Source organism: Solea solea, chromosome 1 (assembly GCF_958295425.1).
Source record: "Solea solea chromosome 1, fSolSol10.1, whole genome shotgun sequence".
Classification (NCBI taxonomy): domain Eukaryota; kingdom Metazoa; phylum Chordata; class Actinopteri; order Pleuronectiformes; family Soleidae; genus Solea; species Solea solea.
In genome coordinates, this window is record NC_081134.1 from 22,170,260 (window position 1) to 22,241,485 (window position 71,226).

At 42.3% G+C, this 71,226-nt stretch overlaps 5 protein-coding genes across 7 annotated transcripts; 2 read left to right on the forward strand and 3 right to left on the reverse strand.

Moving 5' to 3' along the window:
• Positions 1-1,624: 1,624 nt before the first annotated feature.
• LOC131466749 (uncharacterized) lies at positions 1,625-8,072 on the reverse strand. Its single transcript, XM_058640187.1, has 5 exons — positions 7,942-8,072; positions 7,497-7,848; positions 6,084-6,118; positions 2,640-2,963; positions 1,625-2,365 (listed from the first exon to the last, which is right to left on the reverse strand). Exons 1-5 carry the CDS (start codon positions 7,982-7,984, stop codon positions 2,112-2,114), a joined length of 1,008 nt encoding a protein of 335 aa, XP_058496170.1. The 5' UTR covers positions 7,985-8,072; the 3' UTR covers positions 1,625-2,111.
• A 19,957-nt stretch (positions 8,073-28,029) lies between these two features.
• Positions 28,030-33,890, reverse strand: LOC131466254 (immunoglobulin kappa light chain-like). Its single transcript, XM_058639461.1, has 5 exons — positions 33,775-33,890; positions 33,361-33,681; positions 32,205-32,246; positions 29,264-29,587; positions 28,030-28,983 (listed from the first exon to the last, which is right to left on the reverse strand). Exons 1-5 carry the CDS (start codon positions 33,815-33,817, stop codon positions 28,739-28,741), a joined length of 975 nt encoding a protein of 324 aa, XP_058495444.1. The 5' UTR covers positions 33,818-33,890; the 3' UTR covers positions 28,030-28,738.
• A 2,599-nt stretch (positions 33,891-36,489) lies between these two features.
• Positions 36,490-44,071, forward strand: vcpip1 (valosin containing protein (p97)/p47 complex interacting protein 1). Its single transcript, XM_058627158.1, has 4 exons — positions 36,490-37,206; positions 37,891-40,229; positions 41,299-41,385; positions 42,017-44,071. The coding sequence occupies exons 1-4, from the start codon at positions 36,887-36,889 to the stop codon at positions 42,760-42,762; spliced, it is 3,492 nt and encodes a 1,163-aa protein (XP_058483141.1). The 5' UTR covers positions 36,490-36,886; the 3' UTR covers positions 42,763-44,071.
• A 43-nt stretch (positions 44,072-44,114) lies between these two features.
• LOC131458306 (histone-lysine N-methyltransferase PRDM9-like) lies at positions 44,115-49,754 on the reverse strand. Its single transcript, XM_058627310.1, has 4 exons — positions 49,269-49,754; positions 46,740-47,048; positions 46,295-46,663; positions 44,115-45,417 (listed from the first exon to the last, which is right to left on the reverse strand). Exons 1-4 carry the CDS (start codon positions 49,414-49,416, stop codon positions 44,471-44,473), a joined length of 1,773 nt encoding a protein of 590 aa, XP_058483293.1. The 5' UTR covers positions 49,417-49,754; the 3' UTR covers positions 44,115-44,470.
• A 4,008-nt stretch (positions 49,755-53,762) lies between these two features.
• Positions 53,763-56,486, forward strand: dusp28 (dual specificity phosphatase 28). Of its 3 annotated transcripts, none has more exons than XM_058627559.1 (3): positions 53,763-53,853; positions 54,610-55,007; positions 55,156-56,486. In XM_058627559.1, exons 2-3 carry the CDS (start codon positions 54,651-54,653, stop codon positions 55,318-55,320), a joined length of 522 nt encoding a protein of 173 aa, XP_058483542.1. In that variant the 5' UTR covers positions 53,763-53,853; positions 54,610-54,650; the 3' UTR covers positions 55,321-56,486. The 3 variants fall into 3 exon arrangements, with proteins under 3 accessions (XP_058483542.1, XP_058483551.1, XP_058483559.1); XM_058627568.1 differs by having other exon boundaries at positions 54,610-54,995; XM_058627576.1 differs by having other exon boundaries at positions 54,610-55,064; positions 55,156-55,243.
• The last annotated feature ends 14,740 nt before the right edge of the window (positions 56,487-71,226 follow it).

The window sequence follows — 71,226 nt, forward strand, 5'->3', positions numbered from 1 at the left end:
CACATTTGTCATCAGGTCAACATGGTATCATGTTTTCCACATGCTGTACACATGTAATGCAACAAACACATGTTTTATTATTTATTTACATTTCATCATGTTTTGTTATTTGTGTAAAGAACAAATATGTGGTTCATTCCAAAATAATGATCTATGGTTTTATTCCACCTTTAAATGAAGAAAAGTCATCAAAATGTAATCAAATGTAATTCTGAGTTCTATTACTTTGAGAAAGTCATTCAAATAGTTACACTACTATTACATTTTGTAATTATAACCAACTACATTTCCAAAGTAATCTTCCCAACACTGACTGTGAGGATGTGCTGATTTCCAGACTTTGTTTTTGGTAATATGCCAACACAGTCAACAATAACCTGTTCAAAAGGTTCTCCGCCAACCGGTATGGGCTTTAATGGAGCGACAGGAAGAACCTGATTTGGTTTGCCAGTAACGTGGCATGTGTGGCATGAACGGCAACATTTTGTCACATCTGATTTCAGACCAGGCCAGAAAAAGATGTATGTTTTCTGAATACCTAAATGACCGGACATGCTATGATCATGAGCTAAACGCAGAACATGAGCTCGTAACGGCTGGGGCACCACGACCTGTGTTACAGACTCAGATGAAGAACCAGAGTTTGGTGTCCAGTGATGCATTAAAACACCATCATCAGTCAGGTAACATGCAGACTTCTCACACTTTTATTTTTAACAAGAAGAAAACAAGGGGACAAAGTTACATCAGTTTCTTTCGCACTAATTTGCTCATCTTTGTTTACAGAAAGTGACAAAGGCTGAAGCTCCACAACCTCAGGAACAGAAACAGTTTCATTACTGTCAGCAGGAAGTAGTGTACTGTGGGGTTTCAGTAAAACACACACACACACAACCACAAAATACACTATCATGCACTATATGCACTCACACCAACGAGACAGTTGATCTGCAACAAGCACACGCACACCACTGTGCATTATAACAGCTCGAGGCTACAGCAGCATCACCACCACATTTTCTGTTCTGTCACTCAGCAACTGGATTTCACAAAAACAAGCTTCCACATAAGCATAGGCGTCAGATACGCCGGGGTCATGTCCCAGCACTTCTACACTTTTATCAATTTATCATCAACAACTGTGGAAGCAATTAAACTGATGACATCACACGCATGGTACCGCCCCTGAACTGAGGAGGAGGAGTCAAAGAAAAACAAGACGAGTGATGATGGTGATGCTGATGATGATGATGATGAAGAAGATGATGGTGATGTGATGATGAAGATGGTGATGATTAAGATTAAGATGAAGATGACACACATATATATAAACTACTATATATAAAAAATATAGGATTTGCGATAAAGAAACATTTCAGCAAGTACAAATATGAACATGTTCTACTTTAGCATGGTCAATACCACTATTCACCACAAGAGGTCTCTCTACACCACAACAAGAGGTTTAATGTGCGCTCATGTTCATAAACAGAAATAAGACACAGTGAAAATGTTTTATACACAAACTCTGTAACAAACAAAAAACTGAAAATATACAGCAACTATAACTGTAATAATAATAATGACAGGAAACAATGACACAAACACTTTTTTTCTGAAACTTTGTTACATTTATTTGTTTTTTTTTGTCTTTTGATGGAAATAAAATGAGTTTGTTGATTTAAAGTTGGTTCTGATGCCAGTAAATAAAAAATATGAGTAAGAACAGAACCACAAGTCCAAATGTCCTCTAGGGGTCAGTGTATGTGGACGTCTGTTAACTCACTCACTCTCCCACACCAAGGTCCATAGAGAAAATCAGTGATTTTAACATCACAGCACACAGGAGTTGTTGATCCACTGCTGCCTCCATCACTAAGTTCAAATGTCTTATTTTGTCACTTCAGTGTTTGAAATATTTCATTTAGACTTAACGCAGTGACACAAAGTGACCACATGAGGCAGCAGAGGACCAGCAGCTCCTGTGTCCCCACCAGCTAAAATCACTGATTTTCTCTATGGGGTTTGGTGCAGGGAGAGTGAGTGTGTGTGTGTGTGTGTGTGTGTGTGTGTGTGTGTGTGACGTCATGATGGTGAGAAGAGAAGATCAATCAGCCATGTTTGGACCTTCTCTGGTTTGTGAGGACTGTGATCACAAAGAGTCCAGAGCTGAAAACCAGACTCTTCACGATGAGCAGTGAGTAGAACAGAACCAGCAACCGGACCTGGAACTGAGACGGTGGAGGAGAAGACGGTGGAGGAGAAGATGGTGGAGGAGAAGACGGTGGAGGAGAAGATGTTGGAGGAGAAGACGGTGGAGGAGAAGATGTTGGAGGAGAAGACGGTGGAGGAAGAGCAGAAACTTCTGTAAAGATTCAAACAGACTTGGTGTCAGAGTCTTTGTCTACGTTCACGCTCTACGTTTGTTTTCAGGACGTTTTTATACTTTTTACACTTTTTACTGAAGAGTTTTAGAAATTTCAACTTTTGACTTTATTTTATCACCATTTTTAACTTAAAGTTTTAATTTTGAATTGAAATGTTAAATGTCTGATTTTATTTTGTAAAAACAAACTTTACGTACATGTTAAAGTGCTACATACAGTATATGTATAAGATAAATCAAATCATTTTATTACCTTGTTCTACCTGAGCCTCCACTGTTCCTCCCTCGTGTCTGACGTAGCAGCGATATTTATACGCGTACAGAGCGTCATGACGGACCAGCCTGATGGCGGCGACGTGTCCCCACTCTCTGAGCTGCAGTTGCTCTCCCTCCTCAGCAGGGGGCAGCTCCTCCTGACGACCGCCCTCCTTCCTCCGTCTCTTCCAGAAGAACTGGACCGGAGGAGGAGACATGGCCGAGGCCATGCACAGCAGGGAGCTCCGCCCCTCCAGGGAGCTCCGCCCCTCCAGGGACACTGCTGGGTACACGGTCAACACTGGCGCCACCACCGGGTCATCTGAAGCAGTAAAAACATATGAAACAGAAATGATATGAATAATAATATAATGTATTATATTTGTCATCTACTGTATGAATAAAACTACGCTTTTTCGATGGTAGAGTTAAAAAGATGGCGGCATGCATGGATGCAGTGTTTTAGTGTTTGTTCAGGTACTTTGTGTTTACGTCCGTGTGAACGTAGTGTAACGTCTGTATTGACTACAAGATACAGTCGCCGCTGTTTGTTCGATATAAAGAAGGACACAAAACACCACAACAATCAGGAAGTGACAGAGAAACTTCAGGGCCTAGGACTTCTCCGGGCTACTGTCACATCACCAGACCCGCACGCTACATCTCACCCAGAGAGGAGGCGTCAGAAGCGGTGTGAAAGGAAGCAGAAGCGAGGCAAGCAAGGAGGCATCCAAGCTAGGCTGGCAGCTAGCCCACACTGACCAGCGATACCATCCCTCATTACAGCAAATATACGCTCAGTGGACAATAAAATGGATCACATACAGCTTCTGAGATCTGTGCAGTGTGATGTGAGAGACTGTTGTGTTGTCATTTTCACCGAGACATGACTACATGACAACATCCTGGACTCCACTATCCAGCTGGCACGGCGAACACTGACCAACAGCTTCATCCATCAGGCTGTCAGGATGCTGAACTCTATGCACTACCTCCCTTTACACTTTATTTTTTATCTTTTGCACCTGCACTGTTGCATAATTGTGGTATCTGCTGCTACCATTACATATCCTGTTGCTTTTTTTTTTATATTATCTTATTTCAAACTTTTAAACTTGTGCCGACGAGAGATGATCAACAGTATTTTGATTTTTCTGTGTGTCCTGTACATAGGAAAAATAAAAGTCTTTGAATCTTGAACATATAAGTGACATATGTGACAATATCAGTGTCATACATGTCATAAATGACATTTACATACATTTACTTTGCTGTACGTCGTCTTCTATGTTATCATCAGATCAAAGTTCATGGGATCATATTCTTTAATTTAAGACATTTCAAATACAACTTTAACTAAAATACAAATCATATTTAAAATAACTTTATTTTAAAGTCAATCATTTACATAGTGATGAATATAGTATAATATCAGAAAATATAAGAATGAACAGGAATGACTGCTACAATTATTATTATTTATATTCTTTATATTTTTCATGTATTTTGGTTTGAAAACAGTGAAAAATAAATAATAATATTTTAACCTCAACAGAAACAAACCTCCTGTTTTATCAGATTTTCTTTCATTTTACGACCAAACGTCGTTATTTTACTGTCTTTAAACTGAATAATTACTCTTTAGAAATATTGAATTCTACTTGTATGATTTTTTTTGTCAGTAAATTTCACAGAAATTGCTTCATAATAAAAAACTGTCTGTAAATGAAAAAGTTACCAAAACATTAACCATGATTTATTTTGTTTACATATCAAATGAATTATTTTGTATTTCAGTCTAAAATGTGTTAAATATACAAAATGAATAATCTCATGATTCATTTCTTTACACTTTAAGTTTAAATAAATTCTACACTTTAACAAACATAATAAATATTTATGGTCACGTAAAGAATATTATCATCAGAAAACAGAAACAATCAAAATACAAACATATTTGAATATATATTATTAAACTATAAATATATGAGTTATATAAACATTTATCATTGTTAATATATGTCACAGAGAAATCAACACTATTATATTAATCACATTTCTATGTTACACAGTTTTAAGTCAATAATATAATATTATTATATGTATCATGATGCAGGTTATACTTTTGTATTTGTCTTATTATGATTATTATTTAACATGATTTGTATAATTACTGTGTCATAATGTGTTCAAATGAACGTATGAATGTACAGTGTTAACATGAATACACTCATAAAACATAATAAGTGAGAATCAGAGAGAATCTAAACTTTGTTCTTGACGACAAATTAACTTAAAAACAATATTAATCTTTTAGAGATTTGTAGGGAAATATGAAATATAAACTTTATAGTTTATTGATAATTCTGTATTTATCTGTGTTGAATTATAAGGATCAACATTTAAACCTTTTACTACAGAAAACAGACGAATGTTATTATTAATAAGATTAATATGGATTATTATGATCATACAAATTAAAAGTAATCATTTTTTAAATATAATTATTAGTTTTTGTACAAAATCATGTAAAAATGTTTACAGTTAAATCAGGACAGTTGACAGCAGAACAAATTCATTTATTTCAGTTTTATTTATTTATTTATTCCTCTTTTCAGTTTGTTTTCAACTGAATTTGATTTTACTGAACAGAATTTCTTATTATTTTATAGACTGTCATGTTTTAGATCGTACTTTCTGAATCCATTTTATTCATTTGTATTTTCTTTGTTATATTAATGTCTTTATTTCTCATTTATTGATGTATTTTGATCGTTCGTGATTGTTTTTTCAGTCGATTACTGAGATCTACGATCGCGTTTCCTCACGTCCTCAATTTGTCTTTTCTGTTTTTTTCTGCTACATTTGTGACATGTTTGAATTTCATGATTTATTTCTATGGTTATGTTTTTAGACGCCTAATTATACTTCTCTTTGCACCAAATAGGACTTGTATCACATCAAGACACTAAACGAGTGAATGAGTGAAAACTTTGTTCAGCTAAACTTTGATAAGAGCGAGGCGGTCGTTATCGGCCGAAACTTAACACGCACTCATGTTTCCAAACATGTTTAATATAAATAAGAAGCGCAGAAATCCATCAAATAAAACACCTCCATCTGCTTCACTTTCATGTTTAACAACTGTTGTTTCTGTCTGTGCTTCGTTCACAGTGTTTGACTTTGTTTCTTTGTGACCAAATCATAAAAATACCACCACTAAAAACACTTAACAATAAGGGAATATTAACTTACATTACTTAATGCTTTTATAAGCATTTACTAACAGTTCATTCATGTTTTAACGTAACATTCATTAATGTGAATGAGGTGATTCAAGGGTCTATAAAGCTACTGATAATGTCAGTAATAACAGTTAATTAAAGCTTTAAGTAACAATTAATATTCATGTTTTCATAGGAAATTAAAAGTGACTTCTTACCTGTTACATAAAGTTTAGTTCCAGAGCCAAATATCCTGATCCACAGTGAAACACAGTGGAACAAAAACCTGAGAGTTTTCACACGTTCATCTTCATCCCAACACCTCTGTTTTCCCGAGTTCATCTTCATCCCAGCACCTCTGTTTTCACACGTTCATCTTCATCCCAACACCTCTGTTTTCCCGAGTTCATCTTCATCCAAACACCTGTTTTCACACGTTCATCTTCGTCCCAACACCTCTGTTTTCACATGTTCATCTTCATCCCAACACCTCTGTTTTCACATGTTCATCTTCATCCCAACACCTCTGTTTTCTGAGTTCATCTTCAACCCAACACCTGTTTTCACACATTCATCTTTATCCCAACACCTCTGTTTTCACACGTTCATCTTCATCCCAACACCTCTGTTTTCCCGAGTTCATCTTCATCCCAAAAACTTCTGTTTTCACACGTTCATCTTCATCCCAACACCTCTGTTTTCACATGTTCATCTTCATCTCAACACCTGTTTTCCCGAGTTCATCTTCATCCCAACACCACTGTTTTCACACATTCATCTTCATCCCAACACCTTTGTTTTCACACGTTCATCTTCATCCCAACACCTCTGTTTTCACATGTTCATCTTTGTCACAAAACCACTGTTTTCACACGTTCATCCCAACACCACTGTTTTCACACATTCATCACAAACCTGTTTTCCCGAGTTCATCTTCATCCCAACACCTCTGTTTTCACACGTTCATCTTCATCCCAACATCTCTGTTTTCACACCTTCATCTTCATCCCAACACCTGTTTTCCCGAGTTCATCTTCATCCCAACACCTCTGTTTTCACACGTTCATCTTCATCCCAACACCTCTGTTTTCACACCTTCATCTTCATCCCAACACCTCTGTTTTCACACGTTCATCTTCATCCCAACACCACTGTTTTCACACATTCATCTTCATCCCAACACCTTTGTTTTCACACGTTCATCTTCATCCCAACACCTCTGTTTTCACATGTTCATCTTTGTCACAAAACCACTGTTTTCACACGTTCATCCCAACACCACTGTTTTCACACATTCATCACAAACCTGTTTTCCCGAGTTCATCTTCATCCCAACACCTCTGTTTTCACACGTTCATCTTCATCCCAACACCTCTGTTTTCACACCTTCATCTTCATCCCAACACCTGTTTTCCCGAGTTCATCTTCATCCCAACACCTCTGTTTTCACACGTTCATCTTCATCCTAACACCTCTGTTTTCACATGTTCATTTTCATCCCAACACCTCTGTTTTCACACGTTCATCTTTTTCACAAACAAACGTTGATGAAACAACATGATGGAGGGGAACCATGTGACCTGGACTTCCTGTCACATGACACGTGATCTTCAGCTGGTTTTTGTTCAGACAGCAGGAAACTTTTCTCACTGTGGGAATCATCATAATAATAACAGGAGCAGTAATATGAGGCTGAGTGAGAGGATTGAACTTTGTTTATCTTCAGTTCACAGATCTTGTTGTTGTTGTTCATCTGAGCTGTGAAGTCTTCTTTCTGAGGATGATTGTAATCAGAATCAACTTCACCAGTGTCTCTATCAATATCCAGAATCACTGTGAAAGTTTCTGTCTCTTTCTTCTGGAACCAGAAGACATAATCGCCACACAGGTCAAGTCCTCCACAGCTGAAAGAAGCAGTTTCACCAACTCTCCTGGTCAATGACAGCTGCTCCTGGATCAGCTCTGCTGCCATGGCAACCAGCGCTGCAGACACACAGACAGATGGACAGAAGGTCAGTGAGGTGGTGCTGGTCAGAGGTCGAGATCATTGGCCTCTGATTGGCTGGAGACACTCACCTGAACACAGACAGCACAGAGCAGCAGCTCGGAGCAGAACCATCTTCTTCTTCTTCTTCTTCTTCTTCTTCTTCTTCTTCTTCTTCTTCTTCTTCTTCTTCTTCTTCACAAACACACGTCGTCAAATCTCCCATCAGCCCCTGCAGCTGCTGATCAGGCGTCTCCACTGAAGCTGCTGTGGTTTTTCCACCGAGTGAGAGACAAAAAAAAAAAGAGGTTTCATGTGAGAAGAATTCACTTGAGTGTGAAACTGTGTTTAAAGTCGACGATGAAGACGACTTTAAGAAGAATTATGTATCTGTCTCCTTAAAGGGACAGTTCAGCTTTAACAAAAGTGAAGAAAATCTACGTCAGTTTAAGTTTCTACGATCTCTACGTCACATGATCACGTCTTTATCTCACTGTGAGACAAACTGAAGTTCGTAAACCACTCACTCTCCTTCAAATTCAAATGTCTTCTTTTATAAATTCGGCCTTTAAAATCCTTTGTTCAGATTGACCTCAGTGACACAAAGTGACCACACGAGGCAGCAGAGGACCAGCAGCTCCTGTGTCCCCGCCAGCTAAAATCAGTGATTTTCTCTATGAGGTTTGGTGTGGGAGAGTGAGTGCTTTTACAGAATTACTTTTTGTGAAACCTCTGTTTCTATAATAAGTCAATAAAACACTGTGTATGAAAACAGCATTTTTAAGGACATTAAACCACGTACCTTATTCTGCTTCTGCTTTAACTTCCTGGCTTTAAAATGATTTTCTTTTCTTGTGTTTCACACAAACAAATATGTTAATTTGCTGCTTTTTAATGGACACGACCGTTGTTTCTCTGTAAATGATCAGAACACAGTGACGGTGTGTGTGAAGAGCATCATTTCATGTGACTCTGAACAAACATTATAGATTTATCCTCCACACAAAATCTCATCATCCTGTCGTTTATGCGCAACATTTGATTCAGATAGAAAATGAGCGTGTTGTGTTACTGAAGCTGAGTGAACACATGACAGTGAACACATGACAGTGAAACTTTACTGAAGCTGAGTGAACACATGACAGTGAAACTTTACTGAAGCTGAGTGAACACATGACAGTGAACACATGACAGTGAAACTTTACTGAAGCTGAGTGAACACATGACAGTGAAACTTTACTGAAGCTGAGTGAACACATGACAGTGAACACATGACAGTGAAACTTTACTGAAGCTGAGTGAACACATGACAGTGAAACTTTACTGAAGCTGAGTGAACACGTGACAGTGAACACATGACAGTGAAACTTTACTGAAGCTGAGTGAACACATGACAGTGAAACTTTACTGAAGCTGAGTGAACACGTGACAGTGAACACATGACAGTGAAACTTTACTGAAGCTGAGTGAACACATGACAGTGAAACTTTACTGAAGCTGAGTGAACACGTGACAGTGAACACATGACAGTGAAACTTTACTGAAGCTGAGTGAACACATGACAGTGAAACTTTACTGAAGCTGAGTGAACACATGACAGTGAACACATGACAGTGAACACATGACAGTGAACACATGACAGTGAACACGTTACTTGTTTTCACAGATATGAATCTGTTCTCTGTGGTTATTAAACTTCATAAAAAAACTGACTGAACCAACACACACCTGTGTGTGTGTGTGTGTGTGTGTGTGTGTGTGTTTCCGTTCACTGTGGTTTTTCACAGTAAAAACACAAAAACAGTTCTAATAATCAACGTCACTGTGTCCTTAAAGGGAAAGGTCATGTTTTTTCAAACAGTGGCTGCATCAGATACTGACTGACTCATATTTGGGGTTGATGTCGCTGTGAGCGCCCCCTGTGTCTGGAACTCCATTTCAGTGATTATGTTCACGTCTTTATCTCACTGTTAGACTGAAGGTTGTAAACCACTCACTCTCCCACACCAAAGTCCATAGAGAAAATCAATGATTTTAACATCACACACACACAGTTGTTGATCCACTGTTGCCTCCATCACTAAGTTCAAATGTCTTATTTTAAAAAATTCAGTTTTTAAAATATTTAATTGAGACTTAACTCAGTGACACAAAGTGACCACACGAGACAGCAGAGGACCAGCAGCTCCTGTGTCCCTGTGAGCTAAAATCACTGATTTTTGTATGTGTGTGTGCGTGTGTGTGTGCATGTGTGTGTCTGTGTTCTTCTACTTGCAGCATACTGAGGACCAGTGTGAGTTTTTAACCACAGAATGAGGTCATTTTTACAAAGTGAGGACATTTTGGCCGGTCCTCCCTTGGTTTTCACTGAAATCACTTCCTCAGGTTGTAAACATGCTGTACTCTGTTTAACAGATGTCCTCTATTTGGTACAAAAACCTGTTTTCCAGCCCTGGTGTTTCACACACTTTTTTGCTCTCGAGCTCCACTTGCAGACATTTTATGGTACTGCACCCAGTAGTTCTTTATAGATGTCATCCATTGCTGCTTACAGGCATAACCATGAATGCAAAGCATTGTTATGAAGTAGACATTTATAATTCTCTCTAGCTTTTGTAAATAAACATACGTTTCTACATGAATGGAACTCAATCTAAATGTGTAGCCATACATTTTTAGATATTTCAGGGGAAGATAAATCATTTAATATTGCTGTACAAAGTTTGTTTTCTGAGTTACCCAAGCTAATTTAGGTTGGTAAATATATGCCTGAGCAATAAACTGCTAAGACTTGTATTTGACTTACAATATTAATCCTTAAAAGTGTAACCAATTTTACCAGTTCAAGTCTTCTACTGCCATGAATTTCATCCACCTTGAAGGAGCATGTAAGCTTAGAGGATAACTAGTTAGTTTTAGGATTAGGTACTGCTGGAAATGTTGTCTCCTTTGTAAAGTTATTCATAAATGATGATGATCTAAATACCACAAAAGGTCATTCCTGAAGGGGACATTTAAAAAAAGTAGCTATTTATTTGCGGCGTTGTCTGTTGTCATTTTCTCCCACTAACTCTCCTTTAAAACATATTTTACAGTGATATGAATATAAATGAACCAGCTACTTACATCTGTCACAGACACATTCTCTGCAGGTGAGGGAGACGTTTGACTCATCAATAATCACATAACTCTGGTTCTCTGTGAGAGAGCACCAGGACCCCACAGTGAAAACTAGGCTGCTCAGAATGATGCCTGGACAAAATAACCACTAAACATTTATCAACAGGCAGCTCGCTGCACAAATAATAAGGAATTCACAACAACAAAAGCAATTAAAGCAATATTTGACCTAACAGAATTTCATTGTTCACCATGATCACTGGTCTAATACCCACAACAGAGGCTTTACAAGATGTTAAAGCTTATAACAGTTGAAAAACTAGAATAAATACTTTATTTTAGAATGTTTATAAAGAGTGAAGAGGTCAGTAGGCCCCTGTCTGTCCTCAGAACAATTGTTGAGAACAATTTTTGAAGATTTGAAGATTTGAAGATTCTTAGCAATCTAAGATTAACAGCTGTGCTTTCTAAAGAACAACTTTCATTTTAGCTTCTTAGCAATTATTAGTGCATTATTAGTGCAGACCCTCCCCCAACAGTCCAGGTGTGACAAAAGTCCTAAATCCTGTCCATCATTCTTAAATGGGTCTTAAGCAGGGGGAGGTGGGAGAGGAGAAGGGAGGGAGGAGGAGAAGAGAAGGAGAGGAGAGGGAAGGAGGAGAAGGGAGAGGATGGAGAAGGGAAAGAGCAAGTAAAGGAAGAAGGGAACAGAGGAGAGGAGCAAAGAGGGAGATTAAGAGTAGGAGAGGCGAGAGAAGGGTGAGGAGAGGGTTGAGATGGAGATGTCAGTGTCTTCACAGCAGTTGACCGTTTTCACCCACAGAAATTCACCGTCATCAAATAACTTTTTACTCGTATCTTCTTATCATATGGAAGAAAACAGAAAATTTGTTTTTCTCAACATTTTCTCAACATTGAGGACACTTTAGGTCTGATTACAAGACTGAGGACGCTTTAGGAACTCAGCGCTCTGTTGTCAGAACATCACCTGCGCTCTCTCTTGTCAGCTCTGTGACTCAGTGCTGTGATGTTTCAATAATATTTCAGTGATATTTCAATAATATTTCAGTGATGTTTCAGTGATGTTTCAATAATATTTCAGTGATATTTCAATAATATTTCAGTGATGTTTCAATAATATTTCAGTGATGATTCAGTGATGTTTCAGTGATGTTTCAATAATATTTCAGTGATATTTCAGTGATGTTTCAGTGATGTTTCAATGATATTTCAGTGATGTTTCAGTGATGTTTCAGTGATGTTTCAATAATATTTCAGTGATGTTTCAGTGATGTTTCAATAATATTTCAGTGATGTTTCAGTGATGTTTCAGTGATATTTCAGTGATGTTTCAGTGATATTTCAGTGATGTTTAAGTTATGTTTCAGTGATATTTCAGTGATGTTTCAGTGATATTTCAGTGATGTTTCAATAATATTTCAATGATGTTTCAGTGATGTTTAAGTGATATTTCAGTGATGTTTCAGTGATATTTCAGTGATGTTTCAGTGATGTTTCAATAATATTTCAGTGATGTTTCAGTGATATTTCAGTGATGTTTCAGTGATATTTCAGTGATGTTTAAGTTATGTTTCAGTGATATTTCAGTGATGTTTCAGTGATATTTCAGTGATATTTCAATAATATTTCAATGATGTTTCAGTGATGTTTAAGTGATATTTCAGTGATGTTTAAGTTATGTTTCAGTGATATTTCAGTGATGTTTCAGTGATATTTCATTGAAAATTCAGTGATTTTTCAGTGATTTTTCAGTGATGTTTCAGTTCAAATCTGTTTCTGGTCTGGTATAACTAAAAAAATTAAATTAAATTCAATTCAATTCAATTCAATTCAATTCAATTCAATTCAATTATTAATTAATGTTTAGCTCTTGTTTTAAATTAAAGGTGACATCGAATGCTTGTATCACACATATATGTTAGTTATGGAGGTCTACTTACATATATTAACTTGTTTTCATGGTTAAAAACCTCCTTGTCGCTGCAAACGAGCCGATCAAAATATCTCCTCACTGACGCTCTCGTCAGCCGCGCTGTTTCAGACCAAAATCACACCCCCAGAACGTGGACTGTGTTGTGATTGGCCAACCAACAAGAGCTTTCCCACTGTCCTGTGATTGGCCAGGTACCTGGAAGTGACGTAATTAGCACGTCAGCTCTCAGATACACAGCTCCCCCTCTGGCACGATGGATGCTCTGCATCTCAGCAGCTACAACGAGAGTAGTTCTTCTTCTTCTGCGGTTGAATGTACGCAACCGGATGTGCCCGGACTACTGCCCGCACCAGGAGGCGCTACGGTGGTGAGGTTTCCTGATGACATCATCAGCATAGGGAAGTGCCGATCCGCTTCACAGAGCCCAGGAAAACAATAAAAAACCTATTTTCTCAGCAGTGGCTGAACTGTTTGTTCTGAAACTTTAGGGTTTCATAAATGAGGTAATGACGCAAATACACTAACAAATGCAGCGTTAATTTGAGCTTCCAGTCTATGTCGCCTTTGAGGTAATTTTTTTCTAGCTCAGTGGTTGTGAAAATGTAATTAAACTTAATATAATACTTGAGTCTTGAAAACTGGAGAAAATAGGCTTACTTTCAGACAACTTTCTCTCACTGAGCAGGAGTCAGAAAGTCTGCTCTGCTCCCCTCCCCCACCACAGATTCAGAAGGAGGATTGAAAACCTCAGAAATAACCACAGAAGGTGTGAGATGGCTCAATCCAAAGCACAGGTAAGTTATTTTTTTGTTTGTTGTGGTAGTTTACTGGTTATGTATTATTTACCTTTTTTTTTTTTAGCATTAAACGAGGTTATGCAGGTTTAGGCCAGGCCACACTTTTAGCCAAGCTAACAAAGCTAACAGCAGCTAACAGCATGGAGAGGTTTCCTCAGATTGAACCACAGAATAAACTGTAAAACACTAAAACAGTGTCAATACTAGTGACTGTATTTTTTTTATACCACAAATAAATGTCATGGTTACGTTCATCCTTTGTATATTATATTTACATTATATACATCATTCATTATTAAATGTGTGTTCATAAGTGAATAGATTTTAAAAAAGTCATAATGTATTATAAAAATAAAAGAGAACATAATCTGTCAGAAAATGTAAAACGCTAATAATGAAAAATTCAATTACTTAAATAATTGATGTAAGTTGTCATAATATAGGTTAAATGATCTACTGTTGACATTGTGATGATTTTGTGTGTCATTACAACAGGAGCAGCTGTAGGAGGTCATACAGCAGAAAAATGGTGCTCTGTTGTTTTGCACCACAGAGATCGAGTGTTTATTGTTATCTCCAATGAGCTTTACATTAGCTTAGCTGATGATCAGAGCAACTCCAACTGTAGTTCAGAGTTTCTGCTTTTGTGACTCATGAAATGAACATAACCTAAATTTACAGAATAATAACAGTAAAGCAAATGTTAATATTAAAATAGAGTACCAAATTATCTCTCACAGACCTCACTAATGTAATAGTGATGTCAACAAAAAAGCTTTTAAAAATAGATTTTTACTGTCAGTTTATTCACTCTTAGATTTCATTTGTATCTCATTCATCATGACTTGACTGTCATCATTGCTTTAAGATAACCCTGTTTTCTGCACTGCTATACAGGCCTCCAAGGAAGAGATGTTTAATCCAATGGACCACCCTGGATCCAGAAAAGACCACCACTCATCTGAACAGGATGTGCTGCTTAAAGGGTCAGATCAGCTTTATAAATCCTTTTGGTCTATCATTAGTTCATTCTCTTTCAGATTGATTTCATTTTTCATTTACCCTGATCTTGTAATCATTGCTTTAAGGTATTATTAAAATTGCATTTATAAACCCCAATTCAAATGAAATGTGGACGTTGTGTAAAACATGAATAAAAACAGAATACAATGACTTACTTATCTTATCTTATAATTTTTGACCTATATACATTTTAATATGCTACAAAGACAAGATGAAGTTTTCTTTTTTGCAAATATTCATTCATTTTGAATTTGATGCCTGCAACACATTCCAAAAAAGCTTGGACAGGGTCTTGTTTACCACTGAGTTACATCATATTTCCTTTTAACAACACTCAGTGTTTGGGAACTGAGGACGATGACTGCGGAAGTTTGTCAGTGGAATTCTACGACTTCAGTAGCTCAACAGTCCAGAGCCTCTGTTGTCTTATTTTGTGCTTCATGATGTGCCACACATTTTTAATGGACAGGTCTGGACTGCAGACAGACCCATGCTCTGTTACTATGAGGCCACACTGTTGTAATGTGTGTAGAATGTGTCTTGACATTGTCTTTCTGAAATCCTTTGTAACTGTACGTTGAGATCTTCTTCAACTGTTGGGCTTTTTGCTAACGTTCTATTCACAAAGTGGTGAACCTCGTGCATTCCTTGCTTGTGAACGACTGATGCTCCTTTCAAACCCAGTCATGACACTCACCTGTTTCCACTTCACCTGTGGAATGTTCCAGACAGGTGTTCTTTAAGCATTCCTCAACTTTACCAGTTTTTTGTCGCTCCTGTTTGAACTTTTAGAATTTGAATTAGAGTTTGAACGCTAAATATCATGTCTTTGTGTATTAAATTGAATATAGGTCAAATGGTTTGTAAATCATTGGATTTTGTTTTTATTCACATTTTACACGTCTGAACTTCTTCCATGAACTGAATCAAGCACAGGTAGCACTATCTATGCCGGACAACCACGCTCATCAAATGTAACAGGTGTCTATACGGCTTGTGCTGGTGAGTGAATAACTTTACCCCTCGCTCTCCCTGCTAATAAAGGGTTCAGAGGAGGAACAGTGTAATCCATTGGACTTATTTTGCCACTCAACAAAGAGCAAAGCCCATCAAATGCATGGGGTGTGCTCATTTTAGTGGCCAAGGAATCCTACTTCAGTGGCTACCACCACTCTTTAACACCACCATCCAGTGAAGATCTGCTCATCAGGACAGCAACTCCACATTGCCAGGGCTGCCTCTCTCTCCTCTGTGCTCATCCTCTTTGACCTTTCTGCAGCGTTTGACACAGTTTTAACCACCAGATCCTTACTTCCTCCCTTCAGGAACTAGGTGTCTCGGGCTCTGCACTTGCCCTACTCTCATCCTATCTTCAAAACTGAACATACAGAGTGTCTGAGGATCTGTGTTGGAACCCTGTCCTCTAACTACTGGGGTTCCTCAGGGTTCTGTCCTGGGCCCTCTCCTCTTCTCTCTGTACACCAACTCTCTTGGTTCTGTTATTCACTCATGGTTTTTCCTATCACAGCTACGCTGATGACACCCAACTCATTCTCTCTTTTCCCAGCTCCGACACACATGTAGCAGAACGGATCTCCGCTTGTCTGACCGACATCTCTCAGTGATGTCTGACCATCACCCTCCACAACTTCCTCCACATCTTCCGCTGCCGACTACACCCCCAAAACATCTTAGAGAGAAATTTCATCTTGACTGTGATCAGCGTTCATTGACGTACCTGGGGATCCATATACCCAATATATACCAAATCCCAACAGCAGCAAAGATAAATGATGACCCTTAATAAAAATAAAAGAAGACATACAAAGGTGGAATTCTATTTCTTTTCTCAGTCCAAGCACTCCCTATAGAAATTCCTTTAAAATGGTTCTCAGAACTGAATAAAATCATCTCTAGGTTCATTTGGCAAGGTAAAAAACCCAGGGTCAAATTCAAAACACCACAACTTTTAAAAGAAAAATTGGCACTACCTCATTTCAAAGACTATTATTATGCGGCTCAAATTAAATCTTTAATGAATTTGTGTACTCCATCATTTACTGCTAGGTGGAAGGACATAGAACTTTCTATTGTGAAAGATCATCTTATTCAGGCACTACTGGCTTATAAAATGCCAGAGAAATCTTCAAATTTCCAGGATCCATGGATTGAAGCCCAAATGAATATTTGGAACGCAATGAAAAGAGAATATAGATTTACAAGTAATGCAATGGTGTGCTTTTGACCCTCGGTTCGAGCCTAATAAAAAAAACAAAAACACACACATCTCTTTCGACTCTACCGCGACGATTTTGGATTTTTCAGCATTTAAAACCAGTTTCAATTTCTCCAGATTAGTCTGCACTGTATCAAAGGCGGATTGCAAAAATATGAATGCTTGTGCAACTGAACGTGAAGAGCAATAAATGACTGTATCATCAGCATAAAAATGGTGTGAGGCATTGGACAAGTTTGCACACAGATCGTTAATATAAATTGTAAACAAAAGTGGTCCTAGGACTGAGCCTTGAGGTACACCTTTTGTGACCTCAAGAAAAGTGGAACTAACTCCAGCCATCTGAACACATTGTGTCCTATTTGCCAAATAATCTTTTACCCAAGTAGTAGCTTGTGTGGAGATACCTTTTTTTGATGAGAATATCTAGCAAAATATTGTGATCCACAGTGTCAAATGCCTTGGACAGGTCAATGAACAGGGCAACACAAAACCTTTTTGAGTCCAATGCCTCAAACACATCATTTCAAACTTTTAGGGCAGCAGTAGCAGTGCTGTGTTGCTTCCTAAAACCTGATTGAAGAGAGTTTAGAATGTTGTTAGATTCCAAAAAGTCCTTCAACTGATCGCAAACCAATTTTTCCAATACTTTCGCCAAAATGCATAATTTTGAAATAGGCCTGTAATTGTTCGCGTTTGAGGGTTCGCCTCCTTTAAGCAGTGGGAGGACAAACGCAGATTTCCAAATTTTAGGAAGTTGGTTTCTGCTAAGACTTAAGTTAAAAATACCAGTTAGAGGCTCAGCAATTAAATCAGCAGCCAGCTTTAGGAAAAATGGATCCAAACCATCAGGACCAGCTGATTTTTTGGGATCCAAATTTTCCAATGCACTACAGACCTCAAAAATAGACACATGTTCAAAATTAAAAGCACAATCAACAGGGGGATGGCTTACAACAGTAGAGTCGTTATTTAAAACAGTGTTTTTAAAATCACGATTTAAAGAATCAAACAAGTGCCCTGCTGTGATAAAATGTTCATTAAAATTATTTAGCATGGCACATTTATCAGCCAGGTGTACAGAATCTTTGACTAAAAAAGGTGGCAGTTCACTGGAAGAAGTAGTACCAGAAAAACCTTGGACATTCCAAAATTTCTTGGGATCATTCAGGTTTTTGGTAGTTTCTGATATATAAAATTCAGATTTAGCCTTCTTAGTCTACCACTTGTGCAGCCACAGCTAATGTTAGCAGTGAAGACATTAGCAATTTGGCAAGCCATAGCAAAGCTCTTCCCCTGATGTTTTATTTTATTTGTATTTTCTAATTATTTGGAGTTTGACAAAAGAACACAGCGGAATGTAAATGGCTGCATCTGTTCAAGTTTGTTAAAACAATAAATGACTTTATAAAGCCACTTTTTGTTATATATCAATCTTTTGATCTGCTGTAATAATGAATATAAGTTAAAATACATCATGGTAAGGGCTTTTCTCAGCAATTTTAAGTGAGATTAAAAAAAGACATGCATTTGATTAATTCATTACAGATCATAATTAATAAATTTTTGTATCACTTGACAGCACTGTTATTATAGTTGGTTGGTATGCACAATTAATCAAGAGACTGTTTTGTTTTGTTTTATTTTATTGATATATTCCTATATTAAGTTGTTTTTCCTAATGTATAAATAACATGTTTGGGTAGAAATATTGTACATTTAGCACTCCAGTAGAGGTTGTCTGAAATAGCATTAAAAAGGCTAAAGAGGAGTTAAAGGTTAGTGCAAGGTATACACACACGTTACTAACGTTTATTACTAGTTAAATAGCTATGTATAAATGTAAAAAATGTAAATAGTGTAAAAAGTGTATTTAATAGGAATTGTTCAATACTCTGTCCGTGAACCGAACACACATGTTACATTTGTCACATGTGCAAAACTCTAACCACAGTCTGCACACAGCAGCAATTCATGTGGACCAAACAGTAGTTTGTTTTTCATTGCTTGAACACAGTTTTCAAAAGTCTTCACACATATCCCATGACTTTAACCACAACCAGCACAACACTGTGGATTTAAAGCACAAAGTTTTTCACATGTGGTTTCAGGGGTGACTACTGTTGTTTAGCAATCGAAAAAGAATTATGCAAAATTCCATTTTGAGAAGAGAAAAAAGCAGTTTTGCACAGAAAGTTAGAAAGTTACAGGTCATCCAGGACTTAATGTCTCTGAGACATTCCTGGAGTTGAACAACCTGATATATTTCATCCGGCCTCATTGATAAATATATCTGTGTGTCATCTGCATAACAATTTTAGTACTAAAATAATTTTAGTACTGGGAAAGAACATGGCACTTTGACAGTTCATTAAACACCCATGACACATCACCAAGCAGGAACAGACAACTTTCGGATTGGCAGTAAATTGCTATTTAAAGGTAAGTAACTGGAACTCACCAATGTATTGTAGGTACTTACTAGGTAATAACTTAGTACTTACTGTCCTTTATATCAGTGGTCCCCAACCCCCGGGCTGCGGACCAGTACCGGTCCGTGGGTCAGTTGGTACCGGGCCGCACAGAAAGAATACATAACTTAGATTATTTCCGTTTTATTTATTATCAGATTCTGAACAATGTTTTATTTTGAAAAATTACCTGATTCTCTCCGCCACAGCTGTCTATGACTCACTCTTGACACATGTCTAGATGCTTGCCTCAGTCACATGTCATGGTTGAAGAAGAAGATCAACTGCTGGAGATTGCAAAATGACGGCGGCCTTAAAAGTATGTTTGAGACAATAACTCTGCCGGTGTTCTGGATTAAAGTCATGGCAGAATACCCTGAGATCGCCACAATAGCACTGAAAACCCTGTTGCCATTTCCAACATCCTATCTGTGTGAAGCAGGGTGACCGGGTGCTGCTGCTGTTGACGAAGCACCCGTCTCCTGGCTTGCGTCATCGGGGTCCTCCTTTACCGGCTGCTGCACAATTAACAGGCGGGACTTCACATTTGTCCTTTGGTCAGCGGGCAGCATCCGCAACTGGCTGATGGACTTGGCCATTTTTTCCCCCAACCGGTGCGCATTCCGTTGACGCACGGCTGCACTCTGTGCAGTATCGTTAGCATGGCGTTACGAGGATCTTCTTCTTCTTTTCCTTTCGGCTGCTCCCTTCAGGGGTTGCCAGAGCGAATCAATCTCCTCCATCTCACCCTGTTCTCTGTATCCCCCTCTCTCACACCAACTAACTTCATGTCCTCGTTCACTACATCCATAAACCTTCTCTTTGGTCTTCCTCTAGACCTCCTGCCTGGCAGTTTCAACCCCAGCATCCTTCTACCAATATACTCACTATCCCTCCTCTGTACATGACCAAACCATCTCATTCTGGCCTCTCTGACCTTATCTCCAAAACATCTAACATGTGCTGTTCCTCTGATTGACTCATTCCTGATCCTATCCATCTTCGTCACTCCCAAAGAGAACCTCAACATCTTCATCTCTGCTACCTCCAGCTCTGCTTCCTGTCTTTTCCTCAGTGCCACTGTCTCTAGACCATACAGCATCGCTGGTCTCACCACTGTCTTGTATATCTTTCCTTTCATTCTGGCTGATACTCTTTTATCACACATAACCCCTGACACTTTTCTCCACCCATTCCAACCAGCTTGAACACGTTTCTTCACCTCTTTTCCACAATCTCCACTGCTCTGGACTGTTGACCCTAAATACTTAAAATCCTCCACCTTCTTTATCTCCACTCCCTGTAGCCTCATGGTTCCACTTGGGTTCCTCTCATTCACACACATATATTCTGTCTTGCTGTGACTAACCTTCATTCCTCTCCTTTCTAGAGCATATCTCCACCTCTCGAGCTTTTCCTCCACCTGGTCTCTGCTCTCACCACAGATCACAATGTCATCTGCAAACATCATAGTCCATGGAGATTCCTGTCTAACCTCATCTGTCAGTCTGTCCATCACCACCGCAAACAAGAAGGGACTCAGAGCCAAACCCTGATGTAGTCCCACCTCCACCTTGAACTTCTCTGTCACACCTACAGCACACCTCACCGCTGTCTCACAGTTGGCATACATGTCCTGCACCAGTCTAACATACTTCTCTGCCACTCCAGACTTCCTCATACAGTACCATAGTTCCTCCCTTGGCACCCTGTCATAGGCTTTTTCCAGATCTACAAAGGCACAATGCAGCTCCCTCTGACCTTCTCTGTATTTCTCTACCAGCATTCTTAAAGCAAATACTGCATCTGTAGTACTCTTTCTAGGCATGAAACCATACTGTTGCTCACAAATGCTGACTGCTCTCAGTCTAGTTTCCACTACTCTTTCCCATAACTTCATTGTATGGCTCATCAACTTTATTCCTCTATAATTACTGCAATTCTGAACATCTCCCTTATTCTTAAAAATGGGCACCATCACACTTCTTCTCCATTCCTCAGGCATCCCCTCACTCTCTAAGATCCTGTTGAATAGTCTAACCAGAAACTCTACTGCCTCCTCTCCTAGACACTTCCATACCTCCACAGGTATATCATCAGGACCAACTGCCTTTCCATTCTTCATCCTCTTTAGTGCCCCCCTCACTTCAGCTTTACTAATCTCTGCTACTTCATGGTTCACAGTAGTCACCTCTTCTACCCTTTGCTCTCTTTGATTTTTCTCATTCATTAGCGCTTCAAAGTACTCTTTCCATCTTCCCATTACTTCTGTGGCACCTGTCAACACGTCCCTCTCTATCCTTAATCACCCGAACCTGCTGGACATATTTGAGAATCAGAATCAGAATCAGCTTTATTGGCCAAGTATGTAACACATACATGGAAATCGACTCCAGTTTTTCAAACACACGCTGTACATGAAACGTAGACATCAACATAACTTAACATATATTTGACAAGAGTGAATAAAAAAGGTGACCAGAGGTCCAGTTTATTTTTAAATATATATATATATATAAACGATAAGGTGCAGATAGTGAATAAATAAATAAACAAATAAACTGGTCAAGTGTTCAGTAGTGTGACGGCCTGGGGGAAGAAACTGTTCTTATGTCTAGCAGTTTTGGTGTACAGTGTTCTGTAACGCCTGCCAGAGGGAAGAAGATCAAAAAGGTTATTTCCGGGATGTGATGGATCTGCAGAGATACTACCTGCCCGTTTCTTGTCTCTGGATGTGTTCAAGTCCTGGATGGTGGGCAGTTTAACACCAATGATTCTCTCTGCAGTCCTGATGGTGCGATTCAGTCTGTTTCTGTCCTGTTTGGTGGCTGATGCAAACCAAACGATGATGAAGGTGCAGAGAACAGACTGGACTATTGCTGTGTAGAACTGGATCAGCAGCTCCTGGGGCAGGTTGTACTTCCTGAGCTGTCGCAGGAAGTACAGCCTCTGCTGGGCCTTTTTGACTATGGAGTCAATGTTTGGTGCCCACTTTAGGTCATGGGAGATGGTGGATCCTAGAAACCTGAAGGTTTTCACAGCAGACACAGTGTTATTGAGGATGGTGAGGGGGGGCAGAGCAGGGGAGTTACTCCTGAAGTCCACTGTCATCTCCACAGTTTTGAGCGTGTTCAGCTCCAGGTTGTTCTGACCACACCAGAGGACCAGTTATTCCACCTCCCGTCTGTATGCAGACTCGTCACCGTCCCGGATGAGACCGATGACTGTTGTGTCGTCTGCAAACTTCAGGAGTTTGACAGATGGGTCACTCGAGGTGCAGTCGTTAGTGTAGAGGGAGAAGAGCAGTGGGGAGAGCACACATCCCTGGGGGGCGCCAGTGCTGATTGTCCGGGTGCTGGAAGTGATTTTCCCCAGTCTCACCTGCTGGCTCCTATCTGTGAGGAAGTTTGTAATCCACTGACAGGTGGGGGCTGAGACGGAGAGCTGGGTGAGTTTGAAGTGCAGGATGTCCGGGATGATGGTGTTGAACGCCGAGCTGAAGTCCACAAACAGGATCCTAGCATATGTCCCTGGGGAGTCGAGGTGATGCAGGATGTAATGCAGACCCATATTGATGGCATCATCCACTGACCTGTTTGCCCGATATGCAAACTGCAGGGGGTCCAGCAGGGGGCCTGTGATGTCCTTCAGGTGGCACAACACCAGTCTCTCAAAGGCCTTCATGACCACAGACGTCAGGGCCACCGGCCTGTAGTCATTTAGACCTGAGATTGCTGGTTTCTTGGGGACCGGGATTATTGTAGAGTGTTTGAAGCAGGAGGGGACTTCACACAGCTCCAGTGATCTGTTGAAGATCTGGGTAAAGATGGGGGCCAGCTGGTCAGCACAGACCTTCAGACAGGAGGGTGACACGCCGTCTGGGCCTGGAGCTTTCCTGGACTTCTGTTTCCTGAAGAGCTGACACACATCTTCTTCACAGATCCTGAGTGATGGTGGGGGGTCAGGAGGGAGGGGTGATGGTGGTGCAGGGGGAGATGAGGGTTGTTTGATGTTGGATCGGGTGATGGGTGTGAATGTTGGCTTCTCAAACCTGCAGTAGAAGACATTCAGGTCGTCAGCCAGTTCACGGTTCGCTGCTATATGGGGGGATGGTCTCCTGTAGTTGGTGAGCTCTTGTAGACCTCTCCACACTGACGCAGGATTGTTAGCTGAGAACCTGTTTTTCAGCTTCTCAGTGTAACACCTCTTTGCCACTTTGATCTCCTTTGTCAGTGAGTTCCTGGTAGTATTGTACAGGACTCTGTCCCCACTTCTGTAGGCCTCCTCCTTGGCCTGACGAAGCATCCTAAGTTTAGCAGTGAACCAAGGTTTATTATTGTTGTATGTGCAGAAGGTTTTGGTCGGCACACACATGTCCTCACAAAACCTGGTGTAGCATGTCACAGTGTCAGTGAGTTCATCCAGATCTGTAGCAGCAGCCACAAAAACACTCCAATCTGTGCAGTCAAAGCAGGCCTGTAACTCCAACTTTGACTCTGTGGTCCATCTCTTCACAGTCTTCACTACAGGCTTAGCAGATTTGAATTTCTGCCTGTAGTTTGGGAGAAGACGGATCATGCAGTGATCAGAGAGCCCCAAGGCTGCACGGGGGACAGAGCGATATGCATCCTTTAAGATGGTGTAGCAATGGTCCAGAGTGTTTTTGTCCCTAGTGGGACACTTAACATGTTGTTTGTATTTTGGCAGTTCACGGCTGAGGTTTGCTCTGTTAAAGTCCCCAAGAACAATGAGCAGGGAATCTGGATGTTTCCTCTCCATGTCCGTTATCTGGTCAGCCAAGTGTTGTAAAGCCTCAGTAACACACGCCTGAGGCGGGATGTAAACACCAACCAGAATAAACGAGGATAACTCCCGGGGTGAATAAAACGGCTTGCAGTTTATGAAAAAAGACTCCAAGTGAGGGCTGCATGATTTGCGCAACACTGTGACATCTGTACACCAACCTTCGTTAATATAGAAGCAGATTCCACCTCCCTTCCTCTTCACCGAGAGCTCCGTTACGCGGTCCGCACGGAGAAGTTGAAAGTCTGGAAGATGTAATCCGGTGTCCGGGATGTATTCACTGAGCCAGGTTTCAGTAAAACACAGGGCAGCAGATCTGTGAAGGTCCGAGTTTCTACTGTTGAGAAGCAGCAGTTCCTCCATCTTATTGTTCAGGGAGCGGACATTCGCCAGATGTATAGACGGGAGCGCTGTCCGAAAACCCCGCTGTCTGAGCTTAACGAGCGCGCCGGCTCGCTTGCCCCGTCTGCGTCTCCTGAACATCCTACAGAGAGCTGCTGCTCCTCCAACTAAAAGTTCCGTGAATACACCAGAATCGCTGGGAAACGGCGAAAAAGTGTGACCAGTTGAATGTTCAGACTGTAAAAGTTCCTCTCGAGTGTATTGGATGATGGAGGGACAACTTAGAACGCGACAAATAAACAAAAACAAACAAAGGACTGCGGAGCCAAGCACCGAGGCAGCCGTCCGTGGCGCCGTCTTATCTGCAGCCATCTCTATCTCTTTGTTTTGCCAACCTGTATAAATCATAGGTTATCGGCACCAATGGTGGTCGTTGTTAACCCGGGCCTCGACCAATCCGGTATGGAAGTCATAGGTTCGAATCGCATATTTGGTTTTGGCACAGGTTTTACGCTGGTTGCCCTTCCTGACGCAGCCCTGCATTTATCAGGGCTTGGGACCGACTCAAAAAGACACTGGCTTGTGACCTCCTAAGGCTGCATTTCATTTCATTTCATCATCATACTCCTAAGGCGTGATGTTACGAGGACGCTGCTAATAAATTTGCATACACAGTGGATTCGCGTTTATTATTATATTTAGAAAATACCAGTTTTTATGCCGGTCGTATCATTTTATTTTGTTGTATTTATCTGCCGCACATTAAAGGCCGGTCCGTGAAAATATTGTCTGACATTAAACCAGTCCTCGGCGCAAAAAAGGTTGGGGACCACTGCTTTACATGATACTTTCTTAATATGTGTATTGTATTACCATCTACTTCTCTAGTATGTTTCCATGTACTTAGCATGTTATAACTTAGTACTTACATCCGTTCCTTATGGGTACTTTTTCAGTACGTTGATTGTATTACCATCTAGTTTCCTTGAAGGTTTTAATGTACTTACTAAGTAATAACCTAGTACTTACTATCCTTTCTTAATACATAGATTGTATTACAAGATACAATCTATGTATGAACTGAAAATAATACAATTACAATTGTATTACATTTTTATTTTATATTTTATATTTTATAATTGTAGTTTCCTAGTATGTTTCCATGTACTTACTAGGTAATAACTTAGTAATTACATAAGTTATTTTGGAACTTTCCTATTAACTACATTTAGTTACCATCTAGTTTCTTAGTAAATACCAGGTAATTAGATGACTGTAAAATAAAGGGTTACCCAGTTGGGTTTTTGGAAATTTCCATGATTACAATTTTAGTTGCATTTTAAAAATCGCCGCAAAACCTCGGAATTATCAAATGTTTTTTTTTCATATCAACATCCTCCTTCTAAAGCCGACACTTGTGATTGGCTCTCTCTGGTCATGTGAAATTCTGCCCTCGGTCAGAGACGCACAAGACAAACACAAAAACACGTCACACAGACAGAAGATAACAAACATTTTAGTGTTTGCCGGCAGTAAAGGTGTTGACGTGGAAGCTGAGGACACATCTAAAGCTACGTAGCCTTCTAGCCTATAGCTGTAACTGCAAGCACTCACAGACAATAACATGGGGAAGAAGTGCTAACCTTCCGTGGGTCTTTTCAGGCCTCACAGGTTAAATGATGACAAAGTCAGCTTTAGTTTCTGATCATTTCTGATGCAACAACAGTGAACAATGAAGTCAGATGTAGCCTAACCATTAGTCTCAAACATGAGATTGTTTTTCCAAATATGACCTCGAGGCGCCACCTTGTGGTGTAATCTTTATTAGTTTATGTGAGATTTTCAAAAGGTTAGACCAGGTTAGACTCATAATGTTTGGTTCAACGTTTGAACAGTTTCATCTTTATAATATATTTAAAGTATAAAACATTAATCACTTATCTGGGTTGTCATATGAAGCGCTGTTGTCTAAATTGTGCACATTTGTCATCAGGTCAACATGGTATCATGTTTTCCACATGCTGTACACATGTAATGCAACAAACACATGTTTTATTATTTATTTACATTTCATCATGTTTTGTTATTTGTGTAAAGAACAAATATGTGGTTCATTCCAAAATAATGATCTATGGTTTTATTCCACCTTTAAATGAAGAAAAGTCATCAAAATGTAATCAAATGTAATTCTGAGTTCTATTACTTTGAGAAAGTCATTCAAATAGTTACACTACTATTACATTTTGTAATTATAACCAACTACATTTCCAAAGTAATCTTCCCAACACTGACTGTGAGGATGTGCTGATTTCCAGACTTTGTTTTTGGTAATATGCCAACACAGTCAACAATAACCTGTTCAAAAGGTTCTCCACCAACAGGTATGGGCTTTAATGGAGCGACAGGAAGAACCTGATTTGGTTTGCCAGTAACGTGGCATGTGTGGCATGAACGGCAACATTTTGTCACATCTGATTTCAGACCAGGCCAGAAAAAGATGTATGTTTTCTGAATACCTAAATGACCGAACATGCTATGATCATGAGCTAAACGCAGAACATGAGCTCGTAACGGCTGGGGCACCACGACCTGTGTTACAGACTCAGATGAAGAACCAGAGTTTGGTGTCCAGTGATGCATTAAAACACCATCATCAGTCAGGTAACATGCAGACTTCTCACACTTTTATTTTTAACAAGAAGAAAACAAGGGGACAAAGTAGCATCAGTTTCTTTCGCACTAATTTGCTCATCTTTGTTTACAGAAAGTGACAAAGGCTGAAGCTCCACAACCTCAGGAACAGAAACAGTTTCATTACTGTCAGCAGGAAGTAGTGTACTGTGGGGTTTCAGTAAAACACACACACACACACACAAGCACAAAATACACTATCATGCACTATATGCACTAACACCAACGAGACAGTTGATCTGCAACAAGCACACGCACACCACTGTGCATTATAACAGCTAGAGGCTACAGCAGCATCACCACCACATTTTCTGTTCTGTCACTCAGCAACTGGATTTCACAAAAACAAGCTTCCACATAAGCATAGGCGTCAGATACGCCGGGGTCATGTCCCAGCACTTCTACACTTTTATCAATTTATCATCAACAACTGTGCAAGCAATTAAACTGATGACATCACACTCATGGTACCGCCCCTAAACTGAGGAGGAGGAGTCAAAGAAAAACAAGACGAGTGATGATGGTGATGCTGATGATGAAAATTTGATGGTGATGCTGATGAAGAAGATAATGAAGATGATGGTGATGTGATGATGAAGATGGTGATGATTAAGATTAAGATGAAGATGATGATGAAAATGATGAAGATGATGATGAAGATGACACACATATATATAAAAAATGAAAATATTTGTGATAAAGAAACATTTCAGCAAGTGCACAAATATGAACATGTTCTACTTTAGCATGGTCAATACCACTATTCACCACAAGAGGTCTCTCTACACCACAACAAGAGGTTTAATGTGCGCTCATGTTCATAAACAGAAATAAGACACAGTGAAAATGTTTTATACACAAACTCTGTAACAAACAAAAAACTGAAAATATACAGCAACTATAACTGTAATAATAATAATGACAGGAAACAATGACACAAACACTTTTTTTCTGAAACTTTGTTACATTTATTTGTTTTTTTTTGTCTTTTGATGGAAATAAAATGAGTTTGTTGATTTAAAGTTGGTTCTGATGCCAGTAAATAAAAAATGTGAGTAAGAACAGAACCACGAGTCCAAATGTCCTCTAGGGGTCAGTGTATGTGGACGTCTGGAAACTCACTCACTCTCCCACACCAAGGTCCATAGAGAAAATCAGTGATTTTAACATCACAGCACACAGGAGTTGTTGATCCACTGCTGCCTCCATCACTAAGTTCAAATGTCTTATTTTGTCACTTCAGTGTTTGAAATATTTCATTTAGACTTAACGCAGTGACACAAAGTGACCACATGAGGCAGCAGAGGACCAGCAGCTCCTGTGTCCCCACCAGCTAAAATCACTGATTTTTTTTATCTATGGGGTTTGGTGCAGGGAGAGTGAGTGTGTGTGTGTGTGTGTGTGTGTGTGTGTGACGTCATGATGGTGAGAAGAGAAGATCAATCAGCCATGTTAGGACCTTCTCTGGTTTGTGAGGACTGTGATCACAAAGAGTCCAGAGCTGAAAACCAGACTCTTCACGATGAGCAGTGAGTAGAACAGAACCAGCAACCGGACCTGGAACTGAGACGGTGGAGGAGAAGATGTTGGAGGAGAAGATGGTGGAGGAGAAGATGTTGGAGGAGAAGATGGTGGAGGAGAAGATGTTGGAGGAGAAGACGGTGGAGGAGAAGACGGTGGAGGAAGAGCAGAAACTTCTGTAAAGATTCAAACAGACTTGGTGTCAGAGCTCTGCTCTTTGTCTACGTTCACGCTCTATGTTTGTTTTCAGGACGTTTTTATACTTTTTACACTTTTTACTGAAGAGTTTTAGAAATTTCAACTTTTGACTTTATTTTATCACCATTTTTAACTTAAAGTTTACATTATGAATTGAAATGTTAAATGTCTGATTTTATTTTGTAAAAACAAACTTTACGTACATGTTAAAGTGCTACATACAGTATATGTATAAGATAAATCAAATCATTTTATTACCTTGTTCTACCTGAGCCGCCACTGTTCCTCCCTCGTGTCTGACGTAGCAGCGATATTTATACGCGTACAGAGCGTCATGACGGACCAGCCTGATGGTGGCGACGCGTCCCCACTCTCTGAGCTGCAGTTGCTCTCCCTCCTCAGCAGGGGGCAGCTCCTCCTGATGACCGCCCTCCTTCCTCTGTCTCTTCCAGAAGAACTGGACCGGAGGAGGAGACATGGCCGAGGCCACACACAGCAGGGAGCTCCGCCCCTCCAGGGAGCTCCGCCCCTCCAGGGACACTGCTGGGTACACGGTCAACACTGGCGCCACCACCGGGTCATCTGAAGCAGTAAAAACATTTGAAACATAAATGATATGTATAATAATATAATGTATTATATTTGTCATCTACTGTATGAACAAATACAACATATGTACAAATAAAACTACGCTTTTTCGATGGTAGAGTTAAAAAGATGGCGGCATGCATGGATGCAGTGTTTTAGTGTTTGTTCAGGTACTTTGTGTTTACGTCCGTGTGAACGTAGTGTAACGTCTGTATTGACTCCAAGATACAGTCGCCGCTGTTTGTTCGATATAAAGAAGGACACAAAACACCACAACAATCAGGAAGTGACAGAGAAACTTCAGGGCCTAGGACTTCTCCGGGCTACTGTCACATCACCAGACCCGCACGCTACATCTCACCCAGAGAGGAGGCGTCAGAAGCGGTGTGAAAGGAAGCAGAAGCGAGGCAAGCGAGGAGGCATCCAAGCTAGGCTGGCAGCTAGTTCATGAGATCATATTCTTTAATTTAAGACATTTCAAATACAACTTTAACTAAAATACAAATCTGTTCATATTTAAAATAACTTTATTTTAAAGTCAATCATTTACATAGTGATGAATATAGTATAATATCAGAAAATATAAGAATGAACAGGAATGACTGCTACAATTATTATTATTTATATTCTTCTTATACTTTTCATGTATTTTGGTTTGAAAACAGTGAAAAATAAATAATAATATTTTAACCTCAACAAAAACAACCCTCCTGTTTTATCAGATTTTCTTTCATTTTACGACCAAACGTCGTTATTTTACTGTCTTTAAACTGAATAATTACTCTTTAGAAATATTGAATTCTACTTGTATGATTTTTTTTGTCAGTAAATTTCACAGAAATTGCTTCATAATAAAAAACTGTCTGTAAATGAAAAAGTTACCAAAACATTAACCATGATTTATTTTGTTTACATAACAAATGAATTATTTTGTATTTCGGTCTAAAATGTGTTAAATATACAAAATGAATAATCTCATGATTCATTTCTTTACACTTTAAGTTTAAATAAATTCTACACTTTAACAAACATAATAAATATTTATGGTCACGTTAAGAATATTATCATCAGAAAACAGAAACAATCAAAATACAAACATATTTGAATATATATTATTATACTATAAATATATGAGTTTTATAAACATTTATCATTGTTAATATATGTCACAGAGAAATCAACACTATTATATTAATCACATTTCTATGTTACACAGTTTTAAGTCAATAATATAATATTTATGATCAGATTCACTGTTGATTAAAACAATGTATCATGATGCAGGTTATACTTTTGTATTTGTCTTATTATGATTATTATTTAACATGATTTGTATAATTACTGTGTCATAATGTGTTCAAATGAACGTATGAATGTACAGTGTTAACATGAATACACTCATAAAACATAATAAGTGAGAATCAGAGAGAATCTAAACTTTGTTCTTGACGACAAATTAACTTAAAAACAATATTAATCTTTTAGAGATTTGTAGGGAAATATGAAATATAAACTTTATAGTTTATTGATAATTCTGTATTTATCTGTGTTGAATTATAAGGATCAACATTTAAACCTTTTACTACAGAAAACAGACGAATGTTATTATTAATAAGATTAATATGGATCATTATGATCATACAAATTAAAAGTAATCATTTTTTAAATATAATTATTAGTTTTTGTACAAAATCATGTAAAAATGTTTACAGTTAAATCAGGACAGTTGACAGCAGAACAAATTCATTTATTTCAGTTTTTATTTATTTATTTATTCCTCTTTTCAGTTTGTTTTCAACTGAATTTGATTTTACTGAACAGAATTTCTTATTATTTTATAGACTGTCATGTTTTAGATCGTACTTTCTGAATCCATTTTATTCATTTGTATTTTCTTTGTTATATTAATGTCTTTATTTCTCATTTATTGATGTATTTTGATCGTTCGTAATTGTTTTCTCAGTCGATTACTGAGATCTACGATCGCGTTTCCTCACGTCCTCAATTTGTCTTTTCTGTTTTTTTCTGCTACATTTGTGACATGTTTGAATTTCATGATTTATTTCTATGGTTATGTTTTTAGACGCCTAATTATACTTCTCTTTGCACCAAATAGGACTTGTATCACATTAAGACACTAAACGAGTGAATGAGTGAAAACTTTGTTCAGCTAAACTTTGATAAGAGCGAGGCGGTCGTTATCGGCCGAAACTTAACACGCACTCATGTTTCCAAACATGTTTAATATAAATAAGAAGCGCAGAAATCCATCAAATAAAACACCTCCATCTGCTTCACTTTCATGTTTAACAACTGTTGTTTCTGTCTGTGCTTCGTTCACAGTGTTTGACTTTGTTTCTTTGTGACCAAATCATAAAAATACCACCACTAAAAACACTTAACAATAAGGGAATATTAACTTACATTACTTAATGCTTTTATAAGCATTTACTAACAGTTCATTCATGTTTTTAAGTAACATTCATTAATGTGAATGAGGTGATTCAAGGGTCTATAAAGCTACTGATAATGTCAGTAATAACAGTTAATTAAAGCTTTAAGTAACAATTAATATTCATGTTTTCATAGGAAATTAAAAGTGACTTCTTACCTGTTACATAAAGTTTAGTTCCAGAGCCAAATATCATGAACCACAGTGAAACACAGTGGAACAAAAACCTGAGTGTTTTCACACGTTCATCTTCATCCCAACACCTCTGTTTTCCCGAGTTCATCTTCATCCCAGCACCTCTGTTTTCACACGTTCATCTTCATCCCAACACCTCTGTTTTCACATGTTCATCTTCATCCCAACACCTGTTTTCCCGAGTTCATCTTCATCCCAGCACCTCTGTTTTCACACATTCATCTTCATCCCAACACCTCTGTTTTCACATGTTCATCTTCATCCCAACACCTGTTTTCACACGTTCATCTTCATCCCAACACCTCTGTTTTCACACGTTCATCTTCATCCCAACACCTCTGTTTTCACACGTTCTTCTTCATCCCAACACCTCTGTTTTCCCGAGTTCATCTTCATCCCAAAAACTTCTGTTTTCACACGTTCATCTTCATCCCAACACCTCTGTTTTCACACGTTCATCTTCATCCCAACACATCTGTTTTCCCGAGTTCATCTTCATCCCAAAAACTTCTGTTTTCACACGTTCATCTTCATCCCAACACCTCTGTTTTCACACGTTCATCTTCATCCCAACACCTGCTTTCACATGTTCATCTTCATCCCAACACCTCTGTTTTCACATGTTCATCTTCATCCCAACACCTGTTTTCACACGTTCATCTTCATCCCAACACCTCTGTTTTCACACGTTCATCTTCATCCCAACACCTCTGTTTTCCCGAGTTCATCTTCATCCCAAAAACTTCTGTTTTCACACGTTCATCTTCATCCCAACATCTCTGTTTTCACACGTTCATCTTCATCCCAACACCTCTGTTTTCACATGTTCATCTCATCCCAACACCACTGTTTTCCCACGTTCATCACAAACCTCTGTTTTCCCACGTTCATCTTCATCCCAACACCTCTGTTTTCCCGAGTTCATCTTCATCCCAACACCTCTGTTTTCCCGAGTTCATCTTCATCCCAACACCACTGTTTTCACACGTTCATCTTCTTCATAAACAAACGTTGATGAAACAACATGATGGAGGGGAACCATGTGACCTGGACTTCCTGTCACATGACACGTGATCTTCAGCTGGTTTTTGTTCAGGCAGCAGGAAACTTTTCTCACTGTGGGAATCATAACAGGAGCAGTAATATGAGGCTGAGTGAGAGGATTGAACTTTGTTTATCTTCAGTTCACAGATCTTCTTGTTGTTGTTCATCTGAGCTTTGAAGTCTTCTTTCTGAGGATGATTGTAACCACGATAAATGGCACCAGTGTTTTTATTAATATTCAGAATCCGTGTGAAAGTTTCTGTCTCTTTCTTCTGGTACCAGAAGACATAAGTGCCACACAGGTCAAGTCCTCCACAGCTGAAAGAAGCAGTTTCACCAACTCTCCTGGTCAATGACAGCTGCTCCTGGATCAGCTCTGCTGCCATGGCAACCAGCGCTGCAGACACACAGACAGATGGACAGAAGGTCAGTGAGGTGGTGCTGGTCAGAGGTCGAGATCATTGGCCTCTGATTGGCTGGAGACACTCACCTGAACACAGACAGCACAGAGCAGCAGCTCGGAGCAGAACCATCTTCTTCTTCTTCTTCTTCTTCTTCTTCTTCTACTTCTTCTTCACAAACACACGTCGTCAAATCTCCCATCAGCCCCTGCAGCTGCTGATCAGGCGTCTCCACTGAAGCTGCTGTGGTTTTTCCACCGAGTGAGAGACAAAAAAAAAAAGAGGTTTCATGTGAGAAGAATTCACTTGAGTGTGAAACTGTGTTTAAAGTCGACGATGAAGACGACTTTAAGAAGAATTATGTTTCTGTCTCCTTAAAGGGACAGTTCAGCTTTAACAAAAGTGAAGAAAATCTACGTCAGTTTAAGTTTCTACGATCTCTACGTCACATGATCACGTCTTTATCTCACTGTGAGACAAACTGAAGTTCGTAAACCACTCACTCTCCTTCAAATTCAAATGTCTTCTTTTATAAATTCGGCCTTTAAAATCCTTTGTTCAGATTGACCTCAGTGACACAAAGTGACCACACGAGGCAGCAGAGGACCAGCAGCTCCTGTGTCCCCGCCAGCTAAAATCAGTGATTTTCTCTATGAGGTTTGGTGTGGGAGAGTGAGTGCTTTTACAGAATTACTTTTTGTGAAACCTCTGTTTCTATAATAAGTCAATAAAACACTGTGTATGAAAACAGCATTTTTAAGGACATTAAACCACGTACCTTATTCTGCTTCTGCTTTAACTTCCTGGCTTTAAAATGATTTTCTTTTCTTGTGTTTCACACAAACAAATATGTTAATTTGCTGCTTTTTAATGGACACGACCGTTGTTTCTCTGTAAATGATCAGAACACAGTGACGGTGTGTGTGAAGAGCATCATTTCATGTGACTCTGAACAAACATTATAGATTTATCCTCCACACAAAATCTCATCATCCTGTCGTTTATGCACAACATTTGATTCAGATAGAAAATGAGCGTGTTGTGTTTGAATCATTTAAACGATAGAAGAGCTTTTTCATGACCTTTGTTGGTTAAAGACAGGAAAAGTGAAAAGTATACAGATATAATGAATAAACTAAAAATGTTTTAGTCTGTAAAGGTTTTCTGAGAGTGAAACTTTACTGAAGCTGAGTGAACACATGACAGTGAACACATGACAGTGAAACTTTACTGAAGCTGAGTGAACACATGACAGTGGACACGTCACTTGTTTTCACAGATATGAATCTGTTCTCTGTGGTTATTAAACTTCATAAAAAAACTGACTGAACCAACACACACCTGTGTGTGTGTGTGTGTGTGTGTGTGTGTGTTTCCGTTCACTGTGGTTTTTCACAGTAAAAACACAAAAACAGTTCTAATAATCAACGTCACTGTGTCCTTAAAGGGAAAGGTCATGTTTTTTCAAACAGTGGCTGCATCAGATACTGACTGACTCATATTTGGGGTTGATGTCGCTGTGAGCGCCCCCTGTGTCTGGAACTCCATTTCAGTGATTATGTTCATGTCTTTATCTCACTGTTAGACTGAAGGTTGTAAACCACTCACTCTCCCACACCAAAGTCCATAGAGAAAATCAATGATTTTAACATCACACACAGTTGTTGATCCACTGTTGCCTCCATCACTAAGTTCTGATTTTGTAAAATTCAGCATTTGAAATCCTTTGTTCAGATTGACCTCAGTGACACAAAGTGACCACACGAGGCAGCAGAGGACCAGCACCAGCTAAAATCACTGATTTTCTCCACGGACTTTGAAGTTTGCAAACCACTCATTCTTCCACACCAGTTTCCTGTTGTAAAAGTCCGTCTAACAGTGAGATAAAGACGTGAACATGTGTCATGACCTCATACAAACACATTTTAAATGAAACACAGAACTTTCTTGTATTTAACTTTTTTCTGTATTTTGGCTGCTGTTTACATTATAATGTAAACTAAACTAATTTTACTGTGAATTAAATTAAATCCATTCAGTCAATGCTGACGCTGTTGCACTCACAGTGAGGTTAACTTTTATTCTGCTGCCCTCTGGTGGCTGAAGTGAAAAGCTGCTCCACGCCAGCAAAACAAGATCTCTAATTCCAAGTGCAATTTGTTTTTAACCAAGCTTTTCATCCCCAGCTGCCGTAAAGAGCAGCTTTGCGTGTCATTTGATTCTCTGTCAGTTTTATTGCTTTGTTTGTTGTCATTTCTCCTCTCACGTCTTTAAGATTTGTGTCTTATCTGATTTTTAAAAGCGTGTTGTTTTTATGACTTCCTCTACGGCTCCTTTTATGATTGTGTTTATACAGATGTCCACCTTGGCAGACGATAAAGTTCCACTCTATTCTAAAAAGACTTTAAATTGGTTCTGAAGCGTGTTCATGTCGAGAAACTTTGCTGCTGTGATTGGTTTCTGTGGCAGTTATGAACGGAGGCAAAATATAAAAACATACAAGTGTTTAATACCAGTTTTATTATTCAGTGAAAAGCCTAAATTCCATGAATTACACTCCATTGGACTTTGATGTCCTTAAAGGCGGAGTGAGCCGTTTGCAAACGTCAGTTTATTTTAATATTTTAACAAATAAAATTAATCTGAGAATAAAATGTAGACTACAGTTCGGTGTTTTTGTTTAAAGTTGTTTTTTCTCTCCTTAAATTTCCTTTAAAATTCCCGAGTCAGAGGCTGACGTCACTGCCCTTCCACTTCCTGACACAACAAAAAAACGTCGTTGTGACGTGTTGCATTCTGGGAGCTGAAGTTTGCTGCACTTGTATAGTTGCTTGTGTTCACCACGCGCCAGTATTTGCGGGTTTCGGTAAACGTTAAACGGCTCCTCCGTCTTTTTTTAAACAACACACGCGGAAAAGAAGAATAAACGCGACGAACGATCGCGATATGATGAGATTATGACAACGCCGTGACGCAGCAAAAACTACAACTCCCACAACATGGCGGCGTCACAGCGTCTCACGTTCACAGCAGCAGCCAGTCACCACGGGAGGAAAAAAACACCGCCGCTTCCGTGTTGTTCTTCTTCTCATATTTTGGTCAGAAAAAGCGTCGCTCGCGGCTCCGGTGTCACCGAACTCTGAATGTCATGGTTCTGTAAAAAGCTCGCGAACACGTTCCCGCCCTCTCCCCCAACCCGACATGATGTCGCTGCTCCAGAGCTCCAAGAAGAAAGACAAGCGGGTTCTGTGCGGAACCTGCCCGGACCCCAAGTGTCAGGCTCGGCTCTTCTTCCCCGCTCACGGCTCCGTTAGCATCGAGTGCACCGAGTGCGGACAGCGGCACGAGCAGCGGAACCTACTCCACGTCGAGGAGGTGACGGACCCGGATGTCGTGCTCCACAATCTGCTCCGGAACGCGCTGCTCGGCGTCACCGGGGCCCCGAAGAAGGGTACGGAGCTGGTGAAGGTGATGGGACTGTCCAACTACCACTGCAAGCTGCTGTCCCCGGTCCTCAGCAGGTATGGCTACGAACCACGTGACGATGTAAACACCTCCCGCCACGGTTATCCCGTTCTAAGCCAGTGCGGTTCACGATGTTACTGCAATAATTGTGTTTTAAGAACACAGAATATTTTCAGATCGTTGATGTCAACCACTGGTGATGGACCTACATTAGATGACCTCCATTTTGTTCCATATCCATAACCTTTCAGAAAATGTGCACTATTATGAATGAGGAATTGTTGGTCAACTTCAAAAAGTCACCAGATAAAAACCTTGTCTGGAGCCTTAAGACGATTTTACACCAAATATTACGCAACAAACTCTCGCCTTTTCTGCGTGGAGTTTCCCCTTGTGGGTGCAGGTTGTCCCAGAGTCAAAAAACATTGTTGACTTCAGTCAATTTAAATATTAACAAAGTAAGAACAACGTGATGTCTAACAGTTGAGGTTCCGACTTTTCTGATGTTGACCAACGCGATATATAAAAGTCACCTGACAGAATTGTCCAGATCAAAGCAATGCGTTGGAAAATTGTTTCACAGCATTTGGTGAGAAATAGATTTCTTAAAATACAAATTATATGTTTGTTGGTTTTTAGTTTTAAGTTTGTTACAAGTGCCGCAACTGATTTCCATTTTATATTGTGTCATGGAAACACGATACAAACATATTAAAAAAAATGTCTTCTGTCAAACACAGGTACGGCATGGACAAACAAACAGGCAAGGCCAAGCTTCTGAGGGACATGAACCAAGGTGAGATGTTTGACTGCTCGCTTCTTGGAGACCGAGCTTTCCTGATCGAACCGGACCATGTGTCCACCATGGGCTACGGCAAGGACCGGTCCGGGAGCCTCATTTACCTCCACGACACACTGGAGGAGTTGAAGAAAGCCAATGGGAACAGAGAGTGTCTCATCCCAGTCCATGTAGACGGTGATGGGCACTGCCTGGTCCACGCCGTGTCTAGAGCACTGGTGGGCAGAGAACTGTTTTGGCATGCACTCAGAGAGAACCTCAAACAGAACTTCAAGCAGAACCTGGAACGCTACAAAGCCCTGTTCCAGGATTTCATCGACTCTGCAGAGTGGGAGGACATCATCAACGAGTGTGACCCTCTCTTCGTCCCACCTGAGGGCGTGCCGCTTGGACTGCGCAACATCCACATATTTGGTTTGGCCAACGTCCTCCACCGTCCCATCATCCTGCTGGACTCCCTGAGTGGGATGAGGAGTTCCGGTGATTACTCTGCGACCTTCCTGCCCGGCCTGGTGGCCGAGGAGCAGTGTCAGGGGAAAGACGGCAAGCTCAACAAACCAATCTGCATCGCCTGGAGCAGCTCCGGCAGGAATCACTACATCCCTCTGGTGGGGATCAAGAACACGATGCTACCCAAGCTGCCGGCCCAGCTGCTGCCCAAGGCGTGGGGTGTCCCGCAGGAGCTCATCAGGAAGTACGTCAGGCTGGAAGCGGACGGAAGCTGTGTGATTGGTGGTGACCGCAGTCTGCAGGATAAATATCTAATGAGACTGGTCAATGCCATGGAGGAGGTGTTCATGGAGAAGCACAGCATCCATCCGTCACTGGTGGCTGACGTGCACCAGTACGTCTACAGACGCACCGGTGTGATCGGCATCCAGCCCGAGGAGGTGATCGAGGCAGCTAAGAGGTCAGTGACGGAGAACCGGCTGCACCGCTGCCTCATATGTGGCGCTCTCTCCGAGCTGCACGTCCTGCAGGAGTGGCTGGTTCCTGGGGGGAAGCTCTACAACTTGGCGAAATCCACACATGGTCAACTGCGACCTGACAAGAACTACAGTTTCCCGCTAAATAACGTGGTCTGTTCTTACGACCCCCAGAGAGACCAGCTCGTCCCGGACTACAAACTGAGCTCCCTCAACACCTGCAACTGGTGCCATGGCACATCAGTCCGTCGCATCCGTGGTAACGGGTCGGTGGTTTACCTGGATGGGGACAGAACCAACACCCGCTCCCAGGGGGGTAAATGTGGATGTGGCTTCAAGCATTACTGGGAGGGAAAGGAATATGACAACCTTCCTGAAGCCTTCCCCATCACACTGGAGTGGGGGGGCCGCGTGGTGCGAGAGACGGTGTACTGGTTCCAGTACGAGGCTGACGCAGCGTTGAACAGCAACGTGTACGACGTGGCCATGAAACTGGTCACCAAGCACTTCCCAGGTGAGTTTGGCAGCGAGATCCTGGTGCAGAAGGTGGTGAACACCATCCTGCACCACACTGCCAAGAAGAACCCAGATGAGTACAACCCAGTGTCCATTGACGGGGCTCACATCCAGCGTCTGACCGACACAGTGGAGCCCCACCCAGCGGCAGAACCTCAGCCGCCCACAAAGATAATCCTGACTGGACAGAAAGCAAAGACGCTGCACAAAGAGGAGCTGACGATGAGCCGGGCCGAGCGCAGCGTCCAGCAGAACATCAGTGAGCAGGCGTCCATCACTCAGAAACGACGCACTGACAAGCTGAAGCAGGAGCAGAGAGGACACAGCCGGACGTCATCGTCTTCCCCCAGCGGGTCCCCAGAAACCTCCTCCTCCTCTGCTCCGGCCACGCCCACCAAATCCTCCTCCCCTTCCTCATCCAACAAGGAGAAGAAGATCCGTGTGAGCACCAGCGATGGCCGGCAGGCCACACTTACCCTGCAGGTCCACACCACCTTCTCAGAGCTGCAGAGGAGTGTCGCCAACCAGTTCGACGTGCCGCCGGCGCAGCAATGCATCCGCCATGGCTTCCCGCCCAAAGAGCTGGTCGCCCCGAGGGACGGCGAGGAGAATGAGCCCTTGGCCCTGCAGCACGGTGACAGGGTGACAGTGGAGATACTGAGGGGCCCCGAGGACAAGGGCCCCGCTGCCTCTATCCCTCCTGCGTCCAGCTCGCACTCCACTCTGCACACGGCAAAGAGTGAGGATGGCGTGGCGTCCGGCAGGACGAGCAGCCGGGACCTGCAGGACAGCATCGACCTGGAGATGTCCTCCCTCTGTCTCCTAGCAACCCTGATGGGTAAGACGTCAGCTTTAAATCCTCTATGAGAACAGAAACTGCTACTATTGATCTATTATTGACTCTTGTGCTGATTTATTTTTACCAAAAGAGTGAAACAACTGTAGCAGAACGTTTGAAACATCTTTCATTTATATTACTAATTTCTTATGTACAATGATCATCTCACGAGATAAACGTCAACTGAATGAATTAGATTTGGTGAATTTGTCCTGACATTGTGATGGAGTGCAGAGTGACATCAGTAAAATCTTGAGTTAGGCTATTTCTCACACTCGCTCTCACACACCAAACCTCATAGAGAAAATCAGTGATTTTAGCTGGCAGGGACACAGGATTTGCTGGTCCTCTGCTGTGGTCACTTTGTGTCACTGAGGTCAATCTGAGTGAAGGATTTCAAACACTGAAGTGACAAAATAAGACATTTGAACTGTTGGAAAAGTCTGTCTCACAGTGAGATATAGACGTGATCATGTGACGTAGATATCGTAGAAATTTAAATTGGCTAAACTCGTGCTTTTGTTCGTGTCAATGCTTCAGGAAATCCTGAAATATCCTTTTACATTATTATACATTACAAAATCACATTAATGTACAGTAATCTTTCATTACATACGCACACACACACGAAGCGGCCACGCCCATGACAGTGTCTGTATCTGATCCCTGTGTGTTACCAGAAAACTGTGTGTGTGTGTGTGTGCGCACATGCGTGCGTGTGCATGTGTGAGTGAATGTGCTGACTCAGGCTCCTCAACTGCCAGCAGGGTCAAAGGTCACAGCTGAGCTCAGATAAACAGATGCTGTTGTGTTTCCTGTGACCGAACAAACCCACAGCAAAGTCTGGACTTTGACTCAATCTTTGATTCTTCACAGTAGCTATACACACGCGTGCACACACACAACCACACAATCGTCGTCAATAAAACAGAAAGAGACCAGAAAACACAGTCACTGTGAAACAAACTTGACAGTGCTGTTAGCGCCCCACTGTGTCCTGTCTTTATGTCCTGGTGAACGAGCATGAATTAATTAATTAATTCATTCATTTTATTTCATTTTTTCCCAGGTGAAGATGTTTGGTCGTACGCTAAGAAGCTTCCGCACCTGTTCCAGCAGGGCGGCGTCTTCTTCAATATCGTCAAGAAAGACATGGGTACGTTTGTCTGTGAGCAGGATAATCTGCAAAAAGCAATCGTTACTGTAGTCAAGGGAAAATGTTGAATGAGTTTAAAGAAAAGCCCAAAGATTTAAATTAGCAAAACTGCTCCTGGTAACAAATGTAACTAAAGTTTGAAAATAAAACTATGTTAACGATCATTAACGTTCAATAGAACATGTTTAAAAAATACTTCTAGGTTTTACATATGTTATGTTTAAAAAAAAAAGTTGTATTAACTTTACAAAAATGTTACTGAAGTTTCTCATGTAGCAAAAAAAAACGATTGACATTTTACTGAAAAAGTGAGCGATGTTTCCGACTTCAAAACACGACAAAATATTTTAGAAATGTTACAAAAAAGTCACCTTTCAACACATTAACTAGTTACTAATGTAACTAAAACATGTCACCAGAACACGATCATTGTGTTGGGGGCGGAGCTTCAACCTGAAGTTTGTTTTAGTTTTATAACTTTATTGCGATGTTTGAAATCGCAAGAATTCTCTTCACGGCACTTAAGTGAAATTTTAAGAGTTTTTCACTTTTATGATTATCCTGAAAAACAAAATTTGCTCAGTCTCGTGTTGACGTGCAGGTAGTGAAGGGGGTGTGGCCTCTGTTTCAGGTCTGATGGACGGGAAACACTGCACGCTGCCTCACCTGACAGGGAAGACGTTTGTCTTTAACGCGGCCGAGCAACGTCTGGAACTCTGTGTGGACGCTGCCGGTCACTTTGCCGTCGGCCCCGATGTGGAAGAGCTGGTGAAGGAGGCGCTGGTGCAGCTGCGTGCGGAGGCGGCCACCAGGGGCAGCAGAGAGGGCAGTCCGTCACACGGCGGCGTGCTGAAGCTGGGCGGCGGTGGTGTCGTCCGCAAGAAGGAGCCGCTGCAGAACATCACCGCCTTCCAGGGCAAAGGTCACTCCCTGGGCAGTGCGGGAGGGTCCTCCCCTCCGGAACATCGGCCAATCACACGGCAGCACAGCAGCGGCGTGGACCTGAGCTCCAGCGTGTCCAGAGGTCCACCCGACCTGTCTGACATCCCAGAGGACGCCACCCGGGAGCTGGTCCGCATGGCGCCGGGCTTCGTCACAACCAAGGACAGTCGCAGTTTGGACCCGGACCTAATGGAGCAGCAGAGGAGGAAACTGCAGGAAATGGTCTCCTCCATCCAAGCCTCCATGGAGCGCCACCTGAGGGAGCAGCAGAGTGCTGCAGCGGCAGGGGGCGGAGCCAGCCACGAGCAGAGAGGTGGCGGTCACTCACCTGCAGCTGTGTCCCCGGCGGACGGGAAAGAGGAGGAGCCTGAGGAGATGATGGAGAGTCAGGAGACCGGACAGAGCGGCTCCACTGAACCCATGGATCACTCCTGATCACCGCTGAACCCCCCCGCGCGCTGCCCGGCCAGCATCTGTGGGTCATCACGTAGCCGCAGGTCAAAGCTTCCGTCTTCATCATGTTTCCTTGTCTTTAACTGCATGACTGTAACGTCCTGAGACGTGAGGCGGCGCGTCACGGACTTATCGTCCTTCCTCTCGCACCAAAATGGCCGCCGTCCTGTTGCTGTGTGTTTGACCTTGCTCTCTGTCGCTGCTGCTGGCGACACGACGGTGCCGTGTAGGAAACAATAAATTCATTCATTCACTTCTTTTAACTTTTCATCTTAAGTTAATGATGCATCACAAGCAAACATCATACAATATGTCGTATGTTTCTGCGACGGGATTGCATCGTCTGTGACTCGAGCGCGAACACACCGCGATGTCCGAGTGGGGAAAATACGCTTGGATTCGCTGTAGATCGCGAAAAAATAAAAACCAACGTTAAAAAGTCTTAATTTAAAAGTGTTGGCTGTGAAAACACTTCATCACCGACGCGTCTGCATTTTCTTCACAGAGTTGCCGCTAAGTTAAAGCTGAAGGACCAAACTGCACCACCTACTGGTGACTCTGAGCTTCTGCAGCGTTTGACAAAAAAAAACCCTGCACAGTTGTCGATTTTTATTCTGCAGAAATGTTATCAATCGTCGAAACCTTTTGCGATAAACGCACCAGACCTTTAGTTAGAATAGAATTAGTGACATCTTGTGGCGAAAGTGCAGATCGCAAACAAACGGAAAAGTGCGGTTGTCTTTGTCATCAGAAAAGACAGTCCTTAAAAAAGTTAAAACATTAAAGGGCCAAAATGTTAAAGTCACATGTTAACTTGAACAGGTGACGTTTATTGGGTTAAAAGAATTATGATTTAAAAGCAGGAAACAGTCGTTTGTCATGTGCTGGGGGCGCCGTTTCCCTTAAGAAAAACACGATAAAACCACATAATGCACCTTTTTTTTTGTTAAAGGGACAGTTCATTTTTTTTCTGTAATAAAAACCCTGAACTTTACCTTTAAATAAAAGTGTTTTATTTTCAGCTCTGAGGTTTTCGTTTTTTTTTTTTTTTTTTTAAGTTGTTGTGAAAATAACAAACGTACGTGAGTTCAGGCGGCAGGCGAGTGTGTGTGTACCTGCTGTACTAATAACAATGTAATCAGCTGTAAAATAATGGTAAATAATGTAGAATATTTGGACTTGTACAGAGAAACTGAGTCCACTTTGTTCAGCTTGTCTTTGTTTGATTCTCTGCTTCGACATCGTGTGCATGTGACCACTTTTCAGCCAACAATAAAAATCACTTCCTTTACTTTGTCTTTGTTGTCGTCATTAATGCATGAATGAAGGAAAGACTGAGTGAAGGTGTTTATTCCTCTTCTGTGATAAGTTACATTTCAGAAATGTGTGAAACTTGTTTTAATAAAGAGTGAATAAAATGATGAGTGTGGATTAATCTGAAGGGATACAGATTACTTCAGCGGGTAAATCATGTTCATGTTATCAGATTAACACAGTGTTTCATTGTGAAATATAAATATGGTCAAACTCTGACACAACACAAATAATTAGGGTTAAAATTAAAGCCGTGACTTTCTAAAAAATAATTACATTTTCAATGCAACAGCCTTTAAAATCACAGACACTTAATCATCACGTAACCTGATCTAAAATCTTATTAAAGATATAATATCCATATGTTGACGCTCTGCTACGTCTCCCATGACGATGACTGGGAGGAGTCTGCAGTGTCTCCTCCCACAAATGTGCAGTAGGCATGTCCGTGAGTCTCCAGGTGCTTCTGAAAAGACGACATCTGGTTGAAGGTCTTTGAGCAGTGGCTGCAGGAGTACGGCTTCTCCCCCGTGTGGATCCTCGTGTGGATCTTCAGCTGATTACTGTTCCGGAAAAACTTCCCACACGTGACGCAGCCAAACGGCTTCTCGCCCAGGTGGATCTTCAGGTGAGCGTTCAGTCCTGACTTGTCGACGAAGCCCTTCTGGCAGAAGCCGCACAGGTACGGCTTCTCGCCAGTGTGCGTCCTCAGGTGCACGGTCAGCGACGTGCTCTGTCTGAACGCTCGGCCACACGTCGGGCAGGTGTACGGTCGCTCGTCTGTGTGGACCCTCGCGTGGCGGACGAAGAGCTCGGGCAGCGCAAAGCGGCGGCCGCAGACCTGGCACTCGTGCGGCTTCTCGCCGGTATGCGTGCGCTGGTGAGCGCGCAACGAGGACGTGTGGCTGAACGTCTTCCCGCAGGTCATGCAGACGTACGGCCGCTCACCCGTGTGAGTCCTCATGTGCTGCGTCAGAGCCGATTTCTGGTTGAACCTGTTCCCGCATGTTTGGCACGCGTGCGGCTTCTCACCTGTGTGTGTCCTCACGTGCGACGCCAGCAGGTACTTACGCCCGAAAGCTTTCCCACATGTGTGACATGTGAAGGACTTTGCGTCGGCGCGTTTCTTTGGTGCAGGGTCACTTCCTGCGGTCTGCTCTGGGTCACCGCGGAGACCATCCTCTGCGGCAGGAGCGGGCAAGATGGTGAAGTTCTGCTGATGTTCCTGCTGACTGCTGCATGATTCCTCCTCCTGCTCCTCTTTAATCTGTGGACTTTCTTGGTCCAGATCATCCTCCTCACAGACGTCCTGCTGCTGAAGCTCTGGACACAAAGAGACACAGACACATTAACCCTCCTGTCATCATATGTTTTCTCTTCACTGTAACTCTATGGTCAGGTGATCTGTCAACGTGACTCCACCTTTGTCCCTACGTCTGTGACGTCAGCTTCTCAGGACTGTGATTTTTCTACTTTTGAATAAAGTTCTCCTGGAAAAAGGAGCAAAAGAATTCACTAAATCTAAATCAATCCTTGCGAGGATCATGAGAGGGTTAACGGAGAAGAAAAACCCTTGAATGTTGTCTTTTGTTTTGAACAAAAATAAGCAATTTTCACAACATGTAGTGAATAAAAAAATCAAATTTTTATGGTTTCACACCAACACAAAACACCTGTAAACACTGTAGTTATCTTTTAATTATTTGTGTTTGTCTGGATTTAACTCTGTCCTCACACAAATGTGTGTGTACCTCCTCAGTCAGACGACGTCCTCAGTCAGACTATGACCTCAGTCAGGCTACAAACTCAGTCAGACGACGACCTCAGTCAGACTACTTCCTGACCTCAGTCGGACTACGTCCTCAGTCGGACTACGACCTCAGTCGGACTACTTCCTGACCTCAGTCAAACGACGACCTCAGTCGGACTACGACCTCAGTCAGACGACGACCTGACCTCAGTCAGACGACGTCCTCAGTCAGACTACAACCTCAGTCAGACTACGACCTCAGTCAGACTACGACCTCAGTCAGACTACTTCCTGACCTCAGTCAAACAACGACCTCAGTCGGACTATGACCTCAGTCAGACTACGTCCTGACCTCAGTCGGACGCCGTCGACTGAGCCTCTGCGTCTCAGCCTGATTTGAACTGGTGGAGTAAAAAACGAGAGATTTAATATTATGGTTTTGTCACTCACCGCTCCTCAGCAGCTTGTTCTTCCAGACCTCGTCCGTCAGTCCGCGCTGACGTCTGATCTCCTCCTCGTAGCCGACAAAGAACCTCTGGAGGACATTGAAGGTCTCGTCGACAGCGACGGTCAGCTGCTCGTCTACAAACTCACTCCGACTGCCATGGTGAATCTCTGTGGTCGCAGCAGAGTGGTGACAGAGAAGCTGCCGGTCAGTGTCTGACGACGTAAACGTGAAGGTGTGGTTCTCCTGCTTCACGACAAGGTGATGTTCCTCCTGACTGCTGCACGGCTCCTCCTCCTGCTCCTCTTTGACCCGAGGAGGTTCTTCCTCCTCCTCCTCCTCCTCTTTACAGACATGCTGCTGCTGCTGGAAATCTGGACAAACACAGAGACAAAGGAAACGGGTCAATCATGTGACATGATGTGATATAACTAATCTGGTTTGACTCACTTTTGCTCTGCAGCTCAGGTTTTTGAAGCTCGTCCAGCAGGGGTCGTCGTCGCTGACCGTCCACGTCCTCCTTGCACTCGGCCAGAGTTTCTCTGAGGACGGTGAAGAGTTGTTCAACAGCAGCGCTGAGTCGCTGCCGGACAAACTGCGTCTGACTGTTACAGTGACTCAGCACACGTGTCTCAGGATCTGCGTCCTGACTGCTGCATACGTCCTCCTCTTTCACCTGCACAGGTCCTCCGTCCTCCTGGTCCTCACTGGAGATCTCCTCCTCCTCCTCCTCTTTACAGACCTGCTGCTGTGGACAGTCTGGACAGACACAGAGACACAGGAAACAGTGGAAAATGAAGAATGAAGGAAAAAGCGGCGCTGCGTTTTATTTTGACTAAAAACTGATGCCGATATTTTTGACCCAAATATTTAGCCAATTTTCTCTTTTCCCCTGCATTTACTTACAATAACAAAATATCGACACATTATCAGTATTATACGATATAGGCTTTAAAGGTTATTATCAGATATGGGCTAAGGATGGCACAAAACCACTGTTCACTCGATCATCGACCAATACCAATGTCACAAACTCTATTATCGACTGATACCCATATCACAAACTCTATTATCGACTGATACCAATGTCACAAACTCTATTATCGACTGATACTGATATCTCAAACTCTATTATCGACTGATACCGATATCACAAACTATTATCGACTGATACCACAAACTCTATTATTGACTGATACCAAATTCACAACCTCTATTATCGACTGATACCAAATTCACAACCTCTATTATCGACTGATGCCAATGTCACAAACTCTATTATCGACTGATACCGATGTCAGAAACTCTATTATCGACTGATACCGATATCACAAACTCTATTATCGACTGATACCGATATCACAAACTCTATTATCGACTGATACTAATATAACAAACTCTATTATCAACTGATACCGATGTCACAAACTCTATTATAGACTGATACCAAAGTCACAAACTCTATTATCGACTGATACCGATGTCACAAACTCTATTATGGACTGATCCGTCAGTCAGTCCATTCCACAGCTGTACTCTTCTCTATAGCCCACGAATGTGCACACACACACACACACACACACACACAGGTCTCGTCCATAGACTAAGGTCGCACTGCGTTGTCTGGAGCTTTCCTTGCTCCATATCTGATGACAGTGGGACGGGACGACATTGAAAGATAGTGTGAGGTAAGTGTTTCATTGTTGGGCAGTACCGAAAATTTGGTGCCCTAAAACATATCAGCCAAAACAAAACCACAGAAAAGGATGTCGTGTTTAAGTTGAATGCAACAGTTTGCATATCACAGCTCGACTACAAACATGGTATATCATATAAAAACGCTAAGCTAACTTGTCTGCGTTAGGTTGCTCCGTCTGTTTTGAGTATACAAACATATCAGAATTGCCATATTTCAATGTTTTAGTCTAATAACCGCAACAGCAGCAGTCTGTTTGTGCCTGAGCCGCGAAGCTGAGCTCCTATGTTCAGTGTCGTCCTCACACAGACAAATCCTCTAAATATTCCTCAACAGTTCTTCTGCTGATATCACTAGTTGACATGCAAAGTGCTTTCAGAGCCGTCAGACTCTGTCAACAACCCCTCAACCCCCCCCGCGCGATTAGTTGATCTGTAGTCGAAATTTCAGAGCTTCAGTCGACCAACAATTTCCAGCCTGCGCAACCAAAATTATTAACTTAATGATTTCTTTGTTATCCAGAGCAAAGAATGAAGAAAATACTCACATTTAAGAAGCTTAAACAATCAGAAATCTTGTTTTAAACATAAAAAAAAAAGCTTTGAACCGGTTAATCGATTATCGAAATACTTGTTTATTAATTTAGTAATCGATTAATTGTTTCAGCTCTACTATTTACACTGTTTTAGGATTTATGATCACAGATTAGTGAGTTTAAATAAACTGATAACCCATCATGTGAGGGAGCAGTATGCCTATTTAAATAACTTGGTTATTTACTGTATATACGTATGTACTGTTTACTGAGTATCAACAAAAGTATGAACGAATATGTATATATGAAGATTAACGGATGAATGAATGACATTGTGACGTTATGTTCATACAGCAATTTACGTTATATTCAGTGCTCTCAAAGTGCACTAAAGAGATACATTATTGAAAATGTACACACACACACCCTCCCACCACAGTCTCCTCAAATCTTGTGGGAAACACTGACACTAACTACTGTTGCTAGCACAAGCAGCAGTACTACCGGCAGGTGGCGCCGTCGCTAGCTCAGCTGCTACTAATAAAACAACCACGTTAACAAATAAATACACCGGGAAAATGATTTCAACAAAAAAAGCAACAATAACGTGTCTGTGTTAGTGTGTGTGTGTGTCTGTCTGTCTGTGTGTGTGTGTGTGTGTTAGTGTGTATATGTCTGTCTGTCTGTGTGTATGTGTGTGTGTGTGTGTCTGTAAGTGTGTGTGTGTTAGTGTGTGTATGTGTCTCACCGGTCCTCAGCAGTTTTATCTCCAACAGTCGCCGTTCGCGCTCGCGTTCATACTGTGCGACGGTGTGTGTGAAGTGTGTGTGTATGTGTTGGACAGCAGTGGTAAGTGTCCGCGTGACCAACTCTCTCAAACTGTCCACTGTGGACATGACGATGCTCCGCGGCTAAGCTAACACAAACACACCGCTTCCGCTCCGTGCCTCACTGGCCATGGTCCGTGCGGCGGCGGGAGAGAGAGTCCGCTTTGTGTTCCGCTTCTTCTTCTTTTTGTTTTATGGCGGTTTTTGCATTACCGCCCCCTTCTGCTCCGGTGTATGAACCAGAAAAAAGTCCACCCTCACAACGTACTCGCACACACATACACTCTTACCCTATATATTTCCCCCATTTCTGTCCTACTTTATATCCTATAAAAAAGCCCTGTATCCCTTAAGAACTTCACTACTATCCTGACTCATGCTTTCTCACTCATTTCCATTATTCCCTTTAAATTAAAGGTCCCATATTATACCCTATTTCCCCAAGTTAAACTAGTTCCCTTGTGTCCTAATGAACATGTCTGTGACATGCTTTGGTCAAAATACCATCAGGATGATAGCATAGCAGTTCAATAACCACTCAGTTTTGTGCATGGTCTCTTTACATGCAAATGAGACACACAGTGGAAGAAGTGGGACGGTTGAACGTGAACCGTGGGAGGAACATGGCTGGTGGAGGAAACTAATATGTCCCCTTTAAATTCTTGATCCCCTAATTTTCTTAGACTGCCCTACACCTCATACGTACATAGATTCCACAGATTCCTCTTCCTGACACCTCTCACACCGTCCTGTCTGATGCGCACAGTGCCCTTGCCTTAACCTCATTATCACAACCTCCATACCTGCCCTATTGACCCTGATGCTGTTTTGTATTTGATATAAATGCCTCCCTCTACCCTCTCTATCCCACCTCTCTTGCCATATTTGATTGATTTTTGCCCAGATGACACTCTTAACCTCAGCCTTACTGACACATTACATGTCATCTAGCAGACACTTTTATCCAAAGCGACTTACAATGGAATTGAGTACAATCAGCCAGGGGTGGAATCGAACTTGCGACCATGATGTCTTTCGCACCCAGGGTACGAACTCTCCACTCACTTCCATTTCTACTCTTCCTTTCCTTAATGCCCTCTTTGCTAATTCATCTGCCCTTTCATTCCCCCTCACCCCCACATGCGCTGGTACCCACATAAATCTAACCTGACCTCCTCTGTTCATTATTCTAGTTATTCTACTGACTGAAGAATTTCATTTAACATGTCCTGAAATGATTTCATGCTTGACAGAACTGATGAAGAATCTGAGCAGATCAGTGCCTTGATGTTTTCTAGCCTCTTCCACCAATCTTAATGCTGCCAACACTGCCAGCATCTCCACTGTGTAGACCCCTTATGTGATGTTCTCCTATACTTACCCCAATTCTCTTTACTGGTACAGCCACCCCAAACCTGTCACTCCTGTTTCAGGTTCCTTAGCTCCATCTGCATATATCAGTATACAATCATTATACTCTCCCATTGATACTTAAAAGCACTTAGCAAATCTATTTGACCTTTTCTTTTTCTTTAAAGCTCTAACAAATGCCAGTCTATTTCTGGATACACTATTGTAGGGCTTATCTCACTGCTAAGACTCCCAGTTCATTTGCTAATTCATTCCCTACTCTCCCAAAATGTTCGCTCTGACTCTTCCCATTCTCCCAGCACTCCCTGCAATACCTCTTTCGTCGGCACCCCCAATCATAACCTCACTCCATCACCTCATCAATAGCCTCTTTTCCACAAGGCCCCATCATCCACAAAGAGTGACGTGCCGATCTCCTCTGGTACTTTTGAAAATACATAATTAATCATTATTGTAAAGAGTAACAGGCTAATCACACTCCCTTGAGGATTCCCATTCTCCACTGCATATTGCCTCGACAATTCTTCCCCAACTCGTACCTGTATTTTTCTTCCCAACAGAAAGTCCTTAATCCAATTATACACCCTTCCTCTTATACCCATCTTGCACAGCTTTATTAACAATCCTTCCTTCCATATCATGTCATATGCTTTTTCAATATCAAAAAACACTGCAACTACTGATTCTTTATTTGCCTGTGCCTTTCTTAACTCAGTCTCTAGTCTTATCCCTGCATTCATTAGATTTCTTCCTTTTCTAAAACCACTTTGATAATTTGCCAGCATTTCTCACATTTAAAGATCATATGTTAATCTTTCGGTTATCATCCTTGCCATTATTTTACACAGATTTGATGTTAACGCTAGTGGGTTGTGAAGGATCCTTACTGGGTTTTCTTATAGTCCACTTCCAACGCCGAGGCTAAAAACCAGAGGTGACCGTGCCTACTCTGTTAGAGCGCCTCAGCTTTGGAACGGCATGCCCGCGGAGATAAGGCTTGCGAACTCAGTGTCATCTTTTAAATCTCTTCTTAAAACTCATTTTTATGGACTTGCTTTTATGTGATGCCGTCCTTTTATCCTTTTATCTCTTTTCTTTTCTTTTTCTCTTTTTATTTATCTATTTTTATCTAGAGCGTTAGCCACCCTTAATCCTTTCATCACATTGTTTTCTTCCTTTCTGTGTATTTTTTATTCTGTATGTATTAGCACACTGTAAATTGCTGTTTTTAAAAGTGCTATATAAATAAAGCTTTACTTACTTACTTACTTACTTACTTACTGCTTCTTTCCAGGCACCTGGTTACCTTCCCTCTTTCCATACCTTATTATAAAATTGCAGCAATTTTAACAATGCTCTCTCTCCCCTAGTTGTTTTAGTATTATATAGCATATCTTAACTTTCCCAGGAGAGGTTGGTTTTGATTTATTTACCTCCCTCATCATTTCTGCCATAGTAAATGGTTCATCAATCGCCCCCCCACACACACATCCTCGCATCCCATTGTAAAAGAATTACCACGATCAATATCAACCCACACATGTTACATCCTGGCTTGACTGAATTGCGAGGTTCTCCCTCACTTCTTCCCATGTCAGTCACATTAATCCTAAACTGGATTTGAACACTTTTTGATTTCACTTCAGCTGTACTGTTGATCACTGCTGTTGGGAATGTCACTGACTCTCTTTTGTTTACATACATCCTGTCATCTCTTTGCTCATTTCCATATTCATTCCGTGTTCTTGATACACTCACAGCTTCTGCATAGGTGATTCTTCTCTCAGCTCTTATTTTTTTGGATATTCATTTCCCTTTTCATAGTCTCACACCCACCATCTGCTACACTATACCTTTGCATATTTTATTTCTCCTATTTTACCGGCCAGATTAGTTGTCAGCGTGAATGGATTTATTTTCTTCATTTTTCTTTTCCCTTTTCATCAAACCTTATTATAGCAATACATTTCTCCTGTCTCACCGTTTGCATTTTTCCCTACTTCTCATCACCATCCCTTCTTAATCTCTTCTTCCCTTTTGCTTGGCTGCTTTGCTTCTTGTCCTTCTATCCCCTCCACTCCCCCTCATTGTCCCCCTCTCTCCCTTAACCAACTTCCATTCCTGCCCAGCTGCCTATCTCTGATCCATTCTCAGAACAGTTGTGCTCAACCCACTCAGACAAGTAATTTGGTCGACTTGAAAGTCCTCGTTCGCCTCCTCCATTTTCCGTCAGGTAGAGTTTGATTAAGAGTCGTACTCAGATATCCACCCGACCACTCAATCCAACTCCTCTTGCTCCCACTCCCTTCAGATTACTTTGATAAATTGTTAAATCAATCATTCTTCCAAAAAACTCACTTTTCTCTCTCACAACAAACCTCCAACTACTTCCTCGTGCATGCGCCTTCCAACCGACAAGCTTGTGTTCCGCTTCACGTGTGAAGGTACGGAAGTCTGTTTCTATCTAATATTACATAATTACATAATAATAAATAAAAGAAAGAATAATACATACAAAAATGTATTCATTATTTAATTTTTTCTTTCTTTCTTTCCTTCTTTTATTATTATGCCATTTATCGTCCTCCTTATGTCACTTAAAAAACAAAAATAAATGTTAGTATCTCATAATTATGACTTCCACACTGTGGAGACTCAGACTTTTATTCACAGTTTCACTAAACTTTTTAATCATAAATGTGCATTTTTGAATGTCTTTGTTTATATTTCTGTTGTTCGGCCTGACAAATAAAGAAAAAACAACTAAAACTAATTGACCATAATGAATAACCTTACAAATAAATCATGTAAACTGGTAAAATGATTTCTGTTTTGAAATGAAAATTGGTGATTTTTGTTGTTGTTTTGTACAAAAGTGTGAAGAAAACCAAAGTAGCCTTTTATAATTTAATATAGCAGCTGTGTTTACAGAACAATCGTGTCTGTTTATTTTCATTGGTTGTTTTGTACGATGAACCTGGGCAGCGTTAGGACCCAGAGCAGATTAACTGGAAGAGTCAGCACAGTAAATATAGCTGTGTGTGTGTGTGTGTGTGTGTGTTTACAAGTGTCCGTCCCTCAGAACCAGAACACTGAACTGATCCACACAGAGAAGAAGCTGAAGATTGACTGAATGTGAGTCTGTTTGTGTGTGTGTGTGTGTGTGTGTCACTTTGTTTGTATAAGGCACAGACACACTGTGACTGTGCAGTGAGCGCCCCCTGCTGCTCTGAACTAACCTGAGAGCTCTTTCTCAATACCCATGCAAGTATGCAAGTATGTACTTGAAGTACGACTGGAGAATTATGAATATTGAGAAAGGGCGTGAAAAACATGGCTGCCAAACAAAAGACTTAATAATATCTACATCACATGATCATGTCTTTATCTCACTGTCAGACTTTTGCACCAGGAAACTGACGTTTGTAAACCACTCACTCTCCCACACCAAAGCCCATAGAGAAAATCAGTGATTTTAACATCACACACACAGGAGTTGTTGATCCACTGCTGCCTCCATCACTAAGTTCTAATTAGTTATTACGTAAAATTCTTCATTTTTAATTATTTGTTCAGATTGACCTCAGTGACACAAAGTGACCACATGAGGCAGCAGAGGGCCAGCAGCTCCTGTGTCTCTGCAGCTCTATGAGGTTTGGTGTGGGAGAGTGAGTGGTTTACAAACTTCAGTTTCCTGTTGGAAAAGTCTGTCTCACATAAATTCCTGATCACTGTGAGTGACCTAGAGTTGTTCCCACTGTGTTCACAAGATTTAACATGGACATTATCTGGATACTTTATCACATTTTGGAGAATGTCCACAGTGACATCGGTGGACGTTTGCGTCCTCACACACGGCTCTGAAGCAGCTGGTGTCGTCTGTCTCCACAGAGCTTGTGAGGGTCAGGAGTACGGGAGCCTGTGAGGTCACGATGCTGCAGCTGTGTAAAATCACAAATGCTCTGTTCATTAGTAACGCCCGCTCCGCCTGCAGTGACCAGCTTATCCAGCAGGAGGCGGTGACACTCTGCATCAACGTGTCCAAGCAGCAGCCGTTTCCGTCTGCCGCCGTCGCCAAACTGCAGGTGCCCGTCTACGACGACCCCAGCGAGGACCTCTACGGCCACTTTGACCTCTGCGCCGACGCCATCCAGGGGGAGGAGGAGGTCGGAGGTCGCAGCGTCGTCTACTGCAAGAACGGACGCAGCCGCTCGGCTGCCGTCTGCATCGCCTACCTGATGAAGCACGGCAGACTGTCGCTGACGGACGCCATACAGGTGAGGTCAGAGGTGAGCTCAGAGGTCAAAGGTGAGGTCAGAGCAAAGATGAGGTTGAAATAATCAAAGGTGAGTCATGCCCAACGGGTCAAAGGTCAGCAGTGTTCTCCAGTTGTAAAGAGGAAGTGAAACAGGAAACTCTTTTTTTCTTCTTGTTCAGAAAGTGAAGACAGCTCGTCACGTAATTGACCCGAACCCAGGATTCATGATTCAGCTGCAGAGATTTGAAGAGGTTCTGAAGAGAAGACACACACACACACACACACACACTGACACACACACTCTGACACACATTGACATACACACACACTCTGACACACATTGACATACACACACACACATATATACTATAGGCATATGTGGTTTCTGAGGTCAACATGTTTTTCAGTGATTTATGGGGTAACATGTTTTCACACATTTTATTTCATCCTATCAGCTTGAAAGTCACTTTAAAAATGTTCATTTGAGCCCCAGAAAACAAATCTAAAATTTAAAAAATGATTTCCCTTTCAGAACATGTATAAACTCAATATGTGACATATGACTGATTTATAGGGTCGATCACAAATTATGGCTTATGTGACTACCTGGGTTTATGAGGTCAGTTTGCTTACAACACACAAAACTAGCCTCTTGGGGGTCTAAGGACTGACAAATATTACAAGGCCTATACAAACAATGTTATTTTTAGCCTTTTTAAAGCTTACCACTAGGTGGAGACAGAACCTTCATTTCTTTTCCTATGTAAAACCATCTTGTGATTATGTCTGTAGTATGCTACACATTGCCCTTCAAAAACATGGAATATGAACAAAATATACTGCATTAGAAACATTTGAAAAACATCAAAATGTTTATTGATTATCAATTTATGCAACTGACAGAACATTCACATTTGCATAATATCTGAGCAACTTCTGTGCAACTGACAAATAATTGAAATTTGTGCTGGACAGTATAACTGTTCATATCAAACCTGGTACACTCCGCTCCCTCTCTCACTCGACCACTTGCCTAATGCAAGCACACACTCTTACTTGCTCGATGTGAGCACGTACACACACACACACACACTCAGCTCCCTCTCTCACTCAACCACACACACTCTGGATAACTCATGCATAAAAACATTGTTGCATATGTAAAAACTTTTGAAGGTTTGAACAAATACTTTAATATATGTGATGGAAATTATGTACTTTATGTTCATTCATAGTTCATGAAGAGAAATGTTCAATGCAACTGTTTGATGTGACTTGTGACCTGTGACCCTTTGTATTGTTTTAAGACACATGTAAGGTATTGAATATATACTCAATGTTATGTGAGTGATTCCTTTAAGTACAGAAGGACAGGGTGATACACACCCACAGAGGCAGATAAATACCATGCGTTTCTCCTAAGACAGTGAGTCTTCACTTTGTAACAGGCCTGTGTGTTGCTTTGTGAATGCTCCTCTTGTACAAGATTAAAGCTTTGTTTGGATTTTGAGCTGACTCCGATCGCCTTCCTCTAGTTCTTAATTATTGCAGAATTATTTTAACAATATAAACTTGTGGTCAGAAAACCCAGCACTAATTCACATTTGAGAAATTTCTGTACAACCAACAACCAAATTACAACTGACAAACAACAACAGACACACACAAAACATGATCCCTGTTATGACTACCAGAGAATAAAGTCAATGCTATTGTAGCCTCACTATGCTAATGGGAAGAAAGACGGCCGACAACTTCAGATGTACTTCCACACTGTTTGTTTATTGTCTGAGGCATACACCTCGTCTTGCAGGTAATAGAGCGCCCACTACTGGTGTGGTGGAACGTTACCAATGCATCAATTCAATTCAATTCAATTCAATTCAATTTTATTTGTATAGCGCCAAATCATAACATACATTATCTCAAGGCACTGTACATAGACAACATCAAGGAGAGCAGAAAAACCCAACAGTTCAGACAATGAGCAAGCACTAGGCATCAGTGGAGAGAAAAAACTCCCTCTTAACAGAAGAAATCTCTGACAGAACCAGGCTCAGAGATGTGCGGTCATCTGCCTCGACCGGTTGGGGTGAAAGGAAAAATGGGGGACAGCGGAGAGGTGGGGGACAGAAAGGGGGGAGAGAAAGGACAAGAGGGAGATGAGGTAGAGACAGAAGAGAGAGAGAGACCAGGAGCAGATACACAACAACTGTATCAGGTTACAAGTTTATACAGTTAATGATATCGACTTTTAATTATAGCACAATAATAATGATGATGTAGCTGTCGCTGAGAGTATTGCTTATTTCTTTTTATTGTTTTGATAATTTTGTACATGGATATTTTTTATTTATGTAGTAACAATGTATATTGTAATTTTTCTATCTGGATTTGAGTTGTGGTTATGATGAGCAAGATATGAGCAGAGCTCGACCATAAAGACTTAGCAGCTCCTGATTTTCCGGTTAGAAGGCGCACGTGGTATGAGAATATGTTCCTTTTTGTGCATTTTACATTTATTTTATATGTGTGATAAAATTGATGTTGGCAAAACAAATACTTTCAAGAGAAACCATATTTATGTTAAAATGTAATTATATTTTATGTTATTTCAGTTTTTCACGGTGTTTGGGGCAGTCTAAAATGTAAAAAGAAGACAATAAAAACTCAGTCAAACATCAGTTGGATCGTGGTTTATCTGACCAGAAGAAAAGGTTTGGGAGCAGCTACAGGTGATGATATGTATGATATGGGTAGCCTCGAAAACTGGATCTTGATCCTGCAACCTGCAAGATGAGAATACAGAGAGAGAGAGAGGGAAGGAAGGAAGGAAAGACACAAACTAGGGAGAGAAAGAGACAAGGTTAATGAAATATAAAAAGTCATATTCATACCCTGAGTGTGAGAGAGTGAATGTGCGTGCGCCACAGGAAAATCCCCCAGCAGTCTAGGTCTATAGCAGCATAACTAAGAGATGGTCCAGGTTTCCCTGAACCAGCTCTAACTATAAGCTTTGTCAAACAGGAAAGTTTTAAGTCTAACTTTAAATACAGAGAGAGGCTCCGCCTCCCAAACTGTCATTGGAAGCTGGTTCCACAGGAGAGGAGGAGCCTGGTTCCACAGGAGAGGAGGAGCCTGGTAACTGAAGGCTCTGCCTCCCATTCTGCTCTTACAGACTCTGGGAACCACAAGTAAACCTGTATTTTGTGACCTAAGTGGTCTGTCAGGGTGATAAGGTAAGACTAGGTCTTTCAGGTATGAAGGGGCTTGACCATTAAGTGCTTTGTACGTGAGGAGGAGGATTTTAAATGTAATTATAAACTGTACGGGGAGCCAGTGTAGAGACTCTAAAACACTGGAGTTATATGGTCTCTCTTTCTAGTTCCTGTCAGAACTTGTGCTGCAGCGTTTTGAAGGAACTGAAGGGTTCTAACAGACTTGTTGGAACATCCTGATAATAAGGAGTTACAGTAATCTAATCTAGATGTATCATCACAACTTCACAACATCACAGCTCCTCCCCTCTTATTCAATTACCAGCTATTCATAACAACAGCAGCCTATGAGGGGTACAGCAAAATTTCATCTAAATATCGACATTGGATGAACCAATTCCAAATTTATTTATTTTTTACAAACATGTTTCAAAGTAACAAAAGACTAACTTAGGCTAAGGAGGTAGACTGCCCCATCGCCTAGAGTGTGTCAAAGGATTATTCTGTCCTGTGCTTGAGACGACACTCTCTAATTGAACACATACAAAACATTCACCAGTTTAAAGAGTCTGTCTGTCTGGTGGGTACCGGCTTAGTGACTGTTGGTGTTTCAGGAGTGTCAGTGTGGGCGATGTTTGACTGACCTGCAGATGTAGTGACCCACTACATCGGGCAGGAAGTCTCTGGCTTTCCACCTGTGCCGGCTGACTTCCCATGCTGGGAGTCGGTTGCACCACACCTGTCGCTATGGGAAGGCCATAGGGGGCCGGGCCCTCCCCCAAGAGTGCTTGTGCCCCCCCACTTGAGGCAGATCTCTTAAAAAAAATTACTTTAATTTGAATTTTATATTATCACATTAGCTAAATAAATGCAGCCTTAGGAGGTCACAAGCCAGTGTCTTTTTGAGCCGGTCCCAAGCCCGGATAAATGCAGAGGGTTGCGTCAGGAAGGGCATCCGGCGTATTTTGGCCAAAACCAAATAACCGAATCAAACCTATGACTTCCATACCGGATCGGTCGAGGCCCGGGTTAACAACGACCGCCATTGGTGCCGATAACCTACAGGGTAACAGTGGAAATCGGGCTACTGTGGGTCGAAGTCGAAGGAGGAGAGGAGGAAGGCAGGTTCAGAAAGAGAGAGAAAAGAGTAAAGGCAAGAGTCTGGGACTGAGGGTAGGGACTTTGAATATTGGGACGATGACGGGAAAAGCTAGAGAGTTGATTGACATGATGCAGAGAAGGAAGGTGGATATACTGTGTGTCCAGGAGACCAGGTGGAAAGGTAGCAAGGCGAGAGGCTTAGGTGCAGGTTTTAAGTTGTACTACTATGGTATTGATAGGAAGAGAAATGGAGTAGCGGTTATCCTAAAGGAGGAGTTTGTTAGGAATGTCCTGGAAGTGAAAAGAGTGTCAGATAGACTGATGAGTCTGAAGCTTGAAATTGAAGGTGTGATGTTAAATGTTATTAGTGGCTATGCCCCACAGGTGGGATGTGAATTAGAGGAGAAGGAAACATTCTGGAGTGAGTTAGATGAAGTGATGCAGAATATCCCCAGAGGTGAGAGAGTGGTAATTGGTGCAGACTTCAAGGGACATGTTGGTGCAGGAAATAGAGGTGATGAAGAAGTGATGGGCAGGTTTGGTATCCAAGACAGGAACACAGAGGGACAGATGGTGGTAGACTTTGCAAAATGATGGAAATGGCTGTAGTGAATACTTTTTTCCAGAATAGGCATGAGCATAGGGTAACTTATAAGAGTGGAGGTAGGAGCACACAGGTAGACTACATCTTGTATAGACAATGTAATCTGAAGGAGATCAGTGACTGCAAAGTAGTGGTGGGTGAGAGTGTAGCAAGTCAGCATAGGATGGTGGTTTGCAGGATGAATCTGGTGACAAGGAAGACAAAGAGGACAAAGGCAGAACAAAGGAAAAAGTGGTGGAAGCTGAAAAAAGAGGACTGTTCTGTGGCTTTCAGGGAGGAGTTGAGAAATAATCTGGGTGGTCAGGGAGAGCTCCCAGATGACTGGACAACTACAGCTAATGTAATCAGGGAGACAGGTAGGAGAGTACTTGGGGTGTCGTCTGGAAGGAAAGTAGATAAGGAGACTTGGTGGTGGAATGGGGAAGTGCAGGAGTATATAAAGAGAAAGAGGTTAGCAAAGAAAAAGTTGGACACTGAGGAGACTGAAGAGAGCAGACAGGAGTACAGGGAGATGCAGCACAAGGTAAAGGTAGAGGTGGCAAAGGCCAAACAAAGGGCGTATGATGACTTGTATGCTAGGTTGGAAAGTAAGGAGGGAGAGAATGATTTATACAGGTTGGCAAAACAGAGAGATAGAGATGGGAAAGATGTCCAGCAGGTTCGGGTGATTAAGGATAGAGAGGGACGTGTTGACAGGTGCCACAGAAGTAATGGGAAGATGGAAAGAGTACTTTGAAGAGCTAATGAATGAGGAAAATGAAAGAGAGAAAAGGGTAGAAGAGGTGACTACTATGAACCATGAAGTAGCAGAGATTAGTAAAGCTAAAGTTAGGGGGGCACTGAAGAGGATGAAGAATGGAAAGGCAGTTGGTCCTGATGATATACCTGTGGAGGTATGGAAGTGTCTAGGAGAGGAGGCAGTAGAGTTTCTGGTTAGACTATTCAACAGGATCTTAGAGAGTGAGGGGATGCCTGAGGAATGGAGAAGAAGTGTGATGGTGCCCATTTTTAAGAATAAGGGAGATGTTCAGAATTGCAGTAACTATAGAGGAATAAAGTTGATGAGCCATACAATGAAGTTATGGGAAAGAACAGTGGAAACTAGACTGAGAGCAGAAGTCAGCATTTGTGAGCAATAGTATGGTTTCATGCCTAGAAAGAGTACTACAGATGCAGTATTTGCTTTAAGAATGCTGGTAGAGAAATACAGAGAAGGTCACAGGGAGCTGCATTGTGCCTTTGTAGATCTGGAAAAAGCCTATGACAGGGTGCCGAGAGAGGAACTATGGTACTGTATGAGGAAGTCTGGAGTGGCAGAGAAGTATGTTAGACTGGTGCAGGACATGTATGCCAACTGTGAGACAGCGGTGAGGTGTGCTGTAGGTGTGACAGAGAGGTTCAAGGTGGAGGTGGGACTACATCAGGGTTTGGCTCTGAGTCCCTTCTTGTTTGCGGTGGTGATGGACAGACTGACAGATGAGGTTAGACAGGAATCTCCATGGACTATGATGTTTGCAGATGACATTGTGATCTGTGGTGAGAGCAGAGACCAGGTGGAGGAAAAGCTCGAGAGGTGGAGATATGCTCTAGAAAGGAGAGGAATGAAGGTTAGTCACAGCAAGACAGAATATATGTGTGTGAATGAGAGGAACCCAAGTGGAACCATGAGGCTACAGGGAGTGGAGATAAAGAAGGGGGAGGATTTTAAGTATTTAGGGTCAACAGTCCAGAGCAGTGGAGATTGTGGAAAAGAGGTGAAGAAACGTGTTCAAGCTGGTTGGAATGGGTGGAGAAAAGTGTCAGGGGTAGTAATGTGTGATAAAAGAGTATCAGCCAGAATGAAAGGAAAGATATACAAGACAGTGGTGAGACCAGCGATGCTGTATGGTCTAGAGACAGTGGCACTGAGGAAAAGACAGGAAGCAGAGCTGGAGGTAGCGGAGATGAAGATGTTGAGGTTCTCTTTGGGAGTGACGAAGATGGATAGGATCAGGAATGAGTCAATCAGAGGAACAGCACATGTTAGATGTTTTGGAGATAAGGTCAGAGAGGCCAGAATGAGATGGTTTGGTCATGTACAGAGGAGGGATAGTGAGTATATTATAGAAGGATGCTGGGGTTGGAACTGCCAGGCAGGAGGTCTAGAGGAAGACCAAAGTGAAGGTTTATGGATGTAGTGAAAGAGGACATGAAGTTAGTTGGTGTTGTGTCACCACACAGATGCTGAAAAGTGACAACGCATCTGTCTACCAGGGCAAAACACATGCAGATGACCAGTGGCAGTGTTTTGTAATATCCTCGACCTGGCTGCAATAAATGCCTCAGTTCTTTATAAAAAAAAATGCGTTGATGACACGAAGAAACTTCATTGTGCGCCTCACAACTGAACTGCGTTCTGTCCACATGATCGCAAAAGCCCGACACGTCGTGGAGCGTGAGCCCCCACAGGGGCAGCAAGAGTGAAGTGAAATGATTTGATATACATATGTTATTTGAACAGTTTTAAGTTTAGAGAAATAATTAATTTCTATTGAGTTATAAATGAAAAACGAAATAAAAATGCTTTTATCTGTCATTTCAAGAGTGGATTAAATTTCTGTTTGTCAATAAACACATTTTCTCACTTATAATAATTACAATAATTGTGCCCCCCCCCCCCCATGCATTTCATATGCTCACTTTAAGACTGAGGTCTGGCGACGGGTCCATGGCCTTCATTTTGACCAATCCAAGGTGCCCTGTGTGCAGTTCTTCCAGCACCTGTTGACGCAATTTCGGTGGGACGATCACTCTATTTCCCCACATTACACAGCCTTGCAGTAAAGTCAATTCATTCCTCCGAACTAGATACGGCGAACGGCTACTGCCCGACTACTTGATGGTGGGAAAACGGTCGGTAGATACCAGAGGTGGGACCAAGTCATTGTTTTGCAAGTCACAAGTTAGTCTCAAGTCTTTGCCTTCAAGTCCCGAGTCAAGTCCCGAGTCAAGACAGGCAAGTCTCAAGTCGAGTCCAAAGTCCTACCGTTTGAGTTTCGAGTCCTTTCGAGTCCTTTTAACAACAGAGAAATAATATTTACACAGATCATGTTAGCTTTTAAGATTTGTATATATTTATTAAACCTTTTTTTGGAAGAACATTGTTCAAACACTCTTTTTAACTAATTTCAAAACCTAAGTGTAACCTTAACCTTTTCAACCATGTCACCACTTTATAAAAGATATCCTCACTCCCAAAAATTTAATAAAACTAAATAATCTACATGTAATACATTCATGCCTCTATCAGTTTATGTTGCTCCCTTGAAAACAATTGGCATGCATCCATAGAGAGACTGGTGTGTGTGTGTGTGTGTGAGAGAGAGAGAGATTGGAAGGGGACTGGATTGGAACTGTCATGAACATGACAATGAACAGAGTTTTGCTTTTCTATGTCAGGGCCCTATTCTGTATTGCATTTGCAAAAGATCAAATTGGCCAAAAGTCTGTCAGTCATTTGTGCACGATGGGGACGTAGTATGCAGCAGCAGTGAGCTAAGTTTTGATAACTTGGAAAGAGAAGGACATGCCACTTTTGTTTCTTTCAAACCACCACCAGCTGAAGTGTATGCGCAAAACACTGCAGGCGCTGTTTCTTTGCCATAGCAGCATCTACCGTTTGCTGTTCTTCCAGGGTTAAGTCACACCAGAGATCAGGGTCATCAAGATGATCTCCGTCATCATCCTCTTGTTCACTGGCGAAGCACACAGTGAATGCCTTTCGCATGTTAGCCAAGTGTAGTCCAATTTATCTTTGATGCTGTATTCATCGCATATTGCCTCAAATTGGTCACAGATTCGTTCAGCTGTGTGTGAGCCTTTGAAGCGATTGCAGGCCAAGAGATTAGTCTTTAGCTGTATCCTTTCTGTCTCTCTCTCTATCCAGTGGACAGTGATACCAAGGAATCCCCTCATCTTTCGGTCAGACCAAATGTCCACAGTGACTGAAACATGCTCAGTGTTGCTCAATTGAGTTTTTAATCTTGAACGTCTCTCCCCAGCGAGGCTCTCTGTTTTTGATGTCAACGTTCTGCGACACACTGGGCTGTACTTACTGTCAACTACTGTCAGGAAGTGCCGAAAACTCTTGTTTTCCACAATAGACAGGGGAAGGTTGCAATCAATAATCAAGTCGGACAGTATTGCATTAGTGATAGCTTTCTGCTGTGGATGACTCACGCTGTAATGCCCTACACGACTGTCCAAGAATTGTGAGATTGAAGGCTGTTGTGGTTCATCTATGATGCTTTTATTCATCTGGTATTCTTCAAATCTATAACAGGTAAGCATATAAAACAGATGTCAGAAAATGCTAACATTGTGTTAATTTTATTTTTTTGGTTAATAGTAATTGTATTGTATACTGTAAGAGTGTGTGTGTTTTAACATTACATTGATAAAATTAATTTCATTTTCAAAATTGCTATTTTTATCAATGGAATCTGGTGTGCTGGAGAGAGTTTTCCTATCGAAAAAAATCGTCTGGCAGCAAGCTAAAATGGTACACATATTCCTAATATAAAGTACATATATATATATATATATAAAGTAAACTGACCTTGATTTGATTAGGCTTGCTTAAGTAGACTGTAGACTGCTGGCAGCAGTCTACTGTGTATGATCCACTGACTAGCTGCTAAGCACATACAATCTCGCTTAAATCAACGCTAAACGTTCGTTTTTAAAGATGTGTAACTTACCTTGTGGTTGTGTTCGTTGATGTTCCAAAAGGAGTGTCTTAGCGAAATAGTGAACTTATACATACGTGAACCCACAGGAGATACCGTTTACCGTGTTTGTAAAGTCAAGGTGACGTGAGTTTACAGTCTCATTGATATGTAGATAGCTAAGTTTCTTAGCCAAGAAGCTATTGTTGGCTTTCATTCAAAACTTACCGCTCTTTGTGTAACTTCAAATGTCGAACGAAGTTCGAAGTTGTCGCGTCTCCGTCTGTAATTTTCGACCGGCATGTTTTACATTGTGCAATTCTTTTTTTGTTGATCACCTCATAATTTTTGTACCCAAACAAAATTACCTTCGGTATCATTTTTGCCTACTAGCCGCTGGCGAGCGCGTTTGTTGTTCCTCTTCATTGGTTGTCACGTACTTTCATTGGTTGGGTGCTGTCAGATCAAAACCACGTGGATCTAATTTGATTGGATGTCGTGCCACACACACGTCACGCACACCAACACGCACACAGATGCACACAGGAGCAAAGAGCGATAGCGCATCAGTGTCGTGTCAACATACTTTTTAATCTTTGGGTTCGAGGAAAGTAGCAAGTCTTTTCAAGTCAAAAGGGTCAAGTCCAAGTGAAGTCACGAGTCACTGATGTTAAAGTCCAAGTCGAGTTGCAAGTCTTTTTAGATTTTGTCAAGTCGAGTCTAAAGTCATCAAATTCATGACTCGAGTCTGACTCGAGTCCAAGTCATGTGACTCGAGTCCACAACTCTGGTAGATACCATCTCCATCACCTGAGACAGAGAAATGTCCGATCTGGTTTCTCGCCTCACATCAGTACAGCGCATGGGCAGACATTCCAGGTGGTTAATAAGGAAAGTGTCAATTGTCCCGTTTGTATGTATGATGCTCGGGAAGTGGCAGGTGGGACCATCAGGATCATAATGTGTTAGAACACTTTTGCTTGCGAGTTGTTCTTTTGCTTCACAGAATGCATTAGTACGTTCTTTTGACCACTCCCACTTCACCTCTTTATGCAGCAAAGCATTCAGTGGGTGGAGTAAGGTCGACAGGTTTGGAACAAAACGTGCATAGTAATTAATGAGTCCCAAGAAAGAGTGCAACTGACTTGTGTTGGTTGGCTCAGGAGCATCCAGTATGGCACAAATTTTGTCAGGTGACTTGTGCCATCCTTTTGAGTCAATTACGTTCCTCGCGGAGGACCACCTCTCCCTTCCCCGGCGGAGCATGAGGGAGGAGGCCAGGCCAGCGGCGATTCCTGCAGGCCGTCCCACTCCAGCCCAGAGGAAGAGATTTTCGGGGACAGCCGCACCGGCCCCTGCACCATACACACACACACATACACACCCGGAGCACGCACTGCTCCGGCCGATGAGTAACCCTCTGCCTTCTGTTCCACAGGGCCCAGCCTACGTGTCTGATCACCCGGCACCCCGGGGGGCTCCTCAGACGCCAGGGCAGGTGTGCTGGTGGTGTGGACAACCTGGCCACATCCGGGCAGAGTGCCCCCTCATGGAGGTGGGGCAAGTGGTTCGGGTTGCTGGGCCGCCAGCCCCCTCCCCTGGTTCGGAAGGGACGTACCGTATACCGGTATGTATACAGGGGGATACACACCAGGCTCTGCTGGATTCTGGTTGTGAACAGACCATGATCCATCAGCATCTGGTTCGACTGGGGGCATTGTTAGAGGCATCGTGGGTGAGGGTGAGGTGTGTTCATGGGGATATTCACGATTATCCAGTGGTGGCCCTGGAAATTTATTTTAAAGGGCAAAAAACATAGAGTCAAGGCTGGAGTTAGTACTCGCCTCACGCACCCTTTAATCTTGGGAACAAACTGGCCGGGGTTTCGCGAGCTTGGTGGGGGAAACTATGAGGGTGCGGTCACGTACGTCAGGGAAATGTGAGTGGTGTGCTGTGCTTAGTGGTGAGGCGGAGGTGCCGCATCCCGACGCTGCCAGGGGGGGTGCGGGGCCGGAGGGGCCAGCACAGCTGGCTCCAGGGGGCCCGCAGATTACTCCCATGGAAGATTTTCCACTTGAGCAGTCTCGGGATGAGACCCTCCGTCATGCTTTTGACCAAGTGATGAAAATTGATGGTTGCCAGGTTCACCCTAACACAGCACTAACTCACCCCTACTTTGTTGTCATTAGGGACAGACTTTACAGAGCGAGTCGTGACGCTCGGACCGGGGAAGAGCTCACCCAGTTGTTAGTACCGATTTTACTGGCCGGGCATTCGGGCAGATGTAAGTCGGTGGTGTGCATCCTGCCGTGAATGCCAGTTAGTCAACCCACCGGCCACCCCAAAGGCGCCGTTGCGCCCATTACCACTTATTGAGGTCCCTTTTGATAGAATTGCCATGGACCTCATCGGGCCATTAGACCGGAGCGCACGGGGAAATATCGCTTTGTGCTAGTTCTAGTGGACTATGCAACGCGCTATCCCGAGGCAGTGCCCCTGCGCAATATCTCTGCGAAGAGTGTTGCGCAGGCGCTGTTTCAAGTTATCTCCCGAGTTGGGATCCCGAAAGAGATCCTGACTGATCAGGGCACATCATTTATGTCACGTACACTACGCGAGCTATACGAATTACTGGGCGTCCGCTCAATCCGGACTAGCGTCTACCATCCCCAGACAGACGGCCTGGTGGAGCGGTTTAACAAGACACTAAAGAACATGATTCGTAAGTTTGTGCACGAGGATAGCCGTAATTGGGATAAATGGTTGGACCCTCTGTTGTTTGCAGTGCGAGAGGTTCCCCAGGCCTCCACAGGATTTTCTCCTTTTGAACTCCTGTTCGGCAGAAAACCTCGGGGTGTCTTGGACCTGGTTAAGGAAAACTGGGAGGCGGGTCCAAGCACCAGCAAAAATGAGGTACAATACGTCCTGGACCTGCGAGCAAAACTCAGTTCACTGGGTCAGTTATCACGGGAGAATTTGCTCCAGGACCAGGAGCGTCAACAGCGGCTGTACAACAGAGGGGCAAAACTTAGACAGTTTTCACCGGGAGATAAAGTACTTGTATTGCTGCCATCATCTAACTCTAAATTGCTCGCCAAGTGGCAAGGGCCCTTCGTGGTCACACGGTGAGTGGGGGATGTTGACTATGAGGTTGTGCGTTCTGACAGGGGCGGAGCAACACAGATTTACCACCTCAACCTCCTCAAAGCCTGGAGGGAGATGGCGGCTGTTTCTCTGGCTACCACCGTGATCGAGAGGGATGAGTTGGGACCGGAGGTGACTAAGTCGAATCAGTCAGCGCCAGTCCCCGTTGATGACCATCTCTCAGTGGGCTAGAGAGCAGAAGTGGCCTTGTTGCAGCGGCGGTTTGCTGATGTGTTCTCTCCCCTGCCAGGGCGCACAAGTCTCATACACCACCACATAGAAACACCTCCGGGCGTGACAGTGCGCTCATCGGCTGCCAGAACACAAAAGGAAAATTGTTCAGGCAGAACTTCAGGCCATGTTGGAGATGGGGGTAATAGAAGAGTCCAACAGTGACTGGTGTTGCCCCATCGTGCTGGTTCACAAGTCCGATGGGTCAATACGGTTCTGTGTGGACTATCGTAGGGTCAACGAGGTGTCCAAATTCGATGCCTATCCAATGCCCCGGGTCGACGAACTCCTGGATCGGCTGGGCACGGCTCTCTTTTTGACGACACTGGATTTAACCAAGGGCTACTGGCAGATTCCCTTGTCGCTAGAGTCCAGGGAAAAGACGGCCTTCTCCACTCCGTATGGTTTGTACCAATTTGTCACTCTTCCGTTTGGGTTGTTCGGGGCCCCAGCTACATTTCAGCGCCTCATGGACCGGGTGCTGCGGCCTCACTCTGCATATGCTGCGGCCTACTTGGATGATGTCATCATTCATAGTGAGACCTGGGAGCAGCATGTGCAGCAGGTGGGAGCAGTGCTTGAGTCCCTGAGGAAGGCGGGGCTCACGGCCAATCCAGGGAAGTGTGCGGTTGGACGGAGGGAGGTACCGTATTTGGGGTACCACTTGGGGGGCGGGCAGGTGCGACCACAGATACAAAAGACTGCAGCGGTTGCAGCTGCCCAATTCCCAAGACAAAAAAAGAGGTCAGGAGGTTTCTGGGGCTGGCCGGTTACTATAGGAGGTTCATTCCAGCTTTCTCGGAGCTGACCAGCCCCCTAACCGACCTGACCCGAAAGGGTGCCTCAGATCCGGTTCAGTGGACGGAGCCGTGTCAGCTGGCGTTTGAGAGGGTAAAGCGAGCCCTCTGTGGGGAGCCACTTTTATACACTCCTAACTTTTCTCTCCCTTTCATCCTGCAGACCGACGCCTTGAACAGCGGGCTGGGGGCCGTTTTGTCCCAGGAGGTGGAGGGGGTCGACCGCACTGTACATTAGCCGGAAGCTGGCTCGGCGGGAGGTGAAGTACAGTACGGTGGAAAAAGAGTGCCTCGCCATACGGTGGGCGGTTGGTGCCCTCCGCTACTACCTCCTGGGGCGCCCATTCACCCTCTGGTCGGACCATGCCCCGCTCCAATGGCTCCACCGCATGAAAGATGCCAACGCGCGGATCACTCGCTGGTATCTGGCGTTACAGCCCTTCCGGTTCAAAGTGATCCATAGGCCGGGTAACCGCATGGTCGTGGCTGACTTTCTCTCCCGCTCCACAGAGGGGGGGGGGGGGGGGGGGGGGGGCTTGCGGCCGGCGGGAGGCGGTGGGGGTATGTGGCAGTGGGGTATGGTTAGAGCGGCGGCTGCTGGAGGAGAGGGAGGAGTGGCTCAGCCGGTGATCAGACAGCTGGACAGAATCAGGTAATCAGTCAGCTATATAAGCACACTTGTAACCTGGTTCTGGTCTCTTGCAGTAGGCTGGGTCCGGAGGGAGGAAGCAGGAGCGAGGACAGAGAAGGAGAGCGACAACAACATTTTATTTCTGTATGGTTGGTGGACTGTTTCTGTTGGACTCAATTAAAAGATTATTTTCCACCACCACCCAGGCTTTTTCCCTTCCTTTGGACGAGCTGTGAGTGGGGAAGCTCACAGCTACATTTTCCTTTTTAACTGTCCTTACTGGCTCTGCTTCCTTAACCACTGCTGACACCATATGCAATGTCAATTCAGAGTCTGAATCTGATGCAGACTCCCCTTCACTGTCAGTAGCATTGGCTCCAACTTTAACAATTTTTCCTCTTTTTGCTTTTTCACAACAGCTTCCTTGGTTTCCTATTTGGTTCGTGTTTTTCTTTGGTGTACGTTTGATCACTCTTTTTATTTCTACATAAACGGGCAATATGGCCTCTCTTTTTACAGCTGTGGCATTGCTGCTCTCTGTAGTAACAGTCCCTTTCTTTGTGATTGGTCTTGCCACAACAAAAGCATTTTTCTCCCCATTGTGGTGAAGATACGGAGATTCTTAGGCCACAAACAAATCTGTCATGCAAATGAGTGCCAAAATCACCGTGATCGGAGAGATTCTTTAAAACAGCCACATACTTTGACACACTCTCTCCCTCTTCCTGATTGCATTTGTGGAAATGGAATCTCTCCGCAATTATAATGGGCTTTGGAGAGAAGGGATTATTCAGAATTCAGAAAAGAAGGTTTACTTCCTGGTTTGTCCGGAGCCAGCGAACTATGCAGCAGTCCGTATGTCGTAGCCCCATCATTAGCTTCAGCAAAATGTTCAAACCTCTCGACATACGTCGACCATTGTTCCATAGACTCGTCAAAGGCATCAATATGACTGATGAGCGCTGCCATTTTCGTGGTCTCTCCCCCGCCGAAAAAGTGGTTATCTGCGTCAATCCCAGTGACCTCGTCCTCATCCAACGGCAACGGTGGGATACTTCGTCTCACCATGTGACGCCTGCTAACCACTGGAGAGAAAAAAAGATTGTTAGTACGGTTGGCTACAATTTTTAAGTGCATTCAAGTAACTTCTCAGAATAAGTTACTATTTCAAACTGTACTTGGACTGTATTTATTTTGGGTCATGTAAATTAGTAGAGTAACTCCTGTTTTATTTGAGTTTGTTTTATTTGCACACACACCAGGTAGTGATTGTGAGTTTGACCTCTGAATTAAACCCATGTGGTTTTGGTTCTTTTTGTTATCAACCAACTAAAAAAATATATATATCACCGTTCAGATAAAATATATAGAGCTATAACCTTTGGTCCATATCACTCAGCCCTATATCACATACAACTTGCACAATAAATCCAACTTGACCCTAAGATTCACTCTTGGTTTCTTGATTGAAGAACCACCTTGTGTTTCTTGAATGTATTAAAGAAACAAGGAGACAAATGAAAAGGAATATCCTGAATAACAGTCTATCAGCAAATGCAGATGCTATAAATGAGCAAATCCCTCCATTAGATATCCACATTCTCTACAATGCCTGTTGTAGCCTTTCATTCTAGTGACTCTTTCTTCAGAATACATCAGGAGCATCATCACTGCATGATGATTCATCAGCCGCATTAGTTTCCTCATTCTCACTCTCATCGTCATCCTCTGTGATATCTGTACAGAACATCAAACATCAAATCATGGTGTTCTTTGATGTCTTGTTTTATCTACAAACCAAAGTGATTCAGTTTAAAT

Bases quoted from the DNA above. Each gene is read 5' to 3' on its own strand.
- vcpip1 (XM_058627158.1), top strand. From the start codon at position 36,887: ATGATGTCGCTGCTCCAGAGCTCCAAGAAGAAAGACAAGCGGGTTCTG. The intron at 40,230-41,298 runs GTAAGACGTCAG...ATTTTTTCCCAG, and splicing joins TCTCCTAGCAACCCTGATGG to GTGAAGATGTTTGGTCGTAC. The intron at 41,386-42,016 runs GTACGTTTGTCT...CCTCTGTTTCAG, and splicing joins TATCGTCAAGAAAGACATGG to GTCTGATGGACGGGAAACAC.
- LOC131458306 (XM_058627310.1), bottom strand. From the start codon at position 49,416: ATGTCCACAGTGGACAGTTTGAGAGAGTTGGTCACGCGGACACTTACC. The intron at 46,664-46,739 runs GTGAGTCAAACC...GTGTTTGTCCAG, and splicing joins ACCTGAGCTGCAGAGCAAAA to ATTTCCAGCAGCAGCAGCAT. The intron at 45,418-46,294 runs GTGAGTGACAAA...CTTTGTGTCCAG, and splicing joins GAACAAGCTGCTGAGGAGCG to AGCTTCAGCAGCAGGACGTC.
- LOC131466749 (XM_058640187.1), bottom strand. From the start codon at position 7,984: ATGGTTCTGCTCCGAGCTGCTGCTCTGTGCTGTCTGTGTTCAG. The intron at 7,849-7,941 runs GTGAGTGTCTCC...GTGTGTCTGCAG, and splicing joins TCTGTGCTGTCTGTGTTCAG to CGCTGGTTGCCATGGCAGCA. The intron at 2,366-2,639 runs GTAATAAAATGA...GAATCTTTACAG, and splicing joins GGAGGCTCAGGTAGAACAAG to AAGTTTCTGCTCTTCCTCCA.
- dusp28 (XM_058627559.1), top strand. From the start codon at position 54,651: ATGCTGCAGCTGTGTAAAATCACAAATGCTCTGTTCATTAGTAACGCC. The intron at 55,008-55,155 runs GTGAGCTCAGAG...CTTCTTGTTCAG, and splicing joins CCATACAGGTGAGGTCAGAG to AAAGTGAAGACAGCTCGTCA.
- LOC131466254 (XM_058639461.1), bottom strand. From the start codon at position 33,817: ATGGTTCTGCTCCGAGCTGCTGCTCTGTGCTGTCTGTGTTCAG. The intron at 32,247-33,360 runs ACAGTGAGAAAA...GTGTTTCACTGT, and splicing joins CTGCTCCTGTTATGATTCCC to GGTTCATGATATTTGGCTCT. The intron at 28,984-29,263 runs GTAATAAAATGA...GAATCTTTACAG, and splicing joins GGCGGCTCAGGTAGAACAAG to AAGTTTCTGCTCTTCCTCCA.